Below are 66,509 nucleotides of genomic sequence, written 5' to 3'. Positions count from 1 at the left end.
ATTGACCAACCTTGCCAGATGAAGCTCCTTCTCCCTAACTCCAGCTCCACGAGGAAATGTGAAGAAAGAAGGGAACTGCGGAAGGACTGTGCAATCCTAAACGCACCCTTGGCCGCTGCCATCCCACCTATATGGCGGTGGTGCGCAGTCCTCCCTTCAGGTGAGGAGCTCAAGGGAGTTTCTTTTCTAAAGCAACAGCATCTCCTGTACCTCTCCTTTTGCTCAGCACGCAGGGAAGCTACTTTAAACGCCACTTCCAAGGGAAAACAAGTAGCTTGCTCCCTGGGCTGTCAGCTCACTCTTGAAATGATTGACTTTGATGTTCAGTGGGCCACCATTGACCACGTCCTTTCTGCATGCATGCATCCCCCTGTGGTTTCTCAAGCTCCTAGCTCTCTGTTGGGATGTCAGAGCTGGAGTGAAGTCTCTGCAGCCAACCAGTGTGGCTCCTCTTAGTGGGATCGCAACCATGCCTTTTGCTCTGGGATTCAAGCCTAACAGCAGGTCCTTTACCTAATACTCAGCCACAGCGGTCAGACACAGACTGGGAACACAATGTTCCTGATTCAAAACAATGAATTTTTAAGGTGAGAAAATTCAACCCCAGCAGGAACACGCTATCTGTCTTGGTCAAAGGAGTTCTTCTAGGTAGGAGTGGTTGTCATCATGGCTGTCAGAACAATTTACTGATTTCCCCATAAAAAAAATAAATACTTGTCTTGGTTTTTTTAGGGTGAAATCAAGCACCCAAGGCAGAGGCATACCTGGCTGAGAAGTCAATCGGTCGTCTGATGGGATGTCTGTGAAGTGAGCACCAGTGAAGTGTGAAGGCATGCTGTGAGGATCATCAGAGCTGACAGCTCTTCACCAGATGTATTTATGTCTTGATGCTCTGCTTCCTTGCTTGAATGTCAATCAATGACCATGACTCTTCTCGGAGTAGCTATAAATAGTCAGGTTTCTCTGCTGACATTAAATCTAACCTTGCCGGGTAGCGCTGAGACCCATGAGGTAAAGGACTATGTTGGCTGGACTTGGTCCAAGGATGCGGTGGGCGAGTCACTCCCTCCACCAGCCCCACAGTGGCCCATGAGGCACAAGACTGTCTGGGAGCAAAAGTGTTTTCTCCATCAGGCTGTTCTCAGAGGGGTGTAAGAGCATGACCGCACTCACCACAACCAACGTGTTTTTTCGGGGAAGACGTGGGGCAGTTTGTTCTCGGAGGTACTGAGAACTTCAGATGCTGGCCAAAACCTTGGTCATGTGGTTAGGAAAACAAAAGTGGGAAAAGAAACCCTGCTGCATCTTAAATCTCTGGTTCTTCATGAGTGTAGTGGGGACAGCAGCATGCCAAGGCTCGGGTCCACCGCTCCTGCAAACCTCAGCTCTGATCCACTCTCCATCGGGTCACACCGTGCTTGGAGGACTGTATCCTGCCATTGATGTTCACTGAGAGCATCCAGGTCAAGGGAAGTGGTTGCTAAAGGGAGGACAGTGCTGGCTGTGTGAACAGGCTGGTTTTGAACCTGTAGCAATAGACCCCAAGCATCTCCCCAGCTCAGGAACCCCTTGGTTTGTCCTCAACAAAATAAAGGAGAACAGGAAAGAAAGGATCCTCTTTCCGACCTGTTTGCCTGTGAAAGCTTTTTTAACTCTTGTATTAAAAAAAAAAAAAAAAGGGGGGGGAGGGAACAAAAAAAAGGGGGCATATTTTATTTCAGACCCAGTACTTTTCATATTTGTATAGAATGTGGAAAAAAAAGAAGTTTCGGAATCATCAGCTCATTTTTGAAAGGAAACAGTGGCAGATTACTTTGCTCTGAAATGACTGTTTATGAATGTGAGCTACTAAAAAAGCCATGATTTAAAGGAAATGTTTTGAAATGGTGAAAGGGAAATGTTGCACCCAACCTGCACTTGCAACTTTCCTCTGTTGATGAAGCTTTTCAAGAATAGGGCTTTTTGTCTGGATTTGGGATGGGAGTGGTTTGAGGTTTCTCAAGCTCTCCAGGTACGTGAAATCTGAGACTACAACAAAGCAGGACTCCGATTTCTAAATTATTATGGTTTTACTTTCCCCACACACACACTTCTCTATGGAAAAAACTGGCAGGACTTTTGACTCCTTTCCATTTGCTCCTCTGGTACCTGCACAAAAATTAAACCAGGATCTCTTCACCTTTAGCAGCCTTACACCAGTGCCCTGGACACAGCTCCCACAGGGCGCTCGCTCCCACGCTCGCCTCCTCCAGCAGCCCATGGAGGAGATGCAAAGAGGCACTGCCCTCCAGTCAGGTAGAAATCAAGAGTTTTAAAAGCTGTTCCCAGGCCTGCTGCTTACCTGTTTTATGAATCGAGAGGTCTTGTTGCATTTTAGTGCCTTTTTTTTTTTTTTTTTTTAATTTCTTACTGCCCATTTGTAGGTGGATTATTTATTTGTTTGCCTTCCCTAAGGTCTTGCGGCTCACCTCATAATTTGCTCGTGCAGGCTAAAGTGGATCTCGCTGGATGTCTTGCCCCTCCGTTTTCCCCATCAAAAAGGGCGTTTTCCTGAGCTGTGCCTGCGGTGACTACTTGTGTTGCTCTCTGTCACCCTGGACGTGATGGTTGGATGGCTCTCCAAACCTCTTGGTCCACGCCGCGTGTCTGTGGCGTCTCCGTGGGTCCCTCCCGCTGAAGTGGGAGCGGCTAGAGGAGGATGGAAACTGTGATGGGGTGATTCCCATGTGCATCAGCAGGCGCAAAATGTCATTTCCATTGGAAAATATTTCAAGGTGTTTCAGCCTTTCAAGATGAAACAAAATCTTTCCTTGCAAAATGTCAGTTCCAGCCATTGTTCCAGTTTGACTTGCCTGTTCCAAGGAAAACAAATACATTTTGACTTGAAATGGCTAATGCTGATACCGACACAAAATTAGCCCTTCCCTACAGGACATTCAGGGTTAGGAGAGGATCTTGTGATCAAAAACCTTCTCGCTGTTTTTATTCCACTTTCTGCAAACAGAAAGTTTCCAGCACTTTTTGCATGACGGACATTGCAGCTTTCCGTCCTGCCCTGGACGATGCCTGGGTCCTCTTCTCGGGCTGCAGCCTGAGATGGAGCCAGAGCTGCGAGCAGCAAGCTATGGCCAAGCCTTCACCTTAATTTTGGGCTTCCAGCTGCTAAATATCGGTGCTGGAAGGAACCCCGTGGGAAGGGGCACCCTGCAAAGGGATTTTGCGTGAGGGTGTACAGAGCATGCGGCAGCGTCTCTACTGGGAAAGCCTCTCTGGAGGAGGAGGAGGGGAATGAAGAGATCTGAACTGCTTTGGGCACGCGAAAACGGTTCTGTCAAAACCAATTTCCAGTAGAGGTCTACAAAACATGTGTCAGCAGGGGTTGGTGGCTGCCAAATCTCAGTGTCTTACTCGGAACCGCCTCTGCCTTACATCCAGCTTGAGGAGAACAGGTTTTATTGGTTTGTTTTTGGTTTGCTGCTTATTGAAATTCAGGCTGTTTTATTTAGTGGGTTGACCCTTACGCAGTGACAGCCAAACCACATGTGCACACTCACACAGTATCAGGGAAATTTGGAAGATTTCAAACCAAGCGAGGAGTTTTAATGAAAATTCCAATTTCCCAATTGGGGGGAAAAAAATAACATTAGATGATTATGCAACTTTGGCACCCATGTTGCCATCATCATTAAATAAGTCAATATATAGTATAATAAAAATATTTTGCTGCATATTAGTGGAGGCTGAACCACTTTACATTGCAAACACGTATCTCTCCGTATTTAACCGTGCCCAGAGCTTCAGGACTTGCTGTGGTATGAGTGCAGTCTTACGGAATGAGATGTGCTGAACTCACTCTCTTTTATCCTCTTTTTATTGAATTTAACCTTTTTTCCAGAGGGAAGCAGACAAGCATCCAAACTTTGTGGTTTAACTGTCCTTACCACAACTTAAGGAGGGATCAAATTGGAGCCAGGATTGCCGCACAACGTTTGAACTAGCTCCTTTCACGTAATGGGGTAATACTCGTTAAAGCTTTTGTCTGCTTAATATATATATTTTTTTTAATTTCCACTTGAATGGTGGCTGCCAGAGCACTCTGAGGTCTTTTAGAGGTGGCAGAACAGATAAATAAAATAATTTCCAGGGTAAAAGGTCAATATATCCGACAGGCATCAGCTCTTCAAGGAGGTGAAGGTTTCCGGTGGGATGTGACAGATGTGGGCACATGGCATCTCCGAAACCACAGAGACCATCTCAGCCCTTCTGCCCTTTTCTGGGGCTTTTGTGGGGACTCTGTAATCATGTTGACCCTTGCCTGTCAGAGAGCGGAGACGCATCACACCAGAACTAGACAAGAGGGTGCCACATCGCTCACGGTGGTGCCTCTCGCGCGTCGCCTGCCAGACCTTCGCGACGGGAGGAGGAGGCGGCGGCGGCGGCTGAAACGCGAGTTCTCCATCGGCTCTTTTCCTGGGGAGGCCAATGTTTCCGGATTGTACCCGAGGGAGAGCGGTTGTTGAGGTAGGTGATGCTGAGATGTCACCTCCTCCTTCCCTGCACTGGGATGTGCCACCTGCCAGCAGCCAGGGCATGGGATGTCCTTCTGGGTAGGAGCCTCCTTGAGCTGCTTAAGGTCTGATTCGGTCGTGCATCTTCCCTTCACCCCTGAGGTTGACATCACTCTAGACCTACTACCAGGGATTTAACGACATGCCTACGAGCAGCAGCAGGTTTTGGTGTGAAGTAACAGAATTGCCCTGCAACCCATTGCAAGGCGCACGAAAGCCTGGAAAAGTCCGTCGCTCCTGGGTATGTAGGTCCATGGAGGCGTCCAGGTTAAGGATTTTTGCAAAAATATTTGAGACTCTACTTTTCTAGGCTGCAGAAGTCTTGCTTAGGGGCAGCGTTCATGAAATATTTACCGACTGTGAAGTTTATCGGCAGCGGGCAGAGTTAAATTTGACTGTCTCACCGTGATCACTTGAAGCAATTTCAAGGAAACGCAACCCTGCTTTGAATGGCAGAGTCAGATCCTTGTCTGCCTCTTTTAATTGCTTTTACTACAGGATACTGATGCGGTAGATTGCGAGTCCTTCGAGGCAAGGACTGTCTCTTTGTTCTGGGTTTGCAGGACACGTCCTGCAGCGAAGGCCAGCGCTCTGGCCCGACTACAAACGTGGGGTTGCTCTGAGCGCCGTGCCCGGTGCCAGGAGGGCTCTGCGGTGGCGGCGGGAGGGCGTGAAGGCTGCGGGGCCCTCGCCGGCGCAGCCCTGCGGGGCGCTGGCCCCCGGCATTCACGCGTCAGCCTCCCGCCCCGCCGGCAGCTCCTGTGGACGGCGGGGCGGCCTTTATTGGTGGTGGGGGGGTCGGGTGTTGAACGAATAATCTTAACTCCCGTCTCTCGCCGCCTCCTCTCACCAACCCTCAGGGTTTCTTCTCTGGAACGTGCCGAGCGAAAGGCCCCGAGTGTGATACTCTGGGGCCAGCGTCCCCAGAAGCTGTTACGGAGAAAGGAGAAGGCAGAAGGGGTGGCTGGCCCAGCAGGGACCCACCAAAATAACCCACGCGTCGGGTCACCTCCAGCTCAACTAAAGAGGCAGAGGATTCAACTGGTGGTGAATTATGTGGCCTAATTATAAACAAGGCTTGCTGAAAACAGAAAAGGCGGAGGAAAAGAAAGTGGCTGCTCACGAGATGTGACATAGAGCACCGTCGGGGCTGATTTAAAAGCATTTCCTCCGCTCCCCTGTTCATTTACAGCAGGTTTTGAAGTGCAGGAGCTCTCTGCTTTCCTTTCTGCTCTTCTTCAGGACTCAGCCTGCGAAACTCGCAGCCTCCCGGTTTCCAGGCTCTGCAGTCGCCCTCACGGGGCGATTGCCTTCCCATTTACTTGTCCAGAGTGCATTTTCCTCCTGCCGCTGCCCTGCAGGAGGTTTGGCTGGGTTTGCCTGTGGGATGGAGAGCACAACAGAGTTGCTTAACACGTGAGTTAGTCACCAGTGCGGACAAATACTCTCTGCTTCAGGTTAGCTGGCGGTGGGCAGCCAGCCACGGGAGGGTTAGCGCTGACACACGCGCCTCCGCCATCATCTCCGGCACCAGTTGCCCGCTCTCCCATCCCGCCCCGACCTCGCTCCTAATCTCTGGGCAGGGCTGGCTTCCCTGCGGGGCTGGGAATTTTGTCCTGCCCTTCCAGCCCTCCCGGCCGTGGGGACCGCAGTGCCCCTTCCCCGGGGGCTGGACCTCCTCCTCGGGTGCCGGTAAACCCCCTTCCCTGCGCTCTCCATCCCCAGCAGCAGGTCAGGCTGCGAGCCAGCCAAGCCTGTTCTTCAGGTATGGCTGTGTACCTCCCTCTGACCAGTATTTCTGCTCCAGATCAAACATACGTCGCTGGTGAATTAAACCCAGCCTGTCACGGTCTATAATTTCCATTGCAGCCGCAGGCACTAGCAGGAACCGCGGGCGCACGCTGCCGGCCCCGGCCCCGGCGGTCCTGGTCCCCCGCTGGGCCACGCCACCAGCCCTGAAGAATAAATGGTGTTCCCAGGAGGTGGGTTTGGCGTGCTGGTCTGCAAGCCCAGGGGCTGGCCAGGTACCGCAGCCGGGGTTGGTTTTGATCCGCCTTCCCAGAGCAACGTTTGTACTTGCAAAGCCTCAAACCCTGCAGGAGCCCCCGGGGGGGCTTTGTGTTTGCTTCTGTGGAGGCTTGTGCTGTCCTGGTACTGGTGGCGAGTAAACGGGGGGTCACGCGAACCCAGGAAGTTTGTTTTTAAGCTGTGTGAGGTTCCCGAGTAAATACAGGGATCGCCTTTCTCTCCTTTCCTCATCCTGCTTGCGACAGCACCACCCACAAAGCAGGAGACCCAGCACGTCTCGAGCAATAACCTCTGGGACTGGTCATTTTATGAGCTGTAGGGAGGGCTCTGGTCCTGCTTTTGGTCCTTCCTCTCTCTTGCAGAGCCCCCGCAGGTCTTCCCAACACGACGTGTGTCTCTAAGTGTCTGTCCATCCTCACGTCGCCTCCCATGGCTGACGTCTGTGGTAGGATCTTCATCGCTGCCGTGTCTTGAAAAGACCAGAAGTTTGCTTTGGTCGCATCTCATTCCCTTATTCCGCTGAGCCAGGAGGTCCTGAGGTCCTGTCCCTTCTCCAGCTTCTAGTTTTATCCAGCGACAGAGGGTTTCCCAGGCTAGGGGATGCATACAGGCTTGCTGTGGGCTTCCCTGTTATTACTGGACCACAAGAAGCCACCAAAGAGTTTGGAAGGCAGCTGAGTCTTCTGGATCTACACCTTTGGATCTGGGGCAATAACTTCTGACCTAGCAGGAACCGGGTTCCTCGGGATGCCTGACCACACCATTCCCATTTTGCCAGCTCCCAGATAGGGACTTGAGTTCCTTGGCCCATCGTTCCCTTGGGGCCGGGGCTGTCTGGTTCTAGACCATGGATGGTGCTTCAAGCAAGTCTGTGCTGACTGCAGAAGTCCAAGACTCAGTCCTAATTCACTGATAGGGAGGCTGTTGGGAAAGAAACACCTTCCTTTCAAAAGGATCTGCTGGTCCAGCTTCAAAGGTAGCAGGGACTGTCCTACTGTACATGCATAGCCCAGTGGGAAATCATCTTCCACGCTAGGTTGCAGTGGTCTCTTCATCTAGTAACAAGTCTTCCTAGGGGCCAGGAAGATCTTCCCAGCTGAGTCCCAGTTGGACTCGATGATCCTTATGGGTCCCTTCCAACTTGAGATATTCTGTGATTCAGTGTTGGTGGGTACGCGTTGCCTTTTAAAGCAAATAATCATCGAGAAGAACAGGTTGGAGATACCGCAGGGGAAAACTGAGTCCCTGCCAGATGAAAACCAGGTGGTACAGCAGGGCTAGTCTGGTTCTCACCCCATGAAAGCATCAACCCACTGCTTGGTAGAAAGAAGTGAAATAAGGAGGATGATGTGGGGAGAGAGAAGAGCTGTGCTCATGTTGAAAGAGTTTGACCCAGTCTCTTCCCCAGCAGAAGAAAAGTGGTTTTTGAGGGTTCTGATGTTCTGTGAACAAGGTGAGCGTCCCCTGGTAGCACAGAAGGACCCTCCTCGCTTCCTGCCTGGCTACACCAGTGTAAGCTTGGTCTCCCCATGGGAAACATGCCTGGAGGGCAGGTTTCAACTGATGGCTTGCTTTGGGTGAGGGGAGGTGGTGGGGGAGAGGATGAACCGGTGATGTACCTGGGGAGCTGTGGGCCTGATTCAGCTTTGCTGGTTGAAGTAGCTCGTTCCTGCTCAGTTAGCAGCAGCGAGGTCTTCTCCTTCCAGCCCATGTCTTGGCCAGGAGAGCGTGACTGCCCTAGGAGGAGCTCACTTCAAAGGCTGAGAAATAAACGCAGCCCCAAGAGCCGTGTAAAACAAACCGAACCCTGTCAGTGTGTGATCTTTCCTGCCAGGCACTTAACATCAACTGTATGGCCCTAACAAAGCACAACGAGAAGAATTTGAAACCAAACTCCCCTCCCCTTGTCAGCGCCGCCGTAAATCACTTTCCTCCTGTGCACTTGTCTGCAGGCCGAACCGTTCCTTGCCAAGGCTGTAACCCCTGCGGGAATGAAAATGCAGCAGAGAATCCTCAAAAAGAGGCGAGACTCCTATTTTCTTGAGTGCATCTCATTTTGTTACTCCTGTTGCACAATCTGTGGTCTAAGGTCCGTAATTTAAAAGCAACGTTGGTGTAAGTAAAGCTCTAGCTTGTATCTACCGGAGCTGAATTTGTGTCCAAGGGCTGGAATTTCTCTTCCAGAGGGATAAAAGCTTGGGAGATGGCAGTAGTGCTCTCTGATGGCCCCATCTACGTGGACAGCGCCTGCTCAAGATAGCCCTTTGCTTCTGCCACAAGACAAAGCACCGGCGCTGGCCACGGGGAACCTCGTGGAGCTGCTGTGGCACACCAAGTGCCGGATGCATCCTTGAATTATGCCTGCCTTTAATAACTGAAACCACCACGACAACTGGACTTTTAAATTCAGGTTTGCCAGCTTTTATTGTCGTCTTTACTACAGCTAGAGAAGCTGCCAAGGCTTGGGCACTGCTCCTCGCTTGGGAAAAAATGTTCGCTGGAAGCTTATTCTACTCTCCACTGGAAGGGTAGACCAAGACAGCGCATGGCATGGGTGAGCAAGGTGTGTGAAGCACCCGTGCTGTGAAGCAGGTGTTTTCTTGCATTGCCTCTTGCAAGAGCTGCAGGTTGAGAAATACAACGGCAGCGTGGGTTGCCAGCATGATTTCTTCCTGCCCTCCAGCAAATCGGCCCCGCTGGGCATCCCTCCCTGTCCAAGATCTAGCAGTGGTTTGCTGGGGGGGGCGTGGCCGGACCTGGGGAGCACAGCGGTGCCTGGGGACCCCAGCGGTGCCTGGGGACCCATGTCCTTTGGTTGGGAGCACGTCAGAAGCTGCCCCAGCCTCTGTCCCTTCCTTGGCCAGCCGGGACGTGCGGTTGGTTCCCACCACGGACCCGCATCCCCGTGGCGCGGTGACGTCCAGTTTACCAGAAGCTGCACGCGGAGAGCCCTGCTTCCCTTTTGACTCGCCGCAGCCCTTTGCTTACCCTCGTGGGAGGTTATTAACCCCTCCAGCTCTGGGTTTCCAACCCCAGCCGCGGGATGTGGCATCGGGGTGGGAGTGTTTCTGCCCGCTGCCAGGCAGGGGCACCGGCTTGTCGGGCATCGCGCCTCTTCCCCGAGACGTTTTGTCGCACGGAGACGCATTTGTACGGAAAAGCTGAAGCTAGTGGCCGAAACGGCTGCTGCGTGGAGGTGGTTGTTACAACCAGGTGAGCGTCACGGGTCTCTGCAGAATAAACTGAAAAGACCGGGACGTTAGCGAGCGGGTCAGGCATCGCCTGAAAAATGAGCTCAGCGGCACGTCGGGCCCACGGGGAGGATGGGAGACGAGCGGAGGAGGCGTTTGCTTGAGCTTTTCTACCTGTGAGGTTGAAACTCTCTGACTCTTGCCATTGAACGGCAGATAAAAGGGCTTGGCTAACTCTGAGGGGGGAAAGGGATCTCTCCACGTAGCATCCTGACCCCAGATCTAGCAAATTTGGAGGTGGGAGTGGAAAAAGAGAGATGGGGAAAAAGGGATGCCTTTTTTTGCCCACCCACAGGCCAGTGATACCCACCTGTCCCAGCAAAAGCGGTGCTCCTGGGTCAGGGTTAGGGAATGGGGAAGCTGACACGCCAGAAGTAGCTCTTTTTATCTTTGCAACGCTGATTTTCACGCTGCTTCCGAGCCCCACGCCTGGTCAGACCGGTGCTGGACCCTGCAGGACCTGACCTGGGGGTCCTCTCGCAGGATGGCTTGGGCGAGGTGGGAGGAAGGGAGCAGCACCCGGGGAGCCTCTCCCACGGGTGCAATGCACCCTCTCGTGGCCAGTGGCCACGGCGGGTGCCTGGGCAGCGCGTGGGTGTCGGTGGGTGCCGGCTGAGCAGGGTCCGGCTCCTTGGCATCGTACCGGGGCGTGCGTAGGGACCCGCCAGCCCTCCCCTGGCGAAGCCATTCGGGGAGCTGGGATTTGGTTTCTCCAGGCGTGGGGTACCCCGAGGCAGGCTCCACCGTTTCCCACAGAGTCGCACCCCCCTGCTTTATGTGGGGAAAAGCAATAATTTTGACAAGATACTTGAAGCCGGCTTCCCCTCAGCCGGGATCAACCTGCCCTTCTCCCTCTGACGCTTCTCCTCCCTGTGAGGAGCCTGGAAATTAAATCAGTGCATCGCACAAACAAAGCCCCGGAGAGGTACTGGTAAAAAAACAGTGCTCAGGATCTTCACAGATGCTTTTTATTTCCCCCACCCCCCACCCCAGGAAAGAAAAGCAGAAGTTTGTGGGGTTTTTTTCCTCCATAACCCCTTAACCCCGGGAGGGATTTCTCCACCTGGCCACCCAATTTCCCCCCTCCCACCACCCGGGAGCCAAATCTTGGTCTGCTGAAAGGTGCCTCCCCTTCCTCTCTCGCCCTTTCAGGGGGACTTGAATTAAAACCCCAGTCGCTTTCCCCGTGGGAAAGGCTCCGCCGCCGCGTCCTGCAGCCTGGGACGTGAGCGCAGCAGAGGGCGAACGACGGGCTGGGGCGCTGGATGTGCCCCGCAGGTGGGCGAGCACCGCCGTGCCGCCGCGGTCTCCCTCCCCAAACCACCCGGGGGCTCGGCGAGCCCCCGCGCCCACCTGCTCCCTGCGCGCTGGCGTTGGCTTCCTGCGACTTTAAAGTTCCCTCAGCGCACAGAGCAAAAGAGGGAGGAGAAAGGGTTTCATCATCGCTCCCGGGAGCGGACTTATAAAAACTTGGTGCTCGGGCTGCCTGGCTCACTCGCGGGCTTGGAGGGTTTTCGGCGCCGGCCGGAGAGGGACGGGAGCCCACGCGCAGCCCAGCTACTCGGGGCTCCCCAAGAAGCCCCCACGATGGGAGTGCACCCCGAAGCCAGCAAAGCCCCAGTTGATGTCCCCAAAAGGTCCGGCACCTGCTCCCGGAGTATCTTCTGCAACATCAAGGTAAGGAGCGGTGCCTGGCAGGGATGCTCTGCTTCCCCGGCGGGGAGGGAGAGGAGGATGCTGGCGTGGGCAGCGACCCCAGCCCAGCCCACGGGTCCCCGCACCCCTGCTACAAGCTGCCGGTAAAACGGAGGGCGTTCGCTAAGGTGCAGAATTTGAAACTCAACTCCTCGGGCGGACCCGGGTAACGCCGCTGAGGTCTGGCGCGCTCGGCGCGCGGGAAGGGCTGGGGAGCTCGGTGGGTTTCGGAGCGGCCTCCTTCACGGCACGTGGGCATCGCTCCCCGTGGAAGCGGCGTGGGCAGCTCTCCGTGGGCTGCGGAGCTTACCCACGGCATCCGGTACACGGCGTGCTGCTGCTTAGGGAATGATTAACCACATCCTGGTGCGAAAAGAAAACACTGCCCTATAACAACGCTGACTTTCTTCAAAAACCGCGGCGAGCAGGGCATTTTGAGCCACAGCAGCAGGTCGAAGTGGGGTTTCTGGTGCCGGCTGCCCGGTTTCTCACCCGCCACTACCAGCGAGGTGAGAGCTGTCATCTGAAAGCCAGTCCCTGCCTGCGCACCGGGCTCTCGAGCTCCCCGCCTGCGTGAGAAAACGCCGGCCGCGCCGGCCGCCCCGCGCCTTTCAAACCCTGCGAGCCGTCGCGCTCCCCCTCGAGCCGGTGCCGCCGCTCGTGCCCGGGGCGGGGGCGTGATTTCCCACTAGTGTTAGGGAATACGAGCGTGCGTTTGCTGCGAGAAAGGGTTTGTCAGCACTTCCCAGCCAGGCGTGTTTCCAGGAGCGCGCAGCCGTGGGGAGGGCGTCGCGGTCCGGGGTGGCTGTGGGTTTTATTTGCCACCCGTCTTTCCGTGCCTGAAGGATGGTGCTGCCCGCTCCTCTCCGGGCTGCGCTTGCGTGGGGTTGGTGTCCGGGCAGCGAAAGTTTCACCGAATCGTGGGGCCTCAACGGTTGCGTCGGGGTGCCGCGGGGTGCCGTGGGGCTGTTCCCAACAGGCTGCTCCTCCTGGGGGTCCCCAGGGCTGGAGGCATCGTCCCAGATGAGGTCTTCCAGCTCTACGTCCCTGAAGGCGCCCGCTGGCCGGGCTGGGCTACTCCAGCAGGTGACTCGATGGCCCTTTTTTGGCTGTGAGCTCCAGGAGGAAGGGCTTGAGACCACCCTGGGTAATTTAGGGCTGCCTCTGGGCTACTCTGACATGCCCCTGGAGGGGACTGCTGACCTGAGCCCTCCTCTGGTGGCAGTGCAAAAGGTGGCCCTAACCCCCTCCAGGTTGCTTCAGTAACGACCGCGGCTCGGGGGTGAGTAACCTCACCCAAAACCAGCCCTTCGTGCCGTTCGTGCTCTTTCCTGGAAACGCACGCAGCTCCCTTCAGCTGCGTGCTCACGGGGCGGCCGGCAAAAATAGCCTCCTCTGAAAAAACCACCGCCAAACCCCACGCCTGTTTCAGGAGGGAAAACTTTAGGGGTTAAAAAAACCAACGTCAAAAAAAAAAACCCAAACCCCAAAACCCAAACCAACAAACGTTAATCCATTTCTGCACCTCGTGGGCGGCCGCAGGATTCGGGCTGGGTGCTCCCGCACCCCACGCGCCCCAGGGCACTCGGTCAGGGGCTGCGTCCGGGACCTCCGACGGGTGTTTGGTGCGGGGGGCTGGTACAGGATTGCCCCTTTGCCGGCAGCAGGAGCTCTGGCTGCCTGCACCCATCTGCCCCAGCTCGAATCGACCAGCCCCCGGTGCCGGCTGTGGGGCTCAAGTCCTAATTTCCAAAGGAGCAAAGAGCCCCGAGAGCTCAGCCCGCTGAGCCTGTCCGGAGGGTCCTGGGAGGTGATTTTGAAGGGAGCGACCCCAGGAGATGCCACCAGAGACCCCCACCTCCCGCCTGCCCTGGCTGGTGCCAATGCAGCGGCACTAAGGGGAAACCAGCGTGTAAAAAGAAGCCCTTTCGTTTTAAAAAGTCAACCTTTTTTTTTTTCTTCTTCTATTTTGGCTAAATCAAGGGGAGCCAGCCCTCGATTTAGCACAGCCCGACACTGGCGCCGTGCAAGCGCGTTAAGAAACGGGTTGAGCTCTATCAAAACATGCTTGTTGGCATCGGACAGGCGATACGTACCATCCGGAACGGCGAGGAGTCGGGACACCCATCCCTTGGAGAAAAGTTCTTGGTTTTGAGACCGAATGTATATAAATTGATGGGCAATGACACCCCCCACCCTTTCCTGACCCGTTCGCTCTTCCTGTGCTGTGACATTTGTGTTAAAAAAATATATGTACATTTAAAACCACAAACTGCTTCCAGGCAGAAAAGTACTCGCCTGTGCGCGACTGTTAATCCTCTCGGCCCCAAAAAATCAGAGAAGTGTCAGGACTGAATTTCCAGGTTTGGGAAGCTGTTTTGCTGTGAACGCGTCCTCACAGAGGGCAAGGCGTACGGTAAACCTCCCGGTTTATATGGCTTTGTAGCTCTTGTTCGTACAAGAAGCCCTTGGTGCTGCGAGTAACGTATGACGTAAAGTTTCCATCCAGCACCGAATTGTGAGGGAAGCCGCTGGCATCATCCCACGCAGAGACAGGTACCATAAAGGGGTTTAGATTAATCGGACATGGCGTGTCCTCCTGTAAGCAATGGCAGTTTCTGAGCGGGATGGTATTTCCAACGCACCAAAAACCCCTAAGTCGTAGCAGGCTCCGAGTCCTCATCACAAAGCTCGTATTTATTCCCTGAGGCTCACGTGCCAGCATCATTTTCGGAGTGCCTTTTGCAGGGCTGGGGCCGAAAACAATCGATTATTTCTGCGGGCAAACCATCCTCCTCCTCTCTGTCCCCCGTGACGGGGACCACCGCCTGCCGCCGCCAGCCCCCGTTGCTCTCGGGGTGGTTTTTGGCACCGGCCCCATACTCTGCCTGGCAAACGCGGGGTGAAGCCAACCTTCAGGTGGACGCCAGCACCTGGTGGCACCAGGGACGCCAAGGGCCTCATGACCTAAAGGAACAAACCGGGTTTGAAACGCGGAGCAGAAGTGGATGGTTAGTCTTTCTGATGCCCAGGCATGGCCACGGACCCCGTCAGTGCCCCCCAGTCCAGAGTGGTAACCGCTGTCTCCAACCGTCACGTCCGCGGCCGCCTCGTCCCTTCAGCCAGCCGCTGAAAAGAAGGATTATTTCCAAGGTGTTATCTATTAGCAGTGCCTCAGATGTTTCGGCGGCTTCACCTTTATTGTCTCTTCTGTGGTTTTGCGCTATTTTAATTGATAGCTAATTGCTTGTTCGGGATCCCTAGAAAGACGACAAGGAGGAGAGCTTTATAAACACCTTGTTACTTAGCCGGGTTGGACGGGGTTCAGCTGGAAGCCGGTTAGCTGGAGAGTGCCGGGGAGCAGCGTGAAACGGGTGGGAGCGAAGGCAAAGGGAAGCTTCTACCCTGCCGGGACCGCCTGGCGTGGAAAAGGAAGCAGGAGGGTAACGGAGAGTTGTCGTCGGTTATGTCAGCCGGAGGGGCAGAATTAAATCGGGTGCTATATTGGGGCAGGGAGGGGGACGGTGTGGAAGAGCGGAGGAGAGGGGACCGCAAGGCCGGGAGGAGGCTGCGGGCTCTCGGCGCGTGATACGGATTTAAGGCGACCCAGGGTGACGATGTTGGGGGCATGCGGGGTGCAGCGGCCAGGAGCGGGGAGCTCTCCCCTCCCTGGGGAGGCTGGATGCCTTCTGCGGAAGAAATGGGGTCTGAGGTCCCGACAGCATCGGGGCAAGTTTGGGGGTTTTTTTTGTCCCTTCCTTTAAAGGGACTAAAGGAACTGGCTGAGAGGAGTGTATTTCAGAAGCGTGGAGATGTAGCAGTTGGGCTCTCACATCCTGTTGGGAAAGATTATGAATTGCTTTATTTAGCTGCCGGCAGGAATAGGAGGTTCATCGAGTCATTGGCCTGAAGACAGCACGGCTGCAGGTTTGGAGAGGGAAGCACCCAGAGGAGAAAGTCATTGTTGATTGGGGTCTTTGGTTTAAGCCGGAAAACCAAAGGATATTCCAATACTGGACGCTGTGCCAGCAGAGATGGCGAGTTGGGTTGAGCGTTCGCAGCAAAGAAGCGAGCAGGGCCCTTGGGACAAGTGGGGTGGCATGGGGAGAAGGACCCGCTGTGACCGGGGGTCTTCCAGCGCTCGTGGTGACGGTGCTGGCAACGGAAAGCAAAGGTTGGGTTTGGACAGAGCCGGCACCGTGTTCATGTCTGCCCTCGGTGGGGTCAGGTTTCAAAAGCGAAGAACCGCCTGGCCTTCACCAGCAACACCGGCAGCCGGGTAAGGAAAAAAGATGGGGAAGAGACAGATGGTAAAACAGGTTGGAAAGTTTAGTGGGATCAAGGTCTAGGAGACATGAAACAAGATAATTTTATGAGGGGCGAGGTGGTTCAGTGCCCAAACACAACCAAGGAGTGGTCAGCGTAGATAAGATTATCATGAGCGAAATGGGAGAGGAGTGTCGCTGATAGGGAGCGTGGGGCATGGCCCGGGCTGCAGGCGTGCGAGAGGAGTGTTTACACATGCTCGTGGGTCAGGAAAAAACGAAGCCAAGCTGAAGCTACCGTCAAGGAAGTCATGATCGGATCCTTGATGATGCACCGTAAAGAAAAGAGACCTTCGGGGGGGGGAACGAAAGAGCAAAGACCCAACCACGTAATCTACCTGCGCGCAAACCCTCGCGCCTCGGGCGCCGCGGCTCTGGTCTCAGCAGTGCTCCGCAGCCAAAAACCTCCTTTCCGTCTGATAGCCGCGGCGCGCGCCTGCGCGTTGAGGCAAGGGCACGTTTTTGTGCCCCCCGGCGTGCTCCCTCTACAGCGGCCGGGCAAAGCGGGGCTTGCACGGACCTCGCAAGGGCTCGGGGATACGGCGCAGGGAAATCCCACGTGTATGTCCACCGCAAAAAGAGCAAACGTTGACTTTGCGCTTGACAGCGGGGGGCTGCCGAGTGTGGATTACTTGGCAGTAGACAGTCATCACCGCAACGAACGATTGGGCAGCAGTGTGCTTCGGACAATCCCTAACCATTTTTAATTTTTTTATTAGTTTATTTTTTGCAGTAGGAGTAAAATCTAGGAGCCAACTTCTGCCACGGGACCACGCTCCAGGCTCAGAGGTTTTGTGCTGTGTGGCAGGGTATTTGGTTCCTTCTGTGGAAATGTTGCACTTTTTTTTTTTCTTCATCTTTCACAGTACTTTGTGATCTATAAATCTAGGCAGCTGCATGCAGGAAACAGATGCCAAGGAGGGATGTATTTCCCCACGCACGTCTGTGTACTTTTCAGTTCCAGATGATGTATTTCTTTTGGACCGAGTGATCTCGGCCGTCCTACTGCAGGAGGATCTCTTAGTGTAGTGAGTGTTGATCATATGCAAGCTCTAAAATAAACAGCCTGTCTTCTCCCTGACTATTAAAATTTTGGGGATGTTCCTATTACTTCCTAAAGTTCCCCCCTCCCCTTTCTTCTTTCCACTTGGAAGCTCTGGAGAGCAAAGCTGAAGGAGCCTTCAGAGGTGGGCAAGGTTGGGGTCTCCTGCTTTGGGCCATGACTTTCCACTAAGGTCAAACAATTTTGCTTTGGCCCTCTGGCCCCCAAAAGGCCACTCTAATAGTACTCTGCGGAGGGGAAGAGCTAACAGAGCATCCTTACTCCTGGCCTTCTCCAAAGGTTTACTCCAGCCCGATTAATTTTGCGCCTTTCTGGCGACGACTGCTCTTGGCCACGTCCTACCTCGGTGTCAGCGGGGAGCCGCTGGATCGTTCCTGTGAGGATCTCCGCTCCTCGCTACAGCCCCCCAGGCAGCTCTTGTGTCCATCTAACGGAGCGCGCCCCGGCCCTCTCCACCCACGCCGGCAGCGGCGCTGCCCTGGGAGGGCTGCGGGCGCGGAGGTTTGCGCCGCTGCCTGCACGCGGCAGCCGGAGCCGGGAGCGGGTGAGCTGCACCGTCAACATTCCCACCTTCTCTGTCTACGGGCAGGGCTGCCAAGGGGAAGACACTGAAAAACGAGGTGAGGAACGCCTTTGGACGTGAGTGCCGCTACCACGGCATGAAGCTGTGGAAGCAGAGCAAGGAGTTAACCCTTAACTCGCTCCTCCAGGTGGCAGAGAGGAAGGGGCCGTGGCCATGCCCCGTGTAGGAGCATCTCCCCAAGACCCTGGTCCCTGCAGAGCCGAGCCAGGCTGGAGGCAGTTCACTCCTTTGAGGGGAAAAAAAAAAAACAAAACCAAACCACAAAACTGTTTGTTTTTTTTTTTAACCTGGCCTTGACTCTGACCCATGTCCAACACACGCATGCTGAGGTTATCAAGCACTTCACGTTTGTCTGGGGTTTTTTTTTTCCTTATTTAACCCAACTTGCCAAGCATTTTATTGGCTGCCTTGGAGACTGAGGGATGCTCCCCAGCCTGCCCCCCGAAAAACCTCTTTATGAAACACTCCACCTTTCATAACGGGCTTTTCTGAAGTCCAGTCTCTGTGCACCCGTTTGTTGGGGCCGGCGCCAGTGCCTTCTCTCATGTAAGCAACGTGGAAAGAGGGAGGCAGGAGACAAGGGAATGCAGCTTAGCAGACCCCCCGTTATGTGACATGGGGTAGCGCAAGCGCCTGCTGCCTGCGCCCGCTGCCTGCGCCCGCTGCCTGCCCGCAGCGGTGCCTGCTCCCCGGCGGCAGCAACCCCCCTCTGACCCCGAGAGCCTCCAGCTTCCTCACCCTTCTCTGCTTTGCGGGTTCAGCACGGGGCCGGGAGACCCCCCTTCTCCTGCCAGAGCCTTGTTTTATTCCCTGTGAGCTTCAGGGAAGTAGAAGGGGTGCAAGGGGGGTCTTCTGCGGTGGCTGCGAGGGCCGAAACGCCGTCTCGGACCTCTCCCAGGAGGGCGCCAGCCCCCGCGGCCGGACCCGGGGTCCCACGGGGGTGTCCGGGCGCCGGCGCAGGATCCCAGCCTCGCGCCGGGGGGCTGCCTGCAGCTCAGCCTGCCCCCCCCCCCCCCCCCCCGCCCTCCAGGTCAAGGATTTGTTGAATGGGCCTTCTCTGAAGGAGGTTTGGGTTGGGGTGGACCGAACAGCTGCCAGCTCTCTGCTTTGAACCCGAGAAGTCTCGTCCAGACCACGGAGGGACCGGTCTCCTCCCTCCCCTGCGACGGGGGAGGGGGTCTGGGTTCTCTCCTTTGGGAAGAAGCGTTGCCCGGGGAGGTGCGGGGGGGGGAGCAGCGTGCCTGCCAGGGACCTTCCCCCCGGCGTTTGCTTCCCTTTTAAATGAAGTGCGTCCTGGAAAGGAGTCAAGTGGCTTGTATAAACAGCCTGGAGCCGGCACCGCTCAGGGCTCCGAAGGAAACTCGGAAAAAAAGCGGGGGGGATTAAGAGGGGATTTGGGAGGGGGTGCGGTGCACGCCTTTGGCCTCTCCGTGCTGCTCCCCGGCTGCCCGCGGCTGCTGCTCGCCCGCGGCTGCTGCTCGCCCGCGGCTGCTGCTCGCCCGCGGCTGCTGCGTGCCCGCAGGTCGGAAAATGCACCAGGCTCTGATGGAAGCATCTGCGCCGGGGGGTCAGCACCTCGTGTTCGTGGGAGTGTCGCCGACTCCTTAACCTCCCACCCTGCCCTCGCGTTCGCTGCCCTTGTGCCGGCTTCGCGTCAGCAAAACCTCCCTTCGAACGAGCTTGAAATCTACTTTTTCTTCTTTGAAACCCCTCCTTCGCCAAGTGCCGCCGAAGGGAGTCGGGGGGTAGCAGCCCCCGGGCTTGCGCGGCGGCTGCGTGGGGCCAGCGCAGCACATCTGGTGCTCTCTGCAGCTGGAAGGGACCGAGTCGGTCCCGGCTTCCACGGACCAGCGGGTTGCGGGGGGTCAGCATGAACGTGTGGGGATGGGGACGCGTGGGGAGAGGGGCAGGGATGGGAGAGACCCCTGAAGACCTGCAAGGGGCCACGGGAGAGCGGTGCCCTCCATCCCCGCCAGCCTCAGAGGTCAGCTCTTCCCAGCCGGAGCCGAGGCCGGGCAGTGCCCGGGCTCCGTTTGGGGAGCCCTCCAAGTAAGGCCCTCTCCCAGCTATTTGCGCTCAGAGCCTTCAAGGTTTGGGCCGTCGTTATGTTAATTAGAGTTGAGTCTGCTGAACGCGGGGGAGGTCTTAAATTGGGCACATCTCTCACCTATGGACAGCCGAAGTGCATCTGGAAAAGCCGAGCTCCAGCTGCACAAGTCTTGGAGCAAGGGCTGTTTTGCTTTGCACTGACTGTTTTGGGTGGCAACTTCTTCCCAAGGAAAAAAAAAAAAAAAAATCCCCTTTGCCCTTCCCCTCCCATCCTCCTGGCCCTCCCCCTCCAAGGGCTGAGGCTGCGGTGCGGGGCAGGATCAGGTCCCCTGAGCCCCCCTCCTGCTACCCCCCCCTCGTAGGAGCAGCATTTTCAGCAGGTCTCATGGGCAGGGGGGAGCAGGCGCTCCCCGAAGGCTTTCTGTCCCCTCGCTGGTGCTCTCCAGCTGCGTTTCTCCCATCTTGCCTTCCCTCGTGGCGGGCATCCCTGGCTCGATCCCAGGGATCCCGGGATCCGCGTCCCTGTTTTGTCCGTCCCCGGGTTACCACCGATGCATAAACCCATCTCAGGCCATCTCCTGCCAGCTCTGCCCTCTCCTGCCAGCTCTGCCCGTTCCTGCCTGCTCTCTCTCATCGGCTTGCCCCGCTCACCTCCTGCCCTCCGTCCTTTCGTGAAGCACACCCAGTGCTGGTTCCCCACGGTCCTTCTATGCCTCTACCTTCCCCCGTAACCCCGGCATTTCGGGGAGTCGGGCTGCTTCTCTTCCTCATCCTCCCTCCCCGCCAGCATCCTCTCTCCCCCCGAACACTTCTCATCTCCCCATCTGTCCCGGACATTTGCTGCGCTAAATCCAGCCTCGGTGACCCACCCTCTTCCCTCCCCGCTGGTAAACAGCTTCGCTTCTCCAGCTAATGCCTCGCACCGGGAGAGCTCTCCCTCCAGCTGCTCCGCATCCCAGGCGGTCCCGGCCCTCCGCTGTTTAGCCGGCGCTTCCTCACTCGGATGACTCCAGACCAGCCCGGCTGGACTAATTACACCTTGATCCCAGGTCAGGACTGGGGAAGGTGAAGGTGAAGGTGGTGGCTCCAGCTTTCACCCACAGGACCGTGCGCTGGGATGGGTTTTTGAACGTAGGAGTTGATAGCTGGAGGGTGTAGAGGTCATTCTGCTTCCAGAGTTTACTTTCAGATGTTTCACTTCCACTTCGTCCCCTGCCTGGGAGGGTTTCCCACGTTACACCCCGTGTTGTTGCTCTGCGGGTTTTTGTCAGGGCAAAGTCCCAGCCTGGGACTTTGTCCCCTCCTGCTTGGCTACCGTGGTGGCAGATGCCCTCCTGATGCTAGCCCATCTGCTGACACCCCTCCGAGATGTGGCTGGGGAGATGGCAGCTTGTCCCCGTGACCCTTCTTCCCTCTTTTTTGGTGTTTGCCTTTCTCCTTCTACTTTTCTGTGGTCTCCAGGTTGTTCCCAGGCTGCCGTCACGCTGCCAGGGCTCCATTTTCTCCTTCTCCTTCATCTCCGTCCTCTTCTCTCCTGCTGTCTGTCAGCATCTCTCCCATCTCTTATGCTTTTAGATGCCCAGCTGTGTCTTCTAGCTGGTGCTATCCTCCCTCACAAGGGAAGCTTCCCAAGAAGCCATCTTCTTGCCCATCTTCTTCTACCCAAATTCTCTTGCAATTGCTGGACCTTGCTCTGTGTCCTCCTCTGCTCCCCAAAAAGCTTCTCCACCCACCTATGGTATTTGCATCCTCCCTGTTGGGTGGACAATTTTGTTCTTTTTTCTGTTTTGTTTTTTTTTTTTTTATTTGGTTTTTTGGGGGTTTTTTTCACACAATGGGTCAGGGCTTCTGGGCGCTACCACCATTTCAAATAAATACCAATAAGGAGTTTCACTGCTCTCCTAGCCAAGGACATAAGGAATTTGTCAGCCCTTTGATCCCCCATTCATCATCTCGGGCTTCGCGACGTTATCTTTGTGGGACACGCTTCCGGTATTCAGCAAATATTTGATTTCCTGTGAATTTAAATAAAAAGACCTTTTCCCTTTTTTTTTTTGGCACTGTGTGGACGCATTCCATTCCAAGAAAAATAAAGGAAAACTGTTCTGGCTAAATATAGATCAAAAGACACTTGTGAGCTGCCTCTTGCATCCCCGGCTGAGACCGCTTTCCTCTCCCAGGCCACCCGGGCTCTTTCAACCACGCTTCTGCCCTGCCCCGTAAACTCTCTGTATTCCCTCCTCTGCTCCATTCGGCTCGGTTTCTGGCTCAGCTCATGGCCTGGCTCAAGGGAAAGGTGCTGTTTTTAGAACACCGTAGATGTCTTCCAGTAGTGAGACTACGTTGTGCATATTTCATCCTTTCCCTCCGGGGCTTTTAAAGCCCTTTTTCAACTCTTTCTTGCAACACCCCTTGGAGCAGGTTGTGTTAATTGGCTTTACAGCTGAGTGAATCCGAGGGGCCGACTGGAAATGCTGGATCTCAGGTAGTCTAAACCAGCACGGCTTCCTTTCAGCTGCGGCACGGCAGCTGCAGGGTGGGCTCTAACATGCTCTCAAGAGCACCCACCAAGTCGATGCAAAGTCAGGCCTGTCCCATTTGTCGCTGTACAACTCCCAGTGCAACAGGTCCTCCTCGGGTTGGAAGGCCGCTCTTGAGGTTTGCGCAAGGGTTGCCGCAGCGCAAATACCAACTAATAACAGTAAAGCAGAGGAAAGATAAAAACAGAGCTCCCCCTCTTCTGAACGCTGCATCGCTCTTTTTGCAAAGCTAAGTGAATCGGGGGCCCAGGACTGAGCCCTTCAGCAGAGCTGTCGCATGTCAGAGGTGCAGCCCTCTTGGCCAACTTGAGTCCGTGTGCGTATGACTCCCAAATCCCTCGCCTGGGACATGGTCGCCAGCACATCAGCAGGGCACTAACTGGGATGGCACTTTTTTTTGCCCGCAGGTGTTTGTGCTGTGCCACGGGCTTCTCCAGCTCTCCCAGCTCCTCTACAGCGCCAACTTCAAGAGCAGCCTCACCACCATTGAGAAGCGCTTTGGGCTCTCCAGTCTCTCTTCGGGTTTCATCTCCAGCCTGCACGAGGTAACTGGGTGAGAAGCTTGTGCGGGGGCCCCGAGGGGTGGCCAGAACGCAGGGGGACCCTTCCCAGAATAGGGTCTCAGGGTTGTTCACACCCGGCGCTTCTTTGGCCATGCCTACATGTGCTGGATGAAGCAGTTGTTGCTCTGCACTTGGACACCTCGTCACACTTCCACTTCTGCCGTACCGCATGCCAGGAGGTTGAACGTATGTGGTGAGGACGTGGCCTTGGAGGGCAGCAGCAGAAAGCAGGTTGCTTCAGAGGAGACCACTCCGCCCTGGGATGCCGTACATCTCCAGCAGAGACGTGGCTGGGAGACAGGGAAGATGCAATGTGATTCTTCTCCGTTGATCTGTGATTGTTGTCCGTTGATCACAGTTCTTACAGCTTTTGTGAGGAAGAGCATTTTATTACGAGTAGTATCCACACGACTACAGCTCTGTGAGCAACTTCCAGTAAAAGTATCTGCTTTCATAGTTTTCTCACTGGCCGTAGGAATGACCAAGCTTTCTCTGAAAGGAGACCCTGGCCAGCAGTCTCTCCAAGATCTATCCCTTTTCTCCAGTGCTCCCAGCTCCTGATGGCCCTGTGGCAAAGGACTGACCTTCACTGGCATGTTGCTGAGCTGGCTGAGGATTTTCTCACAAACACTTTCTAATCACTTAGTCCTCTGGAATAGGTTTTCTGGTTCACATTGTCATGAATGTCATGTCCTTTCTGGTAGCTCTTCAAAACCAACTAGCAAAAGACCAGCTGGCAGAGACTTTCTTTTGAAAAAGAAAAAGAAAAAAAAAAAGGAAAGAGCTGTCTGGCACAGACAAAGAGGTGCTTGGTGGCAGCCCACCTTGCGTACAGCTGGTCTTCTTGCATGGGATCCTCCACCAAGAGGCTGGGCACTGGGAGTCCTCCCGTGTCCTTGGGGAAGTACCTGCCAGGTCTTAGCTCAACAAGCACCTACATCTGGGGTTACAAAGACTGGATCAAAACCTGTTGAGGCCAGCGAAGGACTTCCACTGCTGGTTGTGACTAGGTCCGAACCACGCAAAGAAAGAGACCCCGGACGGACAGTTGTAACGCTAGTAACGATGAACTGGCATAATTAAGTCCTGAGTATCTCAAAGCTGTAGCCCACGATCTCCTTATCCACTGGAAAACTTACTTATGAGCATGAATGCCTGGCGAAGTAATGCCAAAGCAAACATCCGGTAGACCAGTCTGTTACTGCAAGAATATAAAGGGAGAAGGGTTGGGGTAGGACATAACGCCATGCTGCGAAAGAGTAACAGCTTGCAGACAACAGGCACATCTTCATTTCTCTGCTTTGGGAGAGGAATTTCTGTGCTTTACTCCAGCTCTGTGTGAGCTGCCCTGCCTGTCCAGGACCACAATCTTTTTGCATTGACGGCTGCAGCAATTCCAAGAACGAAAACCACAAAGAGACAAACAAGGCAGCACACGTAAACATAAATAAAGAGTTCTTAGCCATACATGCTGAGGTTAAAATAATGTTTGGCTTGTCCGAAGCTGACAAAGCCTGTGTAATGGTAATTTTATGGTGTTCATCCACTTGCCTGAGTAAACGGCGTGTTTTCATATCTTTTTAGCTGATCATATCTGCAGTCGCACACGTCCAGTTGCAATGAGCTGGACTTCGTAGCGGGGCTCTTGTCCGTTTAGAGGCGTGGGAATGGAGCTGGTATGCTTCATTGCTTGCTGTTCTGGGGAGAATTATGAGTTTGTGCCACATCCTATGGGCTGGGGGGCAGGTGTGGGTGCTGAAAAAAGCCCCAGCCAGGATCACAGGGCGGTTGTGAAGTTGTCCATGACAACAAGGGATGCGCACAGGTGACAGAAGCCAAGGAGTTGGCCTGCTGGCTTTCGATGAGAGGAGAGCACTGACTTGCCGTGAATATGCCGGGTGAAGGGCTGCCCCGTTCCTGCCCTTGGGGGGGTCAACCACCACCTGATAAGGTGGCTCTCCACCCACCCGGACACAGTCCTGGGGGTCCAGCTACCGGGTCTTGACTTCCTGCGTGGGGTCTTCTAACGTCCTCCCCGTTTCGCTGTGCCCTTTGCAGATCGGCAACGTGGTCCTCATCATCTTTGTCAGCTACTTCGGCAGCCGAGTTCACCGCCCGCGGGTGATCGGCATGGGGGGGCTGCTGCTGGCGCTGGGAGCGTTCCTGGTCACCCTGCCCCACTTCCTATCGGACCCCTATGAATACACCACGCTTAGCGCTGGTAAGTGCCGTCACCCTTATCGCCGTCGGAGCTGTCCCGGCACGAATCCATCTCCGCTTGCTCTGGGCTGGCTTACCCGTGCCTACCCAAAAAGAGGGGTTGCGCCCAGCGTACGCACGACTTCAACGCAGCATTTGGAGGGAAAGGCTTAAGGCAGAGATCTGCCATTTTAAGCCTGACTTGGGCGTAGCTTTGCAACCCCTTCTGAATGCAATAATTACATGTGTGATCCCTTCTGCCCCTTCCGGGCATGTCGTTCCAGCCACGGTTTCAGGTGCCGAGTGCTGTGGTGATGGTGAAGTACCTGAATTCCCCACAGACGCTCCTGAAGGCCTCCAGAGGGAGCATCCTGCTTCAAGCTCGGCGGGCAGGATCTCCTCTCCAGGCTGCCAAGACACCTCTCCCTCCCATCAGTGCCCATGGAGCTTGCCGTGGGGCTGAGACCCCCGAGCGAGCCATTTAGACTGGATATTAGGAAAAATTGCTTTACGGAGAGAGTGGTCACGCATTGGCACGGGCTGCCCAGGGCGGTGGTGGAGTCACCATCACTGGAGGCGTTCAAAAAACGTGTGGACGTGGCACTTCAGGACATGGCTTAGTGGGCATGGTGGTGTTGGGTTGACGGTTGGACTTGATGATCTTAAAGGTCTTTTCCAACCTCAGTGATTCTGTGATCATCCCACACGGACGCGCATGACCCAGGAGTATTTGTAAGGAGGCTCCGTGTTCAGTGGGAGAGCATATCCTTCCACGTGGATACTATCAAATAGACTTTAAAACCACTTCTTTAACTAGCTTAAAATCTCATTTTAAATACGCTTCTCTCCTGGCTGTGCCCCCCCATCTGTTTTCAGATCTCTAAGCGTGCCGTGTCCCTGCTCTCTGCACGGGTGGTGTGTGTCCCTCCAGCCTGCTCCGGAGCATCCTGGCAGTAGCTTTGCTTCCCATGGCATCAGAAGAGCCCCAGCCGCAGCTCTGAAGCTGCCCCTCTGCCTAGTGACGACAGCATTGTTATTAACGACGACATGTCATTTAGCTATCCAAAAAAGCCAGCCTGTGGGCAGAGCGCGCTGCTGACGGGGCAGCAGATTTGGGGCAGGAGCCCTGGGATGCAGGAGGTGCTGGTTCTGCTGGTTCACTTCACCTCTGGCTTTTGGGGGGCTGGCTCCGGTCTTCCCGAAGGGACTTCAGCCCCTGAACCCCCGGGATGCCGATGAGCCATAGGCTTGGCCTTGAAAGCCCTAAGGCACCTCGGCCGGTGCCAGCCGGGGAAAGCCTTCCACCTCTAGTCAGAAGATGCTTTCTCCTGGGAAGGCTTTGAGCCCTGCGCGTTGCATCCCAGCCCCATCCTCCGCGCTCCGGGAGCCTTGGCTGTGCCAGGGAGCTGCTGGGTGGCCTTAGGCAAGTTGGTCCCTTTAGTTAGGTCCTGACTTTGCCGCAGCTCAACAGTTTTGATGCAGTTCGGTGCAAACCCCAGACGGGGAGCAAAGCACAGCGAGGACGGAGCTGCTCGCAGGTGCCTGACCGTCCCTGCGCTCACCAAAGGGTTAGAGATCCTCTGGCTTCGCTCCTCCGCGTCAGCTTGGGGAAATCTGGCGCCGCCTCGGCTGATCTGCAAGCCCAGATCCCATGAAACGTGATTAAAGGCGATGGCGTGGGGCTGAGAGCGTGCCAGCGCTCACGCAGAAATGTGAAGACCAGCTCTCTGCTGGCTCGCAGCTGCCTCCCCGCTACGCAGCCTCAAATGTCTCCGTGTTTTTCGAGTTGGCCGGTTTGGAAAGTGGATCAGGCATCAGATGCCAAGTTTTCTGGCAGCTTAAATCCATGCGTCAGGCTATGAACTGGTCAGGATTTGGGCCAGGGGCTGCTCTTACTGCGAAGGAAAGAAGTTAAAGGAGCAGGTATCATCTTGCTCCCTGCCTGGAGCCATGCGTGTCTTGGCCCGGTATTTACAGCCCAGGGAGGTTCTCCAGTCCTTGTTGGAGTCTGCACGGCAGCCTTGAGCAGGGAGAAGACCTCCCCACGCCTGGACGATGAGATCCTTGCTTCGGAAGGAGGGCTGCTCCCGAGCGATGAAGGCAACGGAGATTCCGGGGCAGGCGATGCCCTGGAGAGCATCGCTCCCTGTTCCTGTCCGGCTGCCGCAAGGGAGCAAAGACCCTTGATAAGGTTGAGCTTGCCCGAGCGCGGCCTCGCTCCACGGCGTGCAGTCTGGCACCAGAGGCTCCTGTGGCTCTCGCTTTTGCGGCGGTAAAATCTTTATTAGAAAAAGAGGCTCCTTCTGCCCAGCAACGTGGACCCTCTAGACGACGTGGCTTCGAGCAGACTTACGTAAGGATTTTTGTGGTGACCTACTATTAGGAAAGTGCTGCCACGCTACGCAAATGAAAAGCCCTAATCACCTGACAGATATTTGGGTTTGTTTTGTGTCTGTTTGCGCAGAAGTGTAGAAAATCCACAGTTACTACACGAAAATTCCTATCACATCTTTCATGTTAAACTAGTTACAAATAATAACAAAAAAAGCAAAAAGAAAAGCCAGAGTGGGAAGAAAAGTCGAAAGACCAGGACTTACTCAGTTTGCTCCGTAACGCCTTTTTTTTTTTTTTTTTTTTTTTTTTTTTGGCATGAAAACCAGTTTTTCATCCATGAATATTTAGGCTTTTCCACTGGCCTTGACAATCTCTGTCGGCTTTTATCAGTTGGCTGGGTCCAAAGTTTGCTGCGGCTTTGAGGGAGAGCTTTTTATCCTCTGCTGACAGCTCGAATGCAGCTCGCTGGAGCTGGGCTGCAGGGCTGACCCTTCGCGGGAGAAGTTAATTTTCTTCCACACTCTGTGACCGGCCCGGCTTTAAAAGTTTGATAAAAATCACAGCCCGGTTGTTTGCTATGCTGACCGCGGTGTAATACCCCAAAGGAAGGGAAAGGTGATGAGAACTGCTAAATAAAATGAGCAATCCATCCGGAATCCAACAGCATGTGCCTACTCAGCAAGTCTGGGAGATTCCCGGTATTTAGCGATTTGGCGTGGGAGGAGGCAGGGGACGTGCCCAGCGTTGTAATGCTCATCCTTCTGCCTTTCAGGTAACAAAAGCCAGGTCCAGGCTGAACTCTGCCATGCGGAGAATAAGCTTGTGTGCCCGAACACCACCCAGGATCCCCAGAAGGAGGCCAGCAGCATATGGGCAATGATGGTCATCGCCCAGCTGCTGGCTGGAATCGGGACGGTTCCCATCCAGCCCTTTGGGATATCCTACGTAGATGACTTCGCAGAAGCCAACAACTCCCCGCTCTACGTCGGTAAGTGGGGCCGTTGCTGTTTTGTTTCCTCCAGGCCTTAGAGGTGAGACGTAGAGGTGCTCATCTTGAGAGGAACCTGTAGGCGCGAGTTGAGCAGCCAGTGGGACTCAGATGAGATCCTCCCCCGTTAAAAGGCTGGGCTCTCTCTCCTCTTGGTAGCCAGCAGTTCTCTGGAGGGTTACGTTCATGGTGTGGGTGTTAGGAAGCCAAAGAATCAGGGCAAGGAGATGAGATGGATGAGCAGGGCCTTCTCCCTTGTGTCTGTGAGAACTTATGCCATCCATGGGGGGGAAAGAGTAGCTCAGAAACCTCCTCAGGGGCCGTCTCCTGCTCTCACTGAGCATCAGTCGATCGTGGTTTATCCAGAGGTACGGCAGCCTGCAGGAGACAATTAACGCAGGTTTTGCATCGAGGGTTCAAAGTCAACGTTTCTGCCGTCAGATGGGTCCCGGCTTGGTGGGAGCTCCCAGGCTCAGGAGGATTTCTTGATTGCAGAGAGATAGGTGCTGGCTTCCACGTTAAACTGCATTTTTTTCCCTGTGAACGGCAAAACCCACCTGGTGCTGGCCTGCCTACGTGAGCTTTGAGCCCAGTCCATAAGTTATTTAAAAACCTGATTCCTCCTGCTGCCAGACAATGTCTTTAAAGCAGCCAAAGGTGTCAGAGTGATTTAGGAGTCGAAAGCGGATGTTCCAAACTAAGGCAAGCACTGATGGAGAAGGAAAGCCTTTGGGATTAGACTCCCAAGGACAGGCTTTGGACAAGCACTGGAGTGCTTGGCAGGGTCTCCAGACCCACCCAGCTATGCTTTGCTCCAGGCTCCTGCTGGAAAAGGCTGCTCCGCCACCTAAAAGCTCTGCAGAAAGTCTCCGGGGCGGGTAGTACTCACTCTTCTCAGCTCAACTATAGTAGCCTGGGCTGGCAAAAGGAGGGACGGGGCATCCTTGTCTTCCCGCTGCGGCGAGGGGTCACTGTTCCCAGGACCTCTGAGTGCCCTTTGGATTCCCAAACCCACAGGTCCTGAAGATGAAGGAAAATGGGACTGGCTTGTTCTTTATAATACAGGTGCTCACTTTAGGGCCGTGGGAATGCCCGTGTCAGGCGGGATACGGCTACTGTGAGTCTGGGTTGCCTCAATACGACGTAAATACCGTTGCCCTTTGAGTCTTGTTTCGGTTTAGGTCTCAGCATCTTCCTGTGAACGGGAATATTACCGTCTAGGTGTGAGGTTAAATACTCCTTCCCTAAAGACCCTGCCCTTCAGCGCTTAGATTTATGTTGTAGGAACAAAAGCGCTGCTTTGCCTAATTGGGGGAAAAAAAGAAAAAGCTTTGAAAATAGGTGCACAGCTGAGGCACAGCAGTGGGATCAGGCGCTTTCACGCCCAGTGTGCCCACAGGCTCCAGACCAGCAAAAATGCACAGAAACGGTCAATGCGGCTCAAGCAAACTGTCTCCTTTCACACATCTTAAGAGGGTGGTGCAAAGAGTTTCCTTCAGGGAGGAAACTTGAATGCTTTCATTCCAAAGAAGTCGAAAGGAAACATTTTTGACCTTACGGGTTAGGTCCAAGTTATCTGTTTTTTGAACGGGATAGTTCAGCTGCACCGAGGGTCATCTGCTGGCCTTTTTGCTCTCAGCATCTTTCACCTCCCCTGAAGTTTGCACCAAATCTTTTTGCTTGGGTCTAAGGACTGGGATGGCCTTGTTTCCTTGGCCTCCTGTAGGAGATTACGGTCTCCGTCACCTGTGGGAGCCCAGACGCCACCGTCCCTGCCGCTCCCTGGGGTTCCCCCCTTCGTCACAGTGAATCATGGATATTCACGGTGTAGCTGACGACTTTTGGCGTGTCGGCAAAGGCTTGATCGCAGCAGAGCAGAGGGGCTTTTTCTGCAGGCAGCTGCCTGCCCTCCTCCTAACCCTGTTAGACAAACACCATGTGCAGTGTCTGAGCAATGGGCATCTTCTCCTCACCTGCCGCTCGATAAAAGATGGTTTCTCTCCTCTGCATGGTGTAACACCGTTCCTGCCTCACGTGGGAAAACAAAAGCCGTATCTGCGTTGAAGCTGCGGTTCCCTGCTCACGCTGGCTCCCTCTGCTCCCTTTTCTCAGCCATCCTCTTTGCCATCGCCGTGTTTGGCCCTGCTTTCGGATACTTGCTGGGATCCGTGGTGCTGCGGCTCTTCGTGGATATTGGAAGAGTTGACATCGGTGAGTATTTCTCAAGTAGCGACGGTCGTCCTAAGAGCCTTCGGTGAGTCAGGAGGTCACTTTGAAATGACAGAAGCCACCAGTCCCGTGACCCACAAAACCCACTCCCCTGGAAAGACCTGACCTGGAATAGCACCTCCAGGGCACTTCTCCGCTCCATCTCCCCCTGAGGAAGGCTACAGGTGGTCCTGAAGCTACCACTGAAGTACAGCCCTGCAGTAGAGACATTTCCGTGTCCTACCGAGGGTGCTGCACCGAAGCACTGGTGGTTGTGGCTGGGGTCTGCCCACTGCCACCACACTGAGGAAGTACCACACTACCCCAGCGCGGTGGTGGAGAGGAGCAGGGACATCCGAGGCATCCAGGGATGGAAAAGACAGCCACAGGGCAACCACTGCCCTATGGGTGCACGGGAAGGCTTGTGTCTACTCATCCTCTTCCCCTCCTTCACTGGCATCTGCAGAGAGAGGGACCAAGCCAACGCCGCTGCCACTGCAGGGCTTATTTTCTTTATCTGCGGTGCGTGCTTATTATTTCTGGTAACTTAATCACTAAAGAATTCTCCCCAGCTCCATCATTAATGTGGCTTTTCCTGTGTTTCCTTAGAGAGATCAGAGCTCGCCTGACATTTTTGTCCGGTGCCTGATAAGAATAATAAATGAATCTGGGGCAGGAAACGGCAAAAAGCCTTGGCTCGCTTCCTGCAGTGGCCCCTGCCTGGTCGCTCCGTGATGACGTCCAGGCTCTGGAGTGGAGTGGTCCTGTTTGGGGAAGCGGGGCGATTGTTTCGGTGGGGCGTGGGCTCCCCTCCTGCCGCACCCGGAGAGCTGCTGCTGGTTCCTCTCCCCGTGGGAGATGCGGTCCCCACACCATTAGCCCAGCAGTCTGCCAGCCTCCCGCAAGCATCGCCTGGCCCGGCCGAAGGATGTCTGTGCTGGAGACGGAGCGGCTCTCGCCTTCTCCTCCTTTTTCCGGAGAAGGCGCCCCAGCGTTTCATCCACTCGGAAACCAGGCTCATTACCAGCGCTCTTCTGCCAGCACAGGTCCTTCCCTTGGTCCCTCCAAGCAGAGAGTGACCAAGCCTGGAACAATGGGAGAGCAATTTTTTCCAGGAAAGTGGCTGTGCCCTTTCCCCGGTCGCCGGCTCAGCATCCCTGGCAGGCGGCAGGGTCCGAACCCACCGCGTGCCTCAGGCAGAGGAGGATGGAGTCGGGCCCCCGTAATCACCGCCTCGCTGGCCGGCTCAGCGGGGAAGGGTTGAACCCGTGCCATCAGCATACTTCCATGCTGACTAAATCCCTCCTGCAGTCATGTGGGAGGCTCGGCGCAATTGGGATGGGGAGTGCCGGATCCTGGCTAAGGGGAAAGGAGGTCAAACACGACCAGGGCTGGTCTTGCTACCAACACTGGTGGTGGCTCCCACCTCCATCCGTTTGCTCTTCCATGCCAGCGGAGAGACACTTGGACACTGCCCACAGGTACCCTTCGTGCTCCACCGGTCCACATCTGCACGAACGTTTGCCCCTTTCGCCCTTAGACAAGCTGGAGCAGAGCTCTTATGGTGGGTCCTTGTGTCTTGCAGCTACAGTGGCCCTGACACCCAGGGACCAGCGGTGGATTGGAGCCTGGTGGCTGGGACTGCTGATATCCTCGGGCTGCTTGGTGCTCACATCCATTCCTTATTTCTTCTTCCCTCGGTACATGCTGAAAGGAGAGGTGAGACCTCATCTCCAGAAGGCCAGAACGTCTTGGTGCCAGGGCTGCGCTTGGGGAGGGAATACCTGTCCCCAGAGGAGAGGGGTGGGAGGGAGGAAGGGAGCCCAGCAACCCTTCTCAGGTGTGGTCAACTTCTCACGAGTGAAAAGTCCTTCAGACAAGCTCTGTGCCTCTAACACAGTGAAGGGCCAGAGCCTTCCCTTCCTCACCGTTAGTGGAAAGCCAGAACCACCCCAGCTCAGCGGACCAAAACCAGACCTCGAGCCCTTCCCACTCGCTGCATTGACAGCATCTGTTGGGAAGGTTTGGGGTAGACCTGCGCCTTCCCTGGGGTAGGGCGACGACTGGGTGGCTTCTGGTGGTTCCTGCATGCAGTCCTCCTTGGTAGGGGTCTGCCTGGGGGGACTTGGCCCTCCTGGGGTGTCTGACCTGGTTCTGCTGGTGGTGGCTGTATCTTAACTCCCCACTGCAACACGCTCTGCGAGGTGACACTCCCCTGATGCCCGCAGCACCGTGATCTGTGACAGCCCCTGCTCGGAGCAGAGCATCCTCAAGCGTGGCATACACGGGAGCAGCACTGGGATAAAGCTGGGCAGCGGGGTTTGATAAATGGGCTTTTCCTTTGGGAAAAAAATGGCAGAAAAGAGACAAGTTTCCCATTAAAACAAATCTTAAAAGACGCAAAACTATCAAAACATTTCATTTCAGTGTTTCCAAAGCCAAGTCCCACTGCTTTAGTTTCAAAAATAGTTTTGGTTTGTTTTGAAATTGTTTAATCATCGATTCTTTAAAGGTCAAAATCAAACCCAAAATATTGTCTCCGGCTTTCATGTTCAGACTTTCTGCAGAATTACAAAAAAGAGGTGTCTTGTCAGGGTTGGGGAGAGGAAAACTTTCCAAAAAGCCTCTTAAAACCTCTCCAAGCAGGACAAGCTTCTGCCTTCCAGCTCTGCTCAAGGGCTGCCGTGATTTTTGAGATAGTTCGCCCCTTCGCTGCGGCGGGCAGGAAAACCGTGGGGCTTGGCGCGAAGGCAAAAGCACCTGGGAGGGACCCTGCTCCTCCCAAGCCCCGCTGCGCGCCGGGACGGTGCCAGCCGCCCATGGCTGCTCCCCTCTCACTGCGGGCTGCTCTTCTTTCCCCCTCCAGGACCTGAACGCGGAGGCTGGCATGCTCAGGAAGATGGAGAAGGGGGTGGCTGAAGAAACCTCCCTGCTGGAGTTCATAAAAAGTAAAGGGCTGGAGTTTACAAAAGTGATCGGGGGCTCCGGGCCATGCTGGGTGGGTGGAGACCACCACACCAGCCTCTTCAAGCTGAGGGTGCTTGTTGGGGGCCTTTGAGTCTCTCCACCACGTTGCGTGGAGATGCCAGGGCCAGCTCAGGCACCTCAAGTGCTGTGGTGCGCCCTTCCCTCCGGACCACGGGGAGGGGGACGCAGCCGCCCTCTTGCTACGGGACCGCGCTGTCAAGGTCTGTGGAGCCTGAATCATCTCTGAAAGTTGTTTTCAGGGGCTTAAACGGCATGAGCATGCTGGAAGACGCTAGCCGGGTGGTTTAACCCACGGGCCCAGGAGAGGGCATGGGGCTGCCGGCGTCACCAGCCGTCGCTTTGAGAAGGTCGCCGCACTGCAGCTTGCGCCAGTTTGTTTATGCGTAGCTGAAACGGCCTTGAGTAGGCATGTCACCGATGAGAGGGACCAGTTTAATGACTTACGTTAGCTCCATGGCGACTTCTTTCCAGCTAAAGCCCCCCCCGCCCCGCTCCTTCCCTCTCCATCCAACCGCAGTGGTATCTTGGGGCTGTCAGCTCCTTCTTCTCTACCTCACTGGGCTTCGACGAAGGGTCTCCGCGGCACGCTCCGCTCGGAGGGGAGAGCTCACTAGAGCCCGGATAAGCAGAGCTGCTCCTGAGGAGCCTGGAGTCAGTCTGCCTCTGCCAAAAGGCTGTCCTGGCCGGGCAAGGGGACGTGATGTCCCACCAGGAGAATACGTTGCGTTCGTCAGCTGCAGGAGCCAGACCCCGCCGGTGCGCAGCTGGCGGGGCGCTGCCAAAACCCCTGCGGCTTTGTTTTGTTCACACCGCCCGCGGGTACGGCTTCTGCTCCAGAAAAGCAAACACACCCAGGCGGGGAGGGAGGGTGGTGGGCAGAGCTGGCCCTCCACCTCGTCCTCGGGGCACTTTGGCCAGCTGCCGGGACAAATTAGGGTGTCTCCCCTTCCGTTCTCCCATGGCCTTAGAACGTCTCTTGCATTAACTCACTGGGAACAGTCTAAGGGTGGTTGGTTTTTTTCACAGTACGAACTGCTGGCGTGAGGATCGGATGGCCTAAACACATTTTCCCTGCTGTTTCCCTGTAGGATTCCCGAAGATTTTTCTCAGGCTCCTCCTCAACCCCCTCTTCATTCTCCTGGTGCTGGCTCAGTGCAGCTTCTCCTCAGTCATTGCGGGACTCGCCACCTTTCTCAACAAGTTCCTGGAGAAGCAGTACGGTGCCTCCTCCTCATACGCCAACTTTCTCATAGGTGAGCACAGTTGGGCAGCGGCTCTACACATGAACGGGTGCAACCACAGGGTGAAAAATATCCATCGGCAGGGAGCCACCTGCCCGTATTCCCCAGGCTTTTTAGTCCCATGGGAGGAAGTCATTGGAAACTCATTTTCAGTTGAGACCTTGGGATAACCTCAAGGCAGTCGACGATTCTTCCTCTTTCCTGACCTGAGACACCTGCAGAAGGCCAGGTTGTCTTGCAGCCTCTCGGAGACTGACCACATTTGTTCTCTAGTACTTTTAGACTGGATATTAGGAAAAATTTCTTTATGGAGAGAGTGGTCACACATTGGAACAGGCTGCCCAGGGAGGTGGTGGAGTCACCATCACTGGAGGTGTTAAAGAAATGTGTAGACGTGGCACTTCCGGACATGGTTTAGTGGGCATGGTGGTGTTGGGTTGACGATTGGACTTGATGATCTTAAATGTCTTTTCCAACCTTAATGATGCTGTGATTCTGTGATTCTCTCGCTCTTGCGGGCCAGCAACCGCTCTCCTTGAAAATGTGCAGGGGTGAAAATATGCAGGGCTTCACCACAGGGGTGAAGCAGGTCTAGATCACTCCGATGCTTAAAGAAGTTGGGAAGAGCAAGCGATTATGCATCAAGCTTGATCTTGCATCTCTAGGCTAGGCTTCTGAGGCTGAGGTTTCTCATAGGTGCTGACTGCCTTGGGTTTCGGTCTTCTTGGGTAACAGTGGGGTCTGTGGGTTCTCCCAACCACCATGACGTCCACAAAGCCACTACCTCCACCCCCTGCCTGCAGAGAGGTGCTTGGCAGGCAGAACCCCAGCTAACAAACACATTCATTCCTCTGCAGGAGCTGTCAACCTGCCAGCAGCAGCGCTTGGGATGCTCTTAGGAGGAATCATCATGAAGCGCTTCGCCTTCTCCCTCCGGGCCATCCCCCGGTTTGCTGTGGTGGTGCTCGTTTTCTCCATCCTCATCTGCCTGCCCATTTTCTTCATGGGCTGCTCCACAGGGCGCATTGATGGGATCTACCCGCCCAGGTAACGGCAGGTGCTTGGGTTGTTTCCAGCTTCTTGTTCCTCCACCTCTTGACTTGATTATCCATGGAGCAGGTTACATGCAGATGGAGGGAAAGAGGCCATAGACATCGCTCCACTGCTTGCTCCTTGATCCCACTGCCTGGAGGAGATCTAAACACTATACAGCACAGAAAGCTTGGGAGGGCTTTTATTCCTGATTTTCCGTACCAAACAAGCAGGGTGTATTTTTCATTATGGATTATGGAAATTAGTAGTACTAGTGCCCGTGTCCACATCAACCCCACACATGGACACCTCACGCAACTCCCTTCCTCCAGCTGGACATCACCTTTCTCCTCACCTGGGTGGAAACTTCTGGCTCTTACTGTGTCTTTTTAAAATAAAAATGCTCATTCCCCAACGTTCTGCCAGCAAGGGGCTTTTGTACGAATGTTTCCCTTCGCCAGCACTAAGCCTCATGTCCCAGGGGTATGGTGGAGGGGTGAGGGACAGGGCAGTCTATGCACTTCTCCCACTTAAAAGTCACTTAAATAACCATGAAGGAAAGCCACAACACCACTCTGCAAACTCATATGTGGGCAGCGTGTTTCTATTTTGCTCTGAGATCCGCACGGCATGTACCATGAATTCAGGAGTGTATGGAAGTCCACCAAGGCACTGGCATCTCAAACTCTGCGTGAGAGCAAGGCTTTGAATGTGAGGAGGTTCCTCAGCTCAAGATCAGGTGCTGCAAGTGCTCAATTTTGGAGGGCACCTTGGCCTCACAACGTTCACCTCTTGCCGCCGGTGTCAGTTTGACTGCCCGTCTTGGCTCCTCTGCGACACACCAGTCCCGACGGGCTTTGCTGATGTAACTGGGAGCTGCTGGAGGGACTTGCATGGGAAAGGAGGCTGTTGCCTTGTATTACTTTGGAAACCTCCTCCCTTGCGACAGTGCATAACAGCCTTTTGCCTGGATCCCCAGGTAGCTGTGGGCTACATGGACGGGTGAACGTGAGCTCTGCCTAAATCCCACCGTGCCCAAGGGCAAGTCCCTGGTGCCGACTTCCCACAGGAGATGGACCAGCTCAATCCTACCATGCCCAGGGGCAGGCCCCTGGTGCTGGCTTCCTGCAGGAGATGGGCAGTGCTGCTCCACCAGATGAACTCCCTTAGGTAGTAAGGCAAGACAGGACAGATATTTGGTTTGTCCTCTTGACTTTCACGCTGTCGTCAGGCTTGTTTGGAAACAAGCCCGCTTCCAGTTTCTGTCTGAGTGGTGTTTCCAGCTTGGTCGGCTCGCACATCTGTTTGTGCAGTTCTGGATGGAGCCCAGATACGTTTCTCCAGGCATTTGGCTGATTAGTTTTCAGCTGGGGGGGGGGGGGGAAAAAAAAGTAAGTGTATGAGTACTTGTTTGCAGACATAATATAATTACTGCTAAGTTCACTGTACACTTGCAGAGGTACCTGCAGGGGATCAGGGTCTGGCAGAAGGCCAGCCCGCTGCTGGCAGCATCCCAGCACAAATAGGAATGGGAAAACTGGTGGACTAGTAAGAGGGATTTTTCTTCCTCCCTGTCCTATTTCTTAATTTTTAAAATTTTTTTTTCTCCTCCTTTTTGGCAGTACATTGAGTTCCCAGCAGCAGGTTAAGACGCCAAGTGGGTGCCACTGCTCCGAGCACATCTTTCACCCAGTCTGCGGAGAAAACGACGTGGAGTACATCTCCCCCTGCTTCGCTGGCTGCACGAACGGCACCGCCAATGCGTCCACTCCCAAACAAGTGGTGAGTAAGAAAGACGAGTGGTTTGCAAAGCAGAGTGCACCTTGCTGGCTGGTGACAGCGGAGGCTGCGGCGGTGCTGTAGGAACCTGGCAAACGCCATAACGTGGGAGAGCCTTTGTGAGCTGGGGAGCAGGGAGGTCTACCAGAGGAGCTGAAGTCCTGAGAAGGTGCGGTGGAGGATTGCTGTGGAGTCTGGGGGAGAGATGGCGACGGCAGCGCATCCCATTGCAGGATGCCCTGGTGGTGCCTTAAAATTGGAGCTGAGGCTCTCATCAGTCTTCTGCAAAGCGATGTGCTCTGCTGCGTCGCTAAAAACCCTCCTCTTGGCTTTGGGAGTTTTACGTTTGTTTTTTTTTCCAAACGTTTCCAACAGATCTACAAGAACTGTTCCCTGATCCCTGCTGGGAAAGGGCTGTCCTCCGCCAAGACAGGCTCCTGTCCTCTCAGCTGCTCCCACATGCTTCTTCCTGCCATATTCCTCATCTCCTTTGCTGCCCTGGTAGCCTGCCTGTCCCACAACCCCCTCTACATGATGGTTTTACGGTGAGCGATGGGCAGGGAGGGCCGCACGGCACTGGGGGAAGCGTGATGTGACGGGTTCCCCACGCTGGGGTCAACGGTGCCTCTTAAACGTGCAACCAGGCCAAGGTGCTTGGCCAAATACGGAGCTGCCGTGGCAGCGCTGACCTCCCATCGCTTCTCCCCTGCAGGGTGGTGAACCAGGACGAGAAGTCATTTGCCATTGGAGTCCAGTTCTTACTAATGAGGCTGCTGGGTGAGTGTCCATCTCCTAACGAGGCTGGGGGCGGGCAGCAGGGTGCTCAGAGGCTTGCTTGAACCCCAGGAAGGGTTGAATCTCCTTGAGGACAGCAGGCAAAGCGTGCGGGCAGGGCAGGGCGCGCAGCCTGACTCCGTCCTCTCTTCTCCAAAGCCTGGCTGCCGGCTCCAGCCATGTTCGGTGCCCTCATCGACTCCTCCTGCATCTACTGGCAGAAGCAGTGCACCCAGCGCCGGTTCTGCGCCTACTACAACAACGACTTCCTCCGCAACAGGTACCCCTGCCGTGTGTCCCTCCGCAGCGGGGATGACCACGGGGATGGTCCCCGGCTCAGCCTGGTGCCGGCTGGAGGTGCCACCTCCAGCCACGGCGTCTCCCTGCTCTTCTCCCGACAGATACCTGGGGCTGCAGGTGGGCTACAAGGTGGTGGGCACCGTCCTCCTGGCCCTCATCGGCTGGAAGGTGAAGAGGAGCAAGGAGTACAACGTGCAGGAGAAGGCAGCGGGGCTGGTGTAGCCCACCCGAGGACTGACTCCACACCCCCTGTTACCCACTGCCAGTACTTTGTCTTTTTTGGGTTTGTTTTTCCTTCTAAGGGAGCGACTTCACCTTAGCAGCTCTTGAGCTCCTCTCCTGCAGCCCACGGCACCGCCACGCTCCCGGCGAGGGATGCTCCATGCCAGCCCCATCCCGGGACCGGCTCCTCCCAGGCTCCCCAGCCGCACCTCGCCCATCGCTTTGGGGAGGGGGCAGCCCCCACCACCTGGAGCAGGAGGTGGACCGGGGCTGGATGGACCACAGCCCCGTCCACATACCCAGAGAAGTGCCTGCTGTGGGCGATGGTCCCTACTCCAGCGTGACGTTTCCAGCGGGGTGATGTCCTCCTGGCTGGGGCAGGAGCAGGGGAGATGGCTGCCAACCCCGGGGGCTGCCCCGTGTCCCCCCTGCCCGCACCCCTTGCAGAGGTCAGCATGGACACTGCACACGTGTTGTGAGAAGTTATCACTTAGGGGTTTATTGCAGAACATTCGGGGGAGTTGTTGCTCTTTTTTTTTTTTTAAATAAAGGTCACTTTTCCAACTGCGCTGCTTTGCTGGTCTCCCCCACCCCAAGAGCTCTCCCCACCAGCAAGGGAAGGCGGTGGGGATGGCTGCCGGTCGCATCTAAGTGCATCTGTTGCTGGCAAAGGTGAAGAAATGGCGGCAGACGTGCTCCTCCTGCAGCTCCACCAGCCACGAGGGGCTGCGAGGGCCTGCCCAGTTCAGCACACTGCAGGCAGGGCCTGGGGGGCTGGAGACGTGGGGTTGTGGGCAGGGGGCTACAAGCACGTGTAGGGAGTTGCAGGCAGGGTGCAGGGCTCTGTCAGCATGGGGCTGTGGGCTGCAGGTGGGGTAGAGTGGGCATCAGCCATGGGGATGCAGCAGAGGACCGCAGGCAGCGTGCAGGGTGCTGCGGGCAGGGTCCAGGCAAGGGGCAGGAGGTTGCAGGCATCGGCATGGGCAGGGGGCTACAGGGAGGATGGGGGCTGCAGGCAGGGTGCAAGGGGCTTCAGCCATGGGGTTGCAGGTGGGGTTGGTGGGCAGGGGCCTGCAGGTAGGGTAGAGTGGGCTTCAGGATGCAGGCAGAGGACTGCAGGTGGGGGCAGTAGGCAGGTTCTGCAGGGCGTATCCCAGCAGAACATACACCTTCCTCCTTCCTTTACACTGTAGCTGTATGCCCTCCTGGGCAGCATCACAGACTAGGAGAGAGACGATATGGATGGGACGGGCAAGGACAGCAGGGGAGCAGAAGAGTTTTCTGGGGTAAATGTGTTTACCCCACCACTGCACTGGGCAAGGCATGGCGCTTATTTTCACGGTGCACTTGGCCAACAGCCTGGCTACATCCACACTCCACCGCCCCAGGGTTTCTTCTATCCTGGATCTCACTGGGCTTTCTCCTCTGAAAGCACCCTTCCTTTCCAGGGGAACAATTTCCAGGCAAAGCACAAGCTATAGTGAAAAGACATCGATCAAAATGCCTTTAAAGTACAGCGAAAGCCTCAATCCCTGCAGACGTGTAAGTAAGTGCTGTGGGGTGACTGACTCTGGGTCAGGCAGCTGGAGCAGAAGGGACTGAGTTTATCACATCCTGCTGTCCTGCCAAAGCCATCTAAACACAGTGGCTGCCAAGCTGCAGCCTGAGAAGCAACTCACCCAGCGAGCACCAAGCCATCAGCTGGGAGCAAGGTTTGTCCGTAAGAGCAAAAAGCAAAGCACAAAGCTGGGGGGGGGCAGGGGGTGTGGAGAAAAACACAAAACAAATATCCAGAGTTTACAGTTCTGCCCTTTTCCCTCAGCCACTAGGGAAAAACAGCCCTACATAGTTAACAGGCAAATCATGGAGCACAGCCCAAAACACACATGCAGCTCTGCAACAGCCCATCGCACGCTCCGACCGCTGGCACGAGCAGCCCTGGGCACAGCCCCAGCTCAGCCCCGCTGCCATACAGCCGCCCCCGAGCCCTGCAGCCATGCTCGGGCAGGGAAAGCTGCGGTTTCTCCATCCAGCTGTAAAGCTGCAGGGGGCTGTAGCCACCTCGGCCACAGAGCAGGGCAAGCGCTCCACAACAGCCATGCACAACACACTGCAGCTGGCTTGAGCTTTCCTGTGCATCTAGGCAAAGTGCCTTTTTTGTTAAGCTTTTGGGGTTGGGTTTTTTTTTTTTTGCTACATGATTATCAAGTCTCTAACATTCAGACTATGGCATAAATATGCACCCCAGAAAAGAAAAACAAACCCAAAAGCCCTGTGTGTGGAGGAGGCATTGTTTTTTGACGAGACAGACGTGGCCACCAGGCAGGGAGGCTGATCTCCAGTGTCGTGCTGAGCAGAAGCAAAGACCCAATCCATGCAGAGTTGACGCTACTGAGAAGAGGCTGATACAGGCAGACTAAAGCAAGACTTGAGAACAAACATTTAAGCACAATCATTTTATTTAAGGAATACTTTTAACAAGAATAACTTAAAACCAACCATGGCATCATGCTACCTTCCCTTACCCCAGCAGAGGCTGGTGCTTGGCCTCTCCTTCTCAAGGAGATAGGTCTTCGCAAGCAGAATAACCACCCAAAGAAACAGCAATGTTCTCACTTCAGCATTACAGATTCAAAGCAGGCAGCCTAGGAAGGATCTCTAGCTAAAGGAGTTCAAAGCACGACAAACATGTTCCAACAATATCCTGGCTGCAGGAAATAGAACATACTTCATAAATATAACCCTCCCCACATCCTGCATGGATAGTAGAAGAGCCATGAGGTTCACAAGACTCAAAATGCAAGGCCCACCTCCATCACGAGCACAGGTCCTTGCTCTTCCCAATGCTACTAACACTTGGCAAAGCTACAGGGAAGCAGAGAATGCCCCAGACATAAAAGGAAAAGAACACAGAAAATCAGTTAAGTGACGAAGGAAGCATCAAACCAGAGAGGAGAGAAGCCTGCAAAGGACAAAAACAGTCTCCCAAGGGCCAGCCACTCCCTCCTACCCTAAAACAAGAGGGGAAACAACAAAGGCAATATTTCAATGACGCAGGACCTGGCAACACGCAGCGTAGAGAGCAATAATCCTCACATAGGTGCTGCACAGAAATGACACTCCATCAGAACACAAAGCTACAGCTTGTGCTGGTCTGGGCAGTTATATTTTAAGGTTGTCGAGGAAGAGGAAGATCAACACCCAGCACAGCCCCAGGGTCATGTCTCCCACCTGACCAACACCAATGCTGCTGGAAGATCTCCCTTTGGACACCCTTTGCTCCTGGGAAGAGCATGGGAAGGAGGAGAGCACATGTCCCTTGGACAGTTCAGAAGCATGTTGAATCAGAGCCCTTCAAGCCAAGACCCTACTATAACTCTGCCACTTGGAGAGTGTGCATACACATCTGTGGGAGAAGAGCCTGAAGTATGGGAAGGAGTTACAGAGTGAAACAAGCTTTCAGGACACAGCCCTCCGTTAAAGAAAAACTCCCAAGAACTGTCCAACAGTGGAAATCACACAGACACAGGCACTGCAGCGAGACACGGGCAGTGCACAGTGACAAAGGCAGAGCAGACAGCCCACAGAAATGGGACTGCACTTGTTTGGAAGAGCAGGAAGGCAGGAGACACCGAGGAAAACAGTTTTTTCTACTCTCTTCAATGACTGCCCAACTGAGAGCGCCTGTGCACTTTGCCAGGGCAGCACAGGTCATGTGCACAAGTGCTCCCAAGCAGTGAGAGGCTGGGAAAAGAAGTCCGAATCAGGAGGCGATCAGTAGCTCCGAGAGGCAACAGGCTTGCAATGCTAAACCAAGGCAGAAGGCAACACGCAGACTCCAGTTTTCTAAAACTCACCTGGCAGAACACTCTTTCCTAATTTGCTTGGCACCTACCAAATGAAAAGTCTAAAGATTAAGGAAACAGAAACCCAGAGGGTCAGCATCCCAGAGGAATACAAAGGATGAGGGGAGAGGAAAAAAAGGTCACAGTGTGGAGAGACAGCCAAGAGGAAATCACACCAAGCAATTGTGTCATGTTGCTCCCAAGCCCATGAGCAGCAGAGGAAGATACCATGGTACTGATGTCCAGCTTAAGCTTCTTCTTTCTACAGCAAGATGAGATTTGAGTGCTTCAGACCATCTTTTTCCTTTCAGTGTGTCCTGCACCCCAGCCTCCCCAAGTCTCTCCCTCCAGCCTTGCCCTTCGTTCAGGCAACCCTGGCCAGCCATTTCTCGAGGCCCTCAAAGTCAGCATCTCCCTCCTCTCCCTTGCTGCCCCGAGCACTGCACTCCACAAATTCCACCTTCATGGGTAGCTGGGAGAAGTCGAAGTCCTTGCCCTTCTTCCCCAGCTGGGCAGGGCCTCCAGTGGCTGAGCCATCCAGACTGGTGGGGGCTGCAGAGCGGGTCACTCGTAAGGTATTGCTGCAGACAGAGAAAGGAAAGGGTCAAGAACTGTGAACGAAGGGAACATTACCTAACACCATGTCTGCTGAGATGCTTTGGACCCAGCTCTGTCAGCAGGATGCCAGCTACAGCAAGGAGAGAAGGTCCCATGGCTCTGGCCTGTGAGGCACAGGCAGGGGCAGGCACTTTGGCCACTTCTCCTAAATACCTGCTGGAAGGCACATCTGCAGAGAGGCTCAAGAGAGCAAGACAAACAGAGGTTGTCTCTGAGACTCAAGGGGAGGGTGCTTCAACAGGTTTTGTTTTGTCATAAACAACAGCAAGCGTCAGGCAATGATGTCCTCATCTGAATTTCACCCAATACCCCCATGGCAGACACCAGTTGCCAGGAGTTACAGATGATTTAGCCCACATTTCTCAGGCTCTGTACTAGTTTAACAGGTTAAGTGGAAAGCGAGAGGCAGCACCTGTGGTATCAGGGATCATGCCAGGGCTCACCCCACGGCCACTCAAAGTGTGCCAAATACCCCTGGGGACTGAGAGGGGGACCGAGTCTCCCCACTGCTCCCATTGAGCAATGCCTGCCCAAGGACCAGGCTGCAATGTGGCTGCTGCTCCTGCCCTTCAGCCTGCGGCAGTATCTCAACTCCCTGCCACACGTGGAGAGGAAGGATGGACCTCCTTGTCCACAGTCACCAGGCATCCAAGGCAGAAGCAGGACAGGGAGATGGAAGAGCCCAACAGATGCAGAGGCACTGCAATTTGACTGCCTCTGAGGTCCCAAAAAGCAAGGCTAGGGACATCACGAGGCTGCACCAGGTACAGGTGCAAACAGCAACCTCTCCTCAGATCTTCGACTGCCTAGTAGAGCCTCATGGCTGGACTGATGCATTTCTTTCAGAGACAAAGCAGCCTGCTCTCAGTCAACCCCAGCTACTCTTTATTCACAGAATGGAGCTAAATTAACAGGTCACAGGGAGAAGACAACACTGCCCAGAGGTGTTCAGGAATTCAGGAATAAGAAGGCAGACACCTTCTTGGGTTCTCCACACAAGGACATCGAAGTACAGCAATGCAGGGAAGAGGATGGCAGCAACCTGCCAGCCTGCAGGAGTAACACTGCCTAACAGGGCACATAGAAATCCAACTTCTAGACACAGATAACTGGCAAATGCTCAACATCAGAACCAAGGGGCGCTTATTTTCCTGGAAAGCTTGAATATGTGGCAACTAATTCCTCCCTTAAAAACAGGAAGGTCAGGTATTCAGCCTGGAAGAGGCACCAGCCCAAATAACCCTGCTGCCGTCTACTGGCCAAAGAGATTATAGAATCGCAGAATCATTTAGGTTGGAAAAGACTCTTAAGATCGAGTCCAACCACAAACTTAGTCCACCACTTGGCAACAAGATGGCCATATCCCACAAACATGCATTTGTTTGGAGACCAAAGAGCTACATTCCTCCTCGTACCACCAAGACCACCTTGCCGCTAACTGCAAACCACTGGCAACAGAACGGCAAAATATCGAGTTCTGAGTGTGCGTGGGGAAGGAAAATCGCTACTAGATGCTGGAGGAGAAGTCCACCAAGGCACAAGAGCTGCACAGGTCTCTCCCAGAGCAGATTTGACCCAACTACAATTATGGGACTCACAGGCAAAATTTTCATGCACAGAGATTAAATACAGCTTAAAAAAAAAATCTTCTACTTGCCCCCTCCCCAGATGGACTTGCCAGCCGTTGACGCTGCACCTCATTCATCTGGCAGCTTACACAGTCTACAAGCCACTTTCTCCTCCTTCCACTTCTTCTTACAAGTTAAAATTAACAACAGATCATAAATCATTTGTCTTCCCAGGTTAACGGCCTTCCTAAGGGGGATACAGAGACAACACAGGGTCCCAAACAGGCTCCTGCAATGCTTGTTAGCAGGCCAGGAAAACCAGGTGCTCCCTCCCCAGCTCTCACAGGCTTTGCATGCCAAGCCCTTCTGCGTCAGAACAGCCCTGCAGAAAACACCTGTGCCAGTACAACAGAGCAGAGCTACTGAGATCTTCACACCACTCACAAAGTCTGACATTTGGAAGCCAACCCTGCTGTACCAGAGAGAAGACGGCGCGCTGGGCCATGGGAGGTATCGCTTAGCCGAGGGAGGGCAGCTTTTAGGAAAGGACTGGGATGTTGTTTCTCCAACCCACAGCTTCTAGAAGGCAATACACTGTCTGTGCCCACTGCTTTTTTGCATGCTTTAGGAAGGAGCAATCTTCTCTCATCCTGGTTACACCCACATAGACAAAACAGACTGATCTTCTTCTACAATGAACTTAGATGTGGCTCAAGGGAGCTCACTGAGCACTGAGGTAAGAGATAGAAAGAAGAGAGAAGGTCAGAGAGTTTCAGATCCAATTTCATACTCACAGCTCTTTCTCCAGTTGCTGTTGAATAAGTTTTGCTGATTTTGCCATTGTGACATCTAGAAAGAGAAAAGGGAATCAGCTCTTTGATTTTATGTCAGAATTCAGAACCTTGTTCCTCCACTTAAAGGTGCGGTAAGGCCTGTTCATACTGTGCAGTCGTAAGAGCTACCAGGACAAAGATGGCTGTGTCTGCACTAGGATCAGGAACACTGGAGCTCTGGGTTTGCAGGCATGAATGGGAGCGACCCAGAAGTCCGATATAATGTAGGGAATTAATTTCTTCTTGCTGCGCAGTAAGTTGCTTCAAACAGAGAACGGGGTTTGATGTCCCACCCACAAGGCCCAGCGCTCTCACCTGCCCTGGCATTACAGATCTCAACATGGCACTTTTTAACCTATGGCACATGGAGCCATGAAGGCCTCAGGCAGCTCCTGAAGTAGTGCACGAAATAAGTAAGAAAACCAAACACTGCCCAAAAGCTTCAGATTGTTATAGAGAGATCCACATCTTCACTGTAAAAGTTGTAGGGATCTGAAAATCTAGTCCTTTCCAGTAACTGGATGTTCTTGCTAGTTCCATCAAGAGAAAAATGTATGATCTTGGCAGCTAAAGAGCTGTCTGATTTTAACATTGAAGCTACCAAGCATGTACAGCTAGCTTATTACGCTCAAGCTGATCCTATTTTCTGCTGCCTGCAGAAAGCCATCTGCCTTACTTAAGTCTGTCTAAAAAGCTGTAGCTCTCCCAAGTCGTGCTTCTCTGCAAAGCTACTAGATATACCTGACCTAAGAATTCTTCCAATGGCTGCTGGAAATGTTCCTGCTGAGTAGTCCAAGTTTAAAACTAAGTTACTTCAGTTTGCTGAAATCCCAACTCCTAAGAAATTGGCACAAACCCCTATCACTAAAGGACTGAATCCGGCATCCAGCCCGCAAGGCAGCACACAATACCTTGCTTATTGCAAGCGATCAGTAGCGCAGGTGCATTTTTGAGCACAGTGCTATCGACCAGGACCTGGTACAGGAACTCTGCCACATCCTTCACCTCCCGCTGGAAGGCCACACTGTCCACCACAAACACAATGGCTCTGGAGGAAAGAGGGAAGAAATGTGCTGTGCCTGAAGCTCTGCAACCATCTTCACCTGCAAGTATTCCAGCCTGGGCGAACACATTTGTTTCCACAACGGATCTCATCCAACCCAAGAGCAGGTTAGCATGTGCTGGCTGAAATACATCCCACCTTCAGCCCCAGCAGGAAATCTTGACTCACACAGAGTGAATCCAGCCCAGATCACAGCATCCTCAGCACCATCATTTGGTTCATCCCCATCCAAAACATCACCTGCCCCCTCCTCCCCTGCCAATCTCCTCCAAGTTACCTGGCTGCGGCCTTGAACCTCTCCAGGAACTGAAGCCGCAAACTCTCATGGCCTGGAAGGTCGATTAAGGTCACATTAGCGTTCTGGGAACAGAAGCAAGAAGGCATCAGCAACACCTAACCTGTGACCATGGACCACGGAAAATCGGACTGATAGAGGATTATTCCAGTTAGCCTGGTGCCGAGGCAGCAGTGGGCAAGCAAATCCCCATACCGGGCAGAAGCACGTAACTCTCCCCGAGGTGCAGTCTCTCCACCAGCCCAAATAATTCTGACAGGCAAAAGAAATGTTGAGGAATGACATCGATAGCTAGGACTCAGTAAGGCAGGTGCCAGCACCAGCAAACCACCCACCAGAGCTGAGAGAACAGAGCATGACCGCAGAGAAAAGAGAACGATCAACCCATTTCTCATCCACAGTACCTCCCCCACAACTACCACACGCACAGTGCGAGTGACAAAGCTTTGTCAGTCACCTCTCCTGGCACACCAGCAGATCTACACTGTCCCTGACAGCAAATAGATCTCTGCACAGCAAACCCACAAACTCCTGTCCTGCAAGTCCCTGATACAGAATATTAATCCCACAGTCTCTGAATCAAAATTGGCAGAATTGACGCACAGAATCTACCCAACTGCAAGTCTACCTACATACAAAAACTTTGCTGGGAATAACAGAAAAATGCCCTCACAGCAGACTGCAAATATTTCCCTCTCTGCAGCCTGTCAGCCAAAGCTGACATTAAAGAGAACGAATACCTCTTACACACTCCTGATCAAGATGGGGCTAAGTAGGGCCATGTCACTGTTCTCAAGGTAACGCTTGTTGTTCTGAAGAGGGGGGAGAATACTACACAAGACCCTGCCTACTCACTGCTCTTGAATTTTAATGGAAACCTTGTCTACATAAAAAGAAAATGAGAAAAGCATCAGTCTGCCTTGCAGCATTCCAATACCTCTCCTCCTCCAAATACTTGTCTGCTCAATCTTAAGACATGAAAATTAAAAAAGCGCCCTGCACTTCCCTTTCTAAGCTTTTAACTTATTACCACCATTGTTACAGAAGATTGCCATAGAGAAGTCACAAAAACGTCCTTTACATTTACAATTCACCAGCATGTAACAGGCTGCCAACTTGCTGCTTTCACTGCCATGTGCACCAAGCAACGAGAAACACACACTTCTGAAATGAAAGAGCTTGCCATAAGCTGAAAAGAATCCAGGCAGCCCAGGACCTGAAAGTAACAAAACCCTTTTTTTGATCATATGAAGTTCAGCTGGAGGCTCTTTTTAAACCTGCTAAAGCTTTTAACTTCAGAATTTTTAGGGAAAAACAGAAATTACCGTCAAGTAAATAAACCAAAGAGCAGCACAATGTTCCCTGACAAATCTCCCTCCTGCTCCAAACCACGCTGCTGTCCCTACAGTGCTGTGTATTTTAGTCCACTTGTAAAAGCAGCTCCTTTTACTTTTCTATAAAAAAAAAAAATACTACATGCTAGCCACCTTTCAAAAGCCACCACACAGACACGGCTTCGCAATCTGACAAGCAAAGAGAAAAGAATCTACAAAGATGAGGGGTCCCTAATACCTCCCAGTATTTTCCTACTTTTCAGCGTGCATTGCCTAGAAAAATCCTATCCTACTCTCAGACCAAACTGTGGACTGATTTCAAGCTGGGAAGACTGAAGAGCACAAAAATTCCCCATCGAGCCGGGTTTAGCACAGGCAGCAGAAGGACAACGGCACCAGCTGGCTCTAACAGCCACGCACAAGTTACAGCCAAAAACCTGCCCACTCACCTTGTCATTGCTGACTCTGTAAACTGCGGAGCTGTCGGTTATTGAAGTCTGGGTGTCGCGGTATCTGCCTGTCAACAGCTGTGGAAAAAACGTCATTTTCAGAAAAAGGCGTCTGGAGGAACAGCGGCATCACGTTTTATCCACTCAGAAACTGAAACGATCTGTAAGGGGTAGCGGACTTCAGATATCTGACTTCAATGTACATGCATGAAACAATTTCAGGTGTTATTTTCTGCAAAGAATTTAAAAAACACTCGTTAAGGAAAAAAAACCTGTTTTTATATACTGAACCGCCACATTGCTAAAACAAGGAAGAGAGCGTGCCTGCAAAGCCTCCGTATCACCTCCACCTCCCTACGAGGACGGCAGACGGCTGGCAGGGCGGCTACAGCCGGGGGGCTCCCTGGCCTGGGGCTCCTTTCGCGGCCGCTACGAGCCCCCCCGCCACCCCCGGCCCTCTGCTCACCCGCGCGAAGAGCAGCGTCTTCCCCGCGTCGCAGAGGCCCAGCAGCAGCACCGCCTTCCGGCCGCTCCTCCTGCCCTGCACGAACCTCCAGATCACTGCGGGAGAGAGGAGGGAGCACCTTGAGCCCGCCGCCCCATCAGCGAGCGCGGCCCGGGGGCCGCTGCTCCCCGGCAAGCCCCCAGGGCACGACCGGGAGGGTTCCCCGCCGGCCGCAACTCACGCAGCGTGATGGCGACGGCGAGCAGCGCCAAGAGGACGGAGAGCACGGCGGGGTCGGGCACCTGCAGCTCTCGCCGCAGCGCCTCCAGGTGCGGCTCCAGCCTGCCCGCCATGCCTGCCCGCGCGTACACGTCGCCGCACCACACCCCGCTTCCGCTTCCGGCCCCGCGGCCTGCCGGGAAGGGCAGGCAGTGTGCGCAAGGGCCGCCGGGAGGCGGGGGCGCGGGGTCTCACGGGAATTGTAGTTCATCGGGTGGTGTGGGGGAGTCCCACCGAGGTGCCGAGGAGGAGGGAAGGGGGAGTCGGGCTGGGGCCAGGCTTCGGGCTCCGTGGCTCGGACGGGCCCTGGAGGTGAGGGAGCAGGTTGCCTTTACCGCATGAGGGGAGGTTAATGCAGAGCATGGCACTGGGGGCAGTGGGTGGCTGCAATGGCCTGAGAGCCGTGGAGGCCCGAGAGGGGATTGCCGCCCTCGGCTCAGCACCAGGTCCTTGGTTTGAGACTCAAACATCTTGAGATGTTCGGCCACATCTAGGTTTTGGGCCCTCCTGGTTCAAGCAAGACATCCATGAATAATCGCAAGCTCAGAAGAGAGCCACCAAGATGGTCGGGGGCTGGAGACTCGCCCTGTGGGGTGAGGCTGGGGGCCAGGACTTTTTGAGCGTGGAGAAGAGACGGACACATTTGTACCAGGCATCAGGAAGATGGAGCCAGATTTTTCATGGTGGTGCAGGATGAGGGGCAATGGGAATACATTGAAACAAGAGAGTGGGGGTGAGAGAAACTTCTTCCCCTGAGAGCTGCCAAGCAGTGGGACAGGTTGCCCAGGGAGGTCGTGGAGACACCATCCTTGGAGGTTCTCAGTGCCCAAGTCAAGCCTGAGCAACCTGGCTGGCCCCTTTCTTTGAGCAGGAGTTTGGACTGGAGACCCCCGGAGGTCCCTTCCCACTTGAGTTACTCCATGATTCTCTAGTGAGGTTCCTCTTTTCCATGCCTTCTACTTACGGGACAAGGGGTTACACCTGATATGGAGTACAGATGATGCAGCTTTGCTTGGGGTAAGTTTTTTAACTGTAGCCATAGTCATTGCAGAAGCAGGCTTTTAGAGGCATTGTATCTCTTTCTTTGCTAGTTTTTAAGAACAGGTTAAAAAAGTCATCTGTCCGGTATAGTTGTGCTTCTAAAACATCATAGAAGCATGTTTTGGATTTGGGATGAAAATAATTTTAATAACTTACTGATGTTGCTAAGTGGTCAAGCACTGTCCAGTTTCTTATGCGGGCCTGCCAGTGAGGAGGCTGGGGGGGGACAAGAAGCTGGGAGGGGACACAACTGGGAGAGCTGAGCCAGGCTGGCCAAGGGGATATTCCAGACCATACGACGCCATGCTCAGCGTATAAAGCTGAGGGAGAAGAAGGAAAGGAGGGACACTTGGAGCGATGGCATTTGTCTTCCCAAGTCACCATTACGCGTGATGGAGCCCGGCTTTCCTGGAGATGGCTGAACTCCTGCCTGCCGATGGGCAATGGTGAATGAATTCCTGGTTTTGCTCTGCTTGCGTGCGCGGCTTTTGCTTTACCTATTAAACTGTCTTTATCTCAACCCACGAGTTTTCTCACTTTTACCCTTCCGATTCTCTCCCCCATCCCACTGCAGGGGAGTCAGTGAGCGGCTGCGTGGGGCTTGGTTGCTGGCTGGGGTTAAATCACAACAATACTTCATCCTACATGAACGTGAGGAACTAAATTTCATTGATTCCCATCACACTCTACATTTCTGTCTTCCAAAGTGATCTTCAATTCAGGCTAGCAGACTTTTCGCAACACATATACATCCAAAAATCATCACTGTGGGCCCATCAAAACTTTCATTCCCTCAAAGCCAGAAGCTCTTAGCATCTTTCGGCCCTCAGCAGCTCTTCCATGCCTGCCTTGACAACGGGGTTGGGACCTGCTGGATTACCCCAGACTCTTCCTCTGAAGCAGAGAGCCTCAGCAGACCTTTTTGTCTTGCCTTTTTATTTTCACCATGGATCAGAGTCAGGCTGCCCACCTACGTGTTTGTTTTCAGGTCAGCAGCACATTGGACGGACTACCAAAACACACATGTTTCTAAGTAAGTCCTAAATTTTTTTCAGAAAGAATGTCTAAGCCTGTACTCTCCCCATCAATATACTTACATGCTTTAAGAGTACTCCCTGGTGGAAATGACTCAGATCCAGCCAGCTGAGGTATGAGATGGAGTGATTTCTATTCACACCTTCTACTGAGTGATTTCTATTTCTATTCACACCTTCCACCTTAACAACCACTCTTTTTTGGGGGGGGGGGGGAGTGTGTTGGTTTTTTTCCTTCTCCATCCTTCATCTTCCATGACATAAAGACTCTCGCTTTTCCTGTGTACCAGCCACACTAGGCAGCTGCTGGGGAGATAATGGGATAACCTTGGTGAAGTAAAAGCACAGAGAGTACAAAACATCTGTTAATTAGTCTCTAGGGCATATTTAATCCATTTGGCTTCCGCAAATGTTGAAATAAATTTCTCCAATGGGCAGCAATAACCTTAAGCGGCAACTGCCACTTTGGTGTCTGACACTGTCCTACAGCGAGAGGTACTGAGGAAGGAATGGGCTTAAGGTTCGTTTTGAAAAATCCCAGGACACCCCTTTAGATTTGAGATTTTATTTCTTGCTGTGATGGCAGCAGAGTAAAGTCTCAAACAGCTACTTTCAGAGTGAGGAGGAAGGGCAGAGAAAGCAGTGAAGGTGGAGGGCCCTCTGCGGGTCGGTGTTCGGTGCTGAGGACACGAGAGGAGTCATGGCTTGAGGTTTCCTCCCCCTCCAGCGAGGGTCCTTCCCATCTTGCTACTTGTCCTCAGGGAAGGTGCACACCTGGAGGAGATCTGAAAAGGGAAAGGACAGGGAGAAGTTCAGATCCTGCCTTTAAACACTCCCATCCCACCAGCACACACCCAGCCATGCCAACAACGTCATCGCGTGGAAAACATATTCAGCGTGCCACAAAAAAATGTGTAGTAACCACAGATCGCACTGAGCGCACACTGATGGGACAGGGTGGGTTCTTTTTACCAGTTCTCAAAGTGCATAGAATAGAATCATAGAAACATAGAGTAGTTTGGGTGGGAAGGGACCTGTCAAGGCTATCTAGTCCAACCTCCTGCCATGAGCAGGGACATCCCCAACCAGAGCAGGTTGCTCAGAGCTCAGTCCAGCCCGACCTGGGATGTTTCCAGGGATGGGGCATTGACCACCTCTCTGGGCAACATGGGCCAGGGGTTCACCACCCTCATGGTGATCAATTTCTGCCTTGCATCTAGTCTAAATCTGCCCTCTTTTAGTTAAAAACCATTACAAATTTTCTGAAGGTGAATAAAAATCTTTGATTGCTGTTGATGATTGTTGATTGTCTGTTGAAGCAGACTTCCAGACTGTTTTCAATTCATCCAAGGAACTTTGAAAAAAGTATACTGGCATCTTCATGGTTTATCCTCATTTTGCTTAAAAAAACTAAATGGACAGCTACAGAAGAAAGTGTCCGTGCCTGCGAGGCTAAGAACTGCAGTTCACAGACTTCCTTCTGGGGCTGTTACAGGTACCTGATGGATTGCAGGTATTGAGGCTAGCAACTGAAGCATAGTATTGCTCTCCGAGGAATTCCCTGTACGTCATTCCGTCGCGGAGTTTGACCAGACACTTGGTCAAGTCTTTAAACAGAAGGTCCTTGGTTTGAGACTCAAACATCTTGAATCTGTCCTTCTCGATTCCTTTTGTTCCAAACAGTTTCTGAAATAAAGGCAAGAAAAGGTAAGTAGACGTAAGAAGTAGGAGATTCATCTTGTACAAGCCTAGCTCTTAGTCCTAGTTCTTCACCATCATCCCGGGGAGCCCCCAGCAAAGCTCCAGAAATTTAGGATTGATCTTCTGTCCGTATGGTTAGATGAGGGATCTCTCGGTGGTAGGCACAGTGATGGCACAACTGTCAAAACAATTTTTTTTCCATTTTAATGTGTCACACTACATGCAGAGCCGATCGGCAGATGCTGCCAGCAGGTCCTATGCCTTAGCCATGAGTCAAGAGCAAAAGGACCCGACTTCCCAAGCGCCTCTCAGCAGACCCTGACGGTGGAGCAAATACTGACGTTTTCAGTGTAGAATCAAACAGAGCTGGTTTAACCTGGTTACATTTACACCAGTAGCTGTAAGACTGCAGGGAGGCAGCTTCTCGTGGCTGTGCCTGACCCAGCTGGGTTAGAGACCTGGCACCCCAGAAGAGTTTCTGAAGCTCCCCTGCAAGGGCATAAGCCCGAGGAGGAGCTGATAATCTCACATCACATGAGTATAGCGTGACAATAGCGACTGCTACAATCCGGCTGTTACCCAAAGGTGTATTTGCTAAGGTGGCAGAGGAGGAAGAGCAGTTTGGAAGGGATGGAGGAAGGGGGAGGCTGAGGGACAAGGCTGTCACCCCGTACCGGTAAGTTAAAATCTTCCATGTTGCACTGACTCGGGGAAACTCAGAGCATCGTTGCTCTAAATGTGCAAACATGCCGCATAAAAACAACCCCAGAAAGCTTCTTCCACTGTCAGTGCTACCAACCTCTTGTCTCTCCAGCAGCTCACGGACTTTTTTTGCTTTCTCGGGACGCGTGATCACAGCATGGGTAGGAACCTTGGCCAGGTGGCAGTCCCTGTAAGCCATGATGTTTGCCCGTTGCCCGTCAGTGCACAGCAACTCGAACTGGTCCATTTTCAGATTTTTGGCCCAGTCTTCTTTATTTTTGCCTTTAAAGAGAATCGGTTTGGAGATTGAGAGATCTCGTGTAGCAGAAGAACGTCAGCCTCACAACACCTACGCCAGGCACGTGTTGCTGCCTTCATGTGCACTGGCACTTGGCATGTATAAAGGAGGCTGTAAGTAAAATTCAGGAAAAGTCAATGGGATGAGTCAGACCCTTGGAGCAGGCTGGGAGATTTTGTTACATCTCCTTCCTTGCATTTTTTCCCAAATGCTTGGAAAACCTTGGCCGCTGCTTTCAGAACGCGGGAACCGAACTTTTAATTTTCAGGCAAGCCGGGAGCTAGAGCGCTGCGCAAAGGTGTCGAGACAGCAGGCTGTGGTTAAGGCACTGCCTGAATAATTCTGCAGCTGAAATTCAATGATAGTTAGCGGGGAAGCGTCTCTGCAGAAATGCCTGGGCAGAGCCACCCTGGGCAGACAGCACGTGCCGACGCTGGAATTCCGCTCCTCCTGCGGGAGGGGAGAGATTGGCAGGACGAGCAGGTAAAGCTTGCTCTTCCCTTCTGCACCGGGAACAAAAATAACGCAGGTATGGGGCAGGCAGCCCTGCCGAGACCCGTGCGACAGAATAACCACATACCGTCAGTGTTTTCCTCGACGATGGAATGCTTAATAAAGGCCACGTCCCCCTGCTCGACCAGACACCTGGAAAGTACAAAGGCAGGCGAGTGATGCGGGTGCTCGAATCCTGGCCCCTTCCCACATACTTGATTCTGACCTATGTCTTATTTTGTAAAATTAATCTCTGAGGAGAGCCCTGCCAGGAATACTTTAAGGATATCTGAAGCAGAGCCTTTTAACGCATTCTGGAAAAAGGCATGCATCCCTCTCACGTGATAAGTAGCCGGTCTATTTTACTGTCAGAGAGAAGCAGTTTGGCCAGGTTCAGAATTCGCTTTCCTTTCTGCAACGCCTGCCCGTGCGTGTTAATAGCTTTGTGAAAAGGCTAGCTTACACCAAAGGGACTGCAAACCCTGAAGCAGGGTCTCTTTGCTATTAGATGTAAATGAAACCAGATCCATCCTCTTCCTAAATTCATGCCCAATATGAATTACTTAGACTTGAGCTGATGCCGAGCGGGTACGGAGGAGATGGCGCTGGGGCTGACCGCTGGCCTCTGCACTTTTTAGAGGACGGCTCATTTGGACTAAGGCGAGCGGCGTTTTCGGCGGGGAGTGTCTATGGCAGCGTTGTTTGCGGGTCCCCATCTTTTAACGCTCCTTATTTGTGTGGAAAGCGTAGGGCTGCTGCCATTGCAGGAGGTCTGGCCAAAACCCTTGTGTCTCTCCAGGTTTGCCTGGAGGCACCGGGACGTTAGTTTTACAGAACAGGAAGATTTTACATCATTTTGCAGGCAGCTGCATGAAGAAAAAAACGTGTAGCACATGTATAATATTACAGACATATATACCTTCAGCAGTGTGATGGAGAAAAAAAGGTCAGCAAAGTAGCATCAGCGTGAGGCTGTACTCCATATGTGATCTACCCAAAACCTCTGTGATGAGCCCCAGGGTATTTTGGGGGGTGTTTCCAAGGACCTGAGTGTTTCCACCACCTACCGGAAAGCTCCAGTATATCCATAGTATTTCTCGTGGCTATTGGCGACGCACTTCTCCGGCGGGACCCCCCCTGAGCCCTTGCAGAGCTGGCAGAGGCGGGAGTTAGGAGGAGACCCCGGAGCACAGCCCTCGCTGAAGTATTCATCTGAAGGCAGGAATAGGAGAAATTCACTTTTCCTGCACTGAAAAGTTAGGTTTTCTTTCAGTAATACGTTCTCATGCTGAATTCGGATTAGCGGTCACCAGGAGCTGGAAGCAGGCTGTGGGAAGGAGCACGTGGACAGCAAATAGCATGCATCCAGTTTTCACCATGAAACTTGTTATTGTTGATACTGCGGCTCAATAGTCCCCAACAGATAGCACTAAGCACTGTCTTGGCATAAAAAGAAGAATGTTTTTGCTGCAAACCGTTCCCCGCTCACGCAGAGGCAGCCCAAGACCCCTCAGCCTTTCCAGGTCGGCAGAGTTGAGTTTGGCAGCAGTGCCAGAGCCCTGGGGGAAGAGGGGACAGTGGGAAGGGCGGGCAGGAGGGGTGGAGAGGCTGACCTAAACCTTACTAGGACTAGTATCTTCTTGCGGTTAGCGATTTCCTTTTAATATTTATTTTAAAGGAATCTTTAATAATCCTTTAGATGCTTAATTTGCCTTGGTCCATAATATTTCCAGATTATTTTTGTTGGACCGTAATTCTCACCGGTTGAAAGGCGGATGTGGAAGTTGATCTTCTGAGATGCCTAAACCCACCCTTTACCCCTGCTCCGCACCCTCCACAAGCACCAGGCGCCCTGAACCTGGGGCAGCCTGCATTCCCTTTTCGGGAACACTTCTTGGGCTGCTGCAGAGGGAAGGGGAGAGATGTGAAAAGAAAGGAAAGCCCCCCGAAACAGCTGACGTGCCGTATCTCACTCTGAAGCAGTCACCAACAGCCTAAAGCTTTGCTCAGTGAAACCTTAAGTAACGGAGTCTTCTCCGTTTCCCACCTCCAGGTGGGAATCTGTGAGGCACAAGAAACTTTGAAGACCAGTTGAAGGATGGGAAAACATTTTTGCAAGCAGATTCCCAGCTCGAAGAAATGGATGCGACTCACCGAAATTGCAGTTCCCCGTCCTGTTGTGAATCAAGCCCATGGGGATGTTCCAGCCAGCAGTCCTCCCGACAGCGGTGTGGCACGACTTCTTGCCCTGCAGATTGTTCCAGTGGATATTGCTGTCAGATTTCTTCACGACAGCCACGGCAAAGTAGGATGCTTTCAGGAGATAAAATAAGAGGAGAATTAAAGACCGGCCCGAGGATCCCACCGTGCTCCCTTAGGAGAGCAGTGGCTCCAGGTGGGAGAGGGCACCTATGGGCAGCGTAGCAGAAATACTTTGCACTTCTAAATGATTTGCCACACAGCAACAACAGAAGAATTTGCGGATGTGATGCATCTGCTCCTACTATGCTCCTGGGAAATTCTTGTCCCTGACATTCCCCCCAAAACTCTGACACTTGGGTATGCGAGAAGGCTCTAGCAAGACGTACGTGATGATTTCTTACCCCCTCCTGATTTCTCACCCCTTCTTTAGCAAAGGACAAAAACCTTCCCTCCTCTCCCTCTTCCCAGTTTTATGAAGAACAATTCCCTCAGGCTACAACCCAGTCCCTCTTTCCCTGCTCACAGCCCTGGCACCGTTACGGTGCGACCGTGCTCCAGAGAGCAGCAACTAAGTGCAAATCTCTGCCGCTACCGTATGCTTTGCCTTGATATCTGCTTGCAGACGCAGACTTTCCATCTGACTGCTAAATTTGTCTCCCAAATTTTTAGCATCTACATTGGATGCAGTGGCTCTTTGTGTGGAGACTGGCCGTTTATTCTCGACTCATGCATGACTGCATACGTATTTTTCTACTTATGTGCATCAGGACTGTTTTCGGTCCCTCTGTTGGCAGTAATTACCTGGTTCTCCTTCTGCTTTGCTGCATTGAGTGTCATCTGAGGGAGGGGAAAAAGGAGAAGATATTAGATAAATGATACGGCAAATGCGAAAAAGGATCGAGCTCGCTGATTTCTGGAGAAACTTCATTCTAGAAGTGACTACTTCAGGCAACACCTTGTGCATGGACAGAACATGCAGCGTCCGTCTGCTCCCCCGAGCTAAAACAGCTCGCTTTATCGAGGCCGGTGCTAAAGGATGAGGACGTGGCGATGAAAACGAAGACAACGGGAGCTGGAGGTGACCGCGGTCCCGACTGTCGGCGCCGACGCACGGCGGTCCCACCACCGCGGTGGGAAGGCGAGGTGCGCGGCGGCGAGCGGAGCTGCCTCGGGGCACCGTGCGCTTTCTGCCGGACGCAGCGCTGAGGCTGCTTTCTGGACGTCAGCATAAAAACAGTGCTTTTGCGCCGTCCCCCACCGCCGGCACCCAGCGGGGCAGCCCGGGCTGTGCTTACCCTCGTAGCTTTCTCCCATCACTGGCACCAAGCCACACACGCCAGCGGTGTAGACGAAACCCCCGTCTAAGCTGATGGCATCTGCTTCCCCCTTCTGCAAGGAAAACGGCGCGGCGGTGAAACGACGCCGTACGCCCCCGGACCAGCGCTTTTTCAGGAACCAGATTGTAAAAGAGGCACCTTCGCCTGCTTCCCTGCCAGATTTCCTCACCTCACCTCCTTTCAACTTTGCATGTTGTGCCGCCGTCACGGCACTGACCCAGCCCTCTGGGCTACCCCCAGCATCCTCCTCTACGCTACGGAACCACTCCTCTCCTAAGCAGGCAACGGCTTTTCTCTGCCTTTTTCAGAATTTGTATTTTGCCTTCCTTTTCCAAGTGAAAAGTTACTTCACGCCAGAAAATTGCTTTTTATTTAGGGAACCTCAAAAAAGAACACTGTCCAATAAATTTTATATTTTTTTAAATGTTAATCAGCGAAAAACTAGTCGAGCCTTTTCCCCTCTGATGGGGTTGGCTTCTGCCCACTGGTATTTCTTGCAAAGCTGCCAATATTTTATTTTAAAGTCGGCTCCCCCCCCCCGCCCTCCACCCCATCTATTCCCAGGCTGAAAGAAGCAACGCTGCTCTGCATCTGAAAGGCCCACAGGGAGAAGAAAAGGGAAAAAAAGCCGTACCATGATCTTGATAATGCAGTCCCTGGTGTTGTCTGCCACGGTGCACTCCACCTCCCCGTTGCTCACCACACTCCAGAGGTCACACTTGCTCTTCTCATTCTTGCCGACTGCGCACCACCGTGTCTTGTTTTCTCTGCGGTTGGAGTTCAACTGATCTGGAAAACCGGCAGAGGACAAAAAAGGATAAGCCCAGAGCCCCGCCGAGCAACAAGGCTGCAAGCGAGCTGCTTTCGGGGTGCGTAGGACTCAGCCTTGAGACCACCGGTACACACCGACCTGCTGCTGCCCCGTGCAAGAGGCTCTCGTTTGAAAAGCTCCGGGCTGGCGTGAGCGGAAGAGGCGATTCTTAAGCTGAAGGATACTCAAAAATCAACTTACAGGTCAGAAAGGAGAATTTCTGCCTAACACCAGCCGTTCAGGCAGAATCGTGTTAGCTAAAAACATCGCAACCACTAAACCACCGTGCGCTAATAGTGGTTGATATTGCCGCCTATAACATATTCCGCATTTCTCCGGACCTCGCGGTCCAGACAACCATGAGACTAAGACCAGACCGAGCTGGAAGAATGCAACCTAGTTATGTTTCTGCGAAGTGGCATTTGAACAATCTGTTCTGATGCTACATGAAGTCCATGCACCCCCTTCCTTTATGCCATAGCGGCTGAGGCCACCGCAGAGATCTCTGAGCAGCTATACATTTTAGGTGGATTTTGGGGGCCATTTGGCTCTCAGAAAGCCAGCTAGGACATCAGTAAATGCTTGATGAGTCTAGACGGAAATAAAGGACACTGTTTTCCTCAAGTGGCCAATAGTGGAGGTGGTGTCCTGGGATGTTCCTTCCTCTTACGCCCCAGAAATGGCTTTTCTAAAGCAGCAGTTTTGACCACGCCCCGATCCCTACCACCGGCTGAATAACTGTGGGTGATTTTTGTTGCTGTAATCGTGGTGAAAGGACGAGGGGTGGGGTGCGTGTAAATTTTCCACCTTTGTCAGTGTGGTGATGATGTTTTTTTGACTTTGGCGTCAACAAATTCCTTTTGTTGATGTAAGTGAAGTCTGTGAAGATCGTGTGATTTTTAGGTAGAATACCTTTTCCAGTAAATATTTTGCAGAGAATACTGTCTGTCTTTGAAAAAATTGTGTTCCTTTCCCCAGACGTATTTGCTGATTCCACCTCTTCAGTGCATCTCATACGGACACGACATTTAGTATTTCATGTCCTGCCTACCTTTCTGAAGGCTCTGGATGGCACTGTAATACTCAAAGCCCAGGTAGAGCTGGGAATCCATCAGTGGTGGGATACGCTTCAGTTGTATAGCGGAGTCTTTGAAAAGCAAGTCTTTCAGGCTTGGGTCCTTCTTGCCAGGTGGCCCGAAGAGCTGGAAGGTGCTGGTTGTGCCCACGCCAAACTTTTCCTGCCACGAGAGAAAAGTAATCAGCAGATGATGAAAGCACCTGGAAAGCTGGAGAGAGCAAGCGAAGCCAAGGGACAGAAGAAGGGATGCTAGGGGAAGGAAAGAAGAGCTTGACGATACCTGTGCTTTTGAGAGGAAGCTCCAGATGTCATCAACCTTGCTATCGTCTCGAGCCACAACAGCGTGAGCAGGCACCCTGGCCCAGTGACAGGCTTTGTAGTTGTCCACGGTCTGACGGCTGCCATCCAGACACAGCAGTTCATACTCATCCTTCTCCTCTGGGGCATTTTCTGGAGGAAAGGAGGGAACCATGAGCTGCATCACCATGAAAATAGACAGACAAGCCATTCTGGGGCAGCTTGGTAATGAATTTATTTCTGCAGAAGCTCAGGGGAGAATTCCCAGGAGATGAGGGAAGAAGACGGGTTGCACGCACCCCCTTGCAATGGTATTGGGGTCGTCGTGGCCATATGAAGGCAGTGCCCATGAAAGAGAGATTTATCTCTGCCTCTGCCATAACTAACCCGACAGTAAGAGAATTTATGTGGCAGTAGCGCCTAGACATCCAGGCATGTACAAATAGATACGAATACAAATAGATTTACAAACACCGTACAAATGGATTGAACAGGTCAGGAGCCGCAGGCGGTCTGTGAAGGCCAGTAGTGTCAAGGCTGAAAACAGAGCCCAGATCAGAGACCACAGGGTTACAGGAGAATTCAGGTGGGAAGGGACCTCTGAAGATGTCCAACACATCCAGGTTGCTCCAGGTGGAACTTGAAAACCTCCAAGGATGGAGAGTGCACAGCTGTCCTGGGCAACCTGTCCCTTGACTGTCCTCAAGGGGAAAAAAATTTCTTCTTATATCTGGTCCAGACCTCTCTTGTTTCAGTTTATGGTTATTGTTTCTTGTCTTTCCACTGTCCGCCTCCATAAAGATCTTGGCTCCACCTTCTGGCTAACCTCCTTGTAGGCAGAGGCAGGCTGCTCTGAGGTCCCCCCTAAGCCATATCTACACCCCCCTGAGCATCTCCTTGCAGGACAAGTGTCCCTGCCCCATGACCGTCTTGGTGGCCCTCCACCGAGCTCACTGCAGGTCCTGGACATCTTCTGTCTCCAAGAGGTGCGGAGTTAGTGAACTCTCACTGTGGGCTGAATTCCCTCCAAAATCCCTCCCAGAGGTATGGGTGAGCATAATGACCTACACAGTTGCTCACCCTGCATTTGCTGTGATAATGTTACAGCTGGCTCTGAGTTACGGCACCAACGATAAGACCATTGAACTTAAATCAAGCTGGTTTTCCATCTTCAAAGAAGGACCCTAAAGCGGCCCCCACCACAACCATATTTTTCAGGAGCAAGGATGAGTGAGCCCTACAGGGTGCAAAACATGTTTCTAGAGATGAAAGAAGAAGTTTGGGGCAAATCTGGAGAGGAATGAAAGTCTGCATGGTGCAGACTAATTGCAGGATGGAGCGGCAGCGAGAGGTTGGACTGGAAAGGAGAGAAAGATCTCTTGCAGGCCTACCTTGAACAGTCGTGTGTTTCACAAAGGCCACGTCCCCTTTTCCGTCTTTCAGACAGCTGCAGGTGGGAGGAACAGAAGAGATGTTAAAAGAAACAGGCGTTGTGGCTCCCTGTCTCCTGTTTCAGCAAATGACTTTGGCATAAACTCCAACCATAGAGCAGCAGTCTTCCCTAAAAAAAAAGCGATGTTGGCAGGGAAGAAAATGTAACGGCAGAGAAGTAATGCTCAAGAAGCCCAGTTAGACTTGGCACAATGCTAATGCTGTGTATTCTTAAGTCTGTGCAAAACCATACGACCCAGCTGCCTCCCGCTAGCTGCCAGCCAGTTATCACTAACTGGATCCTTAATTACAAGCACTCCCAGTTCTTCTATACATTCAGTCTCCTCAGGACCCCTGACAACAACACAGCCTCCCCGATACAACGAAAACTTGCATGTGTCAGGGCTGGAATATTTCCCCGAAGGAAAAACAACTTTCACTCACTGAAATGCCCCAGAATATCCAGAATAAGGTCCTGTGCGGGAGCATTTGGTTTTGGAGTCCCCCTTGCACTGACGGCACAGTTTTTGTTCGGTGGTGGCACCAGGCACACAGCTGGCAGAGAAAAAATTGGCCACCGCTGCGGATGAGAAAGAAGCAATACTTAGTCTAGAATTCACTTTTACAAGGACCTGGAAGGTATGGGATGCATAAAGAATGTCAGTGGCTCGACTTGCTCTGTGAGCCGCCTCTGGACCTCCGCAGAAGATCGGGCAACATCGCCTTCACTGTGCCACCGCCCCTGGCTTAACATCAGCCCCTTGATCTCGCCCTTTCCACCTCACCTTGCTCGATGGAGGCTGAGTCTTTGCCATCCCACTTGATGTCTCCCCGGTGGAGGAGCGTCCCAATGGGGATGTTCCAGCCGGCAGACCTGCCCAGGCCCGTGTGGCAGGAGGTCTTGCCCTGCAAGTTATTTATTGTGAAGTCCGTTCCTTTCTTCACGACAGCCACGGCGTAGTAGCTGGTTGTGGAACCTGCAGCGCAGGAAAAAGCAGGAAAACAATGAGAAAGCAGGACTTGGGAACATTTCAAATCCTGCCAAACCCCCGATTTCGGCAAATAAAGTGCTGCACTTCCAAATAACCAGAAATTTTGCTTGAACACTCATGGTTTTCCCATTTTCTTAGGGGTGAGCTACACTGCCAACATCGAACCAACGCTGTGCATTGTAACATGTAATGGTAAGTGACCTGAAAAAACTATCATCACACACAAAATGCTTTGCCACTGGACAGACATTAGATGTTCCCATAGTTTTGTAAGGGTGTTTCAGCAAGGCTTTTTGGCAAATCTTCTTTGGCAAGTCTTTTCTCAAATGCTGTTGCCCACTGAAGCATGTATGTAAGCCTTGCAAGAATGAAATTCCACATTTAGTCTTTAGAATTATACCTAGTCCACCACATGCTATGCATGTATACAGTGACTTAGTCTGAGCGGTGGTAGAGACCACAGCCTTCCATTTAATGTCTTAGCTACTGTGTTGGGAATGACTCTGCTGTGTTGCTTTGATCCTGAATGTTGTGTACAAACAGGCTGAACTCCAGAGCAGAGGTCAAAAGAGAATGGGAACTTTGGACTCGGTGGGATTGCATGAGGCAAGAAAGAGAAAAATGGAGAAGAGAAACAACCTCTGTTTGGATCCCAATAGAAAGATGGGAGAGATGAAGGACAGTATAGAAGGTGAGCAAGGATGGAGCAACACAACTCACTCTTATCAGAAGGGATTGCTGCAGAGCAGTTTTTATGCTTTTCTTCTTTTTTCTGTGCACTGCCTGCACCTCTTGCCTCAGTAATCTCAACTGGGTGTTCCTCCACAACCACTAATGGCAATGCTGCTGCCTCTCCAATCTTTTTTTTTTTTTGTCTTGATGACTTCACAGGAAGATACACAGGTTATCTGTGCTACCTACCTCAGTGTTCTACCTGGGTAGCTGAAGGTCATTGAAAGCAGATCTCTGCGACCCACGCAATTTTTATGCCATGCTTCGGGATGACCGTGATTTCTGCTCATGGTGCTCTCCTTCCAGGGCCACTGCATCATCACAGGATCAGTGACTTTCATCGCAGCTAACGTCAGAAACGGGCACTGGCTCTGCCCCTTCCTATTGCAGTGACTCTATGGCCATGGGTGATGATTCACATTTTGATGTAACTGCCCCCAGGCCCTTCCCTTCTGGGATTTGGAAGCCAGGAGCAATATCTCAGACACCCAACAGAAGTAATGTGGGAGCTCTGCGCGGAAAGGATGGCCAAAAGGATGACCACCTATTGGTTTGTTAACACCACTTGGCTTAAAAATATTGCATGAAAATGTACCTCCACTTTGTTCGTAGACCTCAGCAGCAATGGGCTTCAGCTTGTACGGGGCAAGGCCTGCCTCAAAAACTTGACCACCATCCAAGCTAATGGCATCTGCTTCATTATTCTAAACAACAAAAAGATTTCGGTCAATAAACGAAGAGCAGGGACGCATGAGGGAAAACGCTTCCCTGGAGCCTCCCCCGGATCCTTGTGCATGAGTCCTTCTCTGCAGGGGAATCACAGGTCACGACCAGTGACTCAAAGGAAACCCCAATCTTCTCCAGGCTGCTGAAACATCCTCAGTGCCCAGCACAGATATTTGCTGCCCACTCACCGATATGGCTTTTATGCAGTCGAGGTATGTTGGTTTCTGCAGGCAACTCAATGAAACACCCTCTTGTTGCATGAGGTCCCTTAGGCTATGGCATTTGTTCTCTTCTGCTAAGGATATTGTGCACCATCTGATGCTTGTCTTGGGGGGAGCAGCAAAACACAGAGCTATAGAAAGAACCAGAAATAAACAGTCTCAGAGAGGTAGGAAGGCACCGCGTGGAAAGAAGAAGCATCTCTGTGAATACACGATCTCTAGTTCCCTGTAGTCCTGGCCTCCTGTGATGGCCGGGTGCAGGATCTCCCTTGCACATCCCCTAAGTCATGCAGGGAGGCCGTTTCTTTCTTGCCTGACGTGTGCACCTTCAGGAACATCCAGGAGGATCATTCCTGTCCCCAGGTAATGGACGTCCTGCACAGCATCATGATTCAAGCAGCCTGAGCTCATGGCAACACCCACAGGAGCAGGAGAACAAATCCACACAATTAACAGAAATCAACCTCAAGCCTTTGCAAAAAGTGAGAGAAAAGGCAGCCCGCTGAAGCAGTATCTTTGCAAATAACCCCAGAGGGAGAGCAGCTCTGACCTGGCCCGACTATATTCAGTCCACACATGACCCCCTTGGCAGCTAGATGATCTGATATATTTAACTGTCTCTTTATATCTCACCTCGTCCACTACACCCAGTCACAGAGATGCCATAGCACCTCCACAGTCCTCTCTCCTAAGAGTTCCCCCAACCAGTAAATGCAGCTGACTGGCTGCTCTGGGAGGCCGGAGCAAGGCAAAGACCTCAGGTGGACATAGACTCATGCCTCCTTCAGCAACCTAAACACCACCCCAAGCACCAGAAATGCTGGAAAATTGCAGTTAAAGTATATGGCCAGCCCGTGCTGCACACTTCACCTTAACCCTGCCCCTTCCTGGGAGGATTGTGCAGGCTGTATGCACAGCTCGCTCCCTCCAAACCCTTGAGAGCACATTTCATTCAAACATCTCCAAATTAACCTGTGCTGCTTAAATTTTCTTTTTCACCTCCGAAATAGTCTCTCTTACTTCATTTTTGAGCCATAACCCCACTAGCAGACACCTCCCCTCCTCCTGAATTTGGCCACGGGGAGAATCCTTAGCCTTCATTCCTACTGCCACCATCGACGTTTTTCAAGTCCTGGCTGCATGAAGCCATGGTCACCTTAAATCTAGTGCTGGCACCCATCCTGCCCTGGGCAGAGGCTGGATGGGGACCTCTTGAGGGAGTCAGCCTGGCTGCACTAGTGAACGTTGGGAAGGCAACGGGAGCCGGAAGGCCACGACCGCTGCCGCAGGGGCAACCTCTTGGCTCCTTCCATGCCGGGGAGGAGGAAGGACCCTTCACCGTTAATAAGACATCATTGCGTGCTGGTACTCAGCAAAGGTGCTCGAGGACTTCCCGGTGCCAGCGGCACAGGGAGCGCTTCCCACCAGAGGACAGTAATCACCCGCACACTTGATGGGGGATCAGAAGAGACCCACTGCCCACCCTGAGAAGGGGACCCCTCTTTCCCCTCCCAGGCAGCAGTCCCCAGGCCAGGTGTAGACAGCAGCCATCCCCTTGCCGTGGCTACTTGCCCGCTGCCCGCCAAAACTGTGAGCGGGGAGAGGGGAGAGAAATCACCGCTTCCAGCAGAGCCAGCTCTGCAGTGGCACAATTTAGGCATAAAATCCACAGGAGCCCGAGCAAAGCGCAGCCGCAGCAGCGGGACGGCGCGGCGCAGGAGCAGAGCGGGGAGCGTGGTGCGGAGTCTGTCGCTATTTAAGCTCTGTTTTATTGTCACCGCCTTCAGGTTTAACCCAACACACGTGCAGGCTTGGCAGGGAGGTCTTGCTCTCGTTTCTCCACCGCTGGCTGAACCCCCGGTCCTCTCCCGGCGCGGCAGCTTGCGGGAGGGCGACTCTTCCCTTCGCCCCGCGGCCGCGGGCGTGCGGACCCTCTCCTCCCTGCCAGCCGGGTG

At 53.3% G+C, this 66,509-nt stretch overlaps 3 protein-coding genes across 4 annotated transcripts in view; 1 reads left to right on the top strand and 2 right to left on the bottom strand.

Annotated features, from left to right (window-relative positions):
• Positions 1-11,434: 11,434 nt before the first annotated feature.
• Positions 11,435-38,813, top strand: SLCO2A1 (solute carrier organic anion transporter family member 2A1; the record flags this gene model as incomplete). Its single annotated transcript, XM_082003863.1, has 14 exons — positions 11,435-11,524; positions 22,510-22,647; positions 24,724-24,886; positions 27,971-28,186; positions 30,299-30,397; positions 31,980-32,113; positions 33,261-33,342; positions 34,471-34,635; positions 35,481-35,670; positions 37,278-37,437; positions 37,810-37,979; positions 38,147-38,211; positions 38,368-38,488; positions 38,610-38,813. 14 exons carry the CDS (start codon positions 11,435-11,437, stop codon positions 38,728-38,730), a joined length of 1,914 nt encoding a protein of 637 aa, XP_081859989.1. The 3' UTR covers positions 38,731-38,813.
• Positions 38,814-42,939: 4,126 nt separating this feature from the next.
• Positions 42,940-49,533, bottom strand: SRPRB (SRP receptor subunit beta; the record flags this gene model as incomplete). Its single annotated transcript, XM_082003343.1, has 7 exons — positions 42,940-43,156; positions 45,556-45,610; positions 46,506-46,642; positions 46,935-47,017; positions 48,736-48,813; positions 49,202-49,296; positions 49,422-49,533. 7 exons carry the CDS (start codon positions 49,531-49,533, stop codon positions 42,940-42,942), a joined length of 777 nt encoding a protein of 258 aa, XP_081859469.1.
• Positions 49,534-52,281: 2,748 nt separating this feature from the next.
• TF (transferrin) overlaps positions 52,282-66,509 on the bottom strand; it is a gene marked incomplete at both ends in the record, with an annotated part of 14,523 nt that continues 295 nt past the window's right edge. The window contains 16 exons of one of the 2 annotated variants that reach the window (XM_082003778.1): positions 52,282-52,319; positions 53,034-53,220; positions 54,035-54,219; positions 54,816-54,880; positions 55,795-55,939; positions 56,882-57,040; positions 57,731-57,766; positions 58,225-58,318; positions 58,901-59,055; positions 60,129-60,315; positions 60,436-60,605; positions 61,844-61,899; positions 62,328-62,463; positions 62,669-62,860; positions 64,203-64,311; positions 64,522-64,685. In XM_082003778.1, the coding sequence (XP_081859904.1) occupies positions 52,282-52,319; positions 53,034-53,220; positions 54,035-54,219; positions 54,816-54,880; positions 55,795-55,939; positions 56,882-57,040; positions 57,731-57,766; positions 58,225-58,318; positions 58,901-59,055; positions 60,129-60,315; positions 60,436-60,605; positions 61,844-61,899; positions 62,328-62,463; positions 62,669-62,860; positions 64,203-64,311; positions 64,522-64,685 (2,078 nt within the window). Of the gene's footprint in view, positions 52,320-53,033; positions 53,221-54,034; positions 54,220-54,815; positions 54,881-55,794; positions 55,940-56,881; positions 57,041-57,730; positions 57,767-58,209; positions 58,319-58,900; positions 59,056-60,128; positions 60,316-60,435; positions 60,606-61,843; positions 61,900-62,327; positions 62,464-62,668; positions 62,861-64,202; positions 64,312-64,521; positions 64,686-66,509 lie in introns of both variants that reach the window. The other variant, XM_082003779.1, reaches the window with a different exon arrangement.

This window comes from Phaethon aethereus (genome assembly GCF_964289735.1).
Source record: "Phaethon aethereus genome assembly, chromosome: 9".
Taxonomy (NCBI): Eukaryota; Metazoa; Chordata; class Aves; order Phaethontiformes; family Phaethontidae; genus Phaethon; species Phaethon aethereus.
This window is presented reverse-complemented; position numbering and strand designations above follow the sequence as displayed.